This window comes from Triticum dicoccoides, chromosome 6B (genome assembly GCF_002162155.2).
Source record: "Triticum dicoccoides isolate Atlit2015 ecotype Zavitan chromosome 6B, WEW_v2.0, whole genome shotgun sequence".
NCBI classification, from domain to species: Eukaryota; Viridiplantae; Streptophyta; class Magnoliopsida; order Poales; family Poaceae; genus Triticum; species Triticum dicoccoides.
The window spans coordinates 450,712,841-450,776,353 of NC_041391.1; the positions used below are offsets into that span (position 1 = coordinate 450,712,841).

The 63,513-nt window shown below is 43.5% G+C and overlaps 2 protein-coding genes across 6 annotated transcripts; one reads left to right on the forward strand and one right to left on the reverse strand.

Moving 5' to 3' along the window:
* Window positions 1-12,789: 12,789 nt before the first annotated feature.
* LOC119326790 (uncharacterized protein At4g06744-like) lies at window positions 12,790-14,401 on the forward strand. The gene has a single exon (XM_037600396.1). The coding sequence runs from the start codon at window positions 12,816-12,818 to the stop codon at window positions 14,157-14,159; it is 1,344 nt and encodes a 447-aa protein (XP_037456293.1). The 5' UTR covers window positions 12,790-12,815; the 3' UTR covers window positions 14,160-14,401.
* A 22,456-nt stretch (window positions 14,402-36,857) lies between these two features.
* Window positions 36,858-45,490, reverse strand: LOC119325286. 5 transcript variants are annotated; one of them, XM_037599037.1, is made up of 7 exons: window positions 45,287-45,487; window positions 42,572-42,703; window positions 42,057-42,124; window positions 39,705-41,447; window positions 39,379-39,568; window positions 38,642-39,301; window positions 36,858-37,203 (listed from the first exon to the last, which is right to left on the reverse strand). In XM_037599037.1, exons 2-6 carry the CDS (start codon window positions 42,591-42,593, stop codon window positions 38,658-38,660), a joined length of 2,667 nt encoding a protein of 888 aa, XP_037454934.1. In that variant the 5' UTR covers window positions 42,594-42,703; window positions 45,287-45,487; the 3' UTR covers window positions 36,858-37,203; window positions 38,642-38,657. The 5 variants fall into 5 exon arrangements, with proteins under 5 accessions (XP_037454934.1, XP_037454931.1, XP_037454935.1 ...); XM_037599034.1 differs by having other exon boundaries at window positions 36,858-37,187; window positions 45,287-45,486; XM_037599038.1 differs by lacking the exon at window positions 36,858-37,203 and having other exon boundaries at window positions 37,264-39,298; window positions 45,287-45,490.
* Window positions 45,491-63,513: the final 18,023 nt, after the last annotated feature.

Sequence of the window (63,513 nt, forward strand, 5' to 3'; positions counted from 1 at the left end):
AATCCTAATAAACTAATGTTTGCATTGAGTTGTACATTTGAAGGAAAGTTCCATTTCCAATGCATGAAGAATATTGGATGAACTGAAGGATGTTTGTTCCATGGTGATGCAAGGAGATAGAATGGATTCGAAATGAATGCCATGTACATATTGTTGTGCATGCATCAAGGCTTATGGGTTTAACCATGATGGATCAAGATCTTGAGAGAATGGTTAAAGAGAAGAATTCTACATATGCTTGATGATAGGATCATTATGAGCTCATTTGTTGAGTCAGGGATTATTATGTCTTGAAGCAAGTAACTCAAGTGAAGAATTCATTGTGCCTCTCAAGATACTATGTTGGAGCATGAGAATGGGCAAATGATGTCCAATATGATATTCAAGGAGAAACTTGATATGGTCATGGTGAATTGAGATATTGGTTATTATGTCTTGAAGAAATGAGGCACAGTGAAGATATCAATAGGGCCTTCAAGACATCAATATTAATCATGGAGCAAAGATAAATGTTGACCAAGATGAAGATCAAAGATTGACCTCTAAGATGGACAACACACAAGCGCATATCATGTGCCACATGAGATCTTGTGGTATGGTAAGAATTTATCAATTGCGCTTTGTGTACTAACCCATACTATGTGTTGTCTATGTTATGTGGGTTAGGTAATTCTCATGAGCTTAGTGCTTATAAGGAAGCTTGGTGCTCATAAGGAAGTGGATCTATCACTTGGATCTATCACTTGGTGCTCATAAGGAAGCTTGGTGCTCACAAGCACTAAGCTCAGAGAGATTTGTGAGAGTTCTTGAGAGTTTTTCCAATCAAGTGATAGATCCACTCCCTCTCCCTCTCTTGACCCAAGGAATTCGTGATTTGAGCAAGTTTTGAGCATTTCCCCTTTGTTCTTGTTACTCTTGGAGGTTGGATACTCCTAGGCGGTAGGAGTGCTCCGGTGAGGAATCAACTTGTGATTTGTCTCCCAGAAAGTTTGTGAAGGTTTGGAGGCCGCCTCAAGGTCTACCACTAGTGGTTGAGAATCTCCTTCGTGGTGATATCTCAAGGAGAATAGGGTGAGCCTTCGTGGCGTTGGTGTGCCTTCGTGGTAACATCCACCTCTCTAACAGTGACTAGCTTCCCTCCAAGGAAGTGAACATCGGGATACATCCTCGTCTTCGTGACTTTGGTTATCCCTAACCTTAACTCCTTAATTGTGGTTTACTTTGGTCCCTTGACTGTGCATTCACTATATCTTGTTGTCCTCATTATATTGTGTTGGTTACCATATCGTAGAGATCATTTAGGCCAACGCTTTATAGTCCGCAATTCATACTTGCTACCATTGTTCTATCTTGTGCTTAATGTGAATTGCTAGCTTGTAACATTCATTTCCATAGCTTGTGACATAATTTGTGTAAGCTTGTATTGCTTACTTGTGGTTGTTTGTATTATTCATTTACATATCTTGTGATATACATTGAGTAAGTTTGTGTACTTACTTGTGCTTACTCATATCCTCGTTGTTCTCATCTTGTTCATCCTAAGTTGTTGGCGCACTTAGTGAGCCTAGTATATTTAGGATTTGTGCTTGAAAAGTATCCGCTTAGTTATTTCTGCATTAGGATATAGCCAAATCCGTAAAAGATTTTAAAACGCCTATTCACCCCCCCCCCCCTCTAGGCGACATTGTGGTCCTTTCAGTGGTCCCGACTATTGTCACTACGGGGTTGCCGGATCATAACACGTAGTAGGTGACTATAACTTGCAAGATCGGATCTATAACATGGATATAATGGTGACAACATAAATAGTTCAGATCTGAAATCATGGCACCCGGGCCTAAAGTGACAAGCATTAAGCATGGCAAAGTCATAGCAACATCAATCTCAGAACATAATGGATACTAGGGACCAGGCCCTAACAAAACTAACTCGATTACACGATGAATCTCATCCAACTCCTCACCGACCAGTGAGCCTATGAAGGAATTACTCACTCCCAATGGGGAGCATCATGGAATTGGTGATGGAGAAGGGTTGGTGATGACAAAGATCGAAGGCACCCCTCTCCGGAGCCCCAAACGGACTCCAAATCTGGCCTCCCGATGAAGAACAGGAGACGGTGGCGGTTCCGTCTCGTGAAATGCGATATCTTTCTCCCTTATTTTTTCTAGAAAAATAGGATTTTATAGTGTCGGTTTCAGGGTCTGCTGGGCCACCAGGTGGGGACAACCCACCTAGGCGCACCTGGAGGGGGTGGCGCACCCTGGTGGGTTGTGCCCACCCAGGTACCCCCCCCCCCTCCGGTGGTTCTTGGCTCCATAAATTCTCTATTATTGTATAAAAAATCCTTGCAAAGTTTCATTCCATTCCGAGAACTTCTATTTCTGCAAAAAAACAACACCATGGTAGTTCTGCTCAAAACAGCGTCAGTCCGAGTTAGTTTCATTCAAATCATGCAAATTAGATTCCAAAACAAGAGGAAAAGTGTTAGGAAAAGTAGATACGATGGAGACATGTCATGTTCGTGGCCAGGAGGCGAGGGAGAGTTTCACGGTGGAGGCCACCAACGAGATGTACATGGCCGACCTCCACCGCCAGTACCCCAAGTTGGTGGCGGCAGAGCAGAAGCGATTCGCCGGTGAGGTAGTGGACAGGGGGCATCATCCTCGACGACAAGGAGGAGATCAAAATTGAAGAATGGCGCTGCATCTTTGCTACGTCTTGAGCTTGCGTTGGTTTTCCTCGAAGAGGAGAGGGTGATGCAGCAAGTGTAGTGTAAGTATTTCCCTCAGTTTTGAGAACCAAGGTATCAATCCAGTAGGAGGCTCCTCAAAAGTCCCATGCACCTACACAAACAAAATGAGAACTCGCAACCAACGCAATAAAGGGGTTGTCAATCCCTTCACGGCCATTTGCGAAAGTGAGATCTAATAAAGATAGTATGATAAGATAAATATATTTTTGGTATTTTATAATATATATGCAAAAAGTAAAGATGCAAATAAAAGTAGATTGAAAACAAATATGATAAGAGATAGACCCGGGGGCCATAGATTTCACTAGAGGCTTCTCTCGAGATAGCATAATTATTACGGTGGGTGAACAAATTACTGTCGAGCAATTGATAGAAAAGCGCATAGTTATGAGATTATCTAGGCATGATCATGTATATAGGCATCACGTCCATAACAAGTAGACCGACTCCTGCCTGCATCCACTACTATTACTCCACACATCGACCGCTATCCAGCATGCATCTAGAGTATTAAGTTCATAAGAACAGAGTAACGCATTAAGCAAGATGACATGATGTAGAGGGATAAACTCATGCAATATGATTTAAACCCCATCTTGTTATCCTCGATGGCAACAATACAATATGTGCCTTGCAACCTTTTCTGTCACTGGGTAAGGACACCGCAAGATTGAACCCAAAGCTAAGCACTTCTCCCATGGCAAGAAAGATCAATCTAGTAGGCCAAACCAAACTAATAATTCGAAGAGACTTGCAAAGATAACTCAATCATACATAAAAGAATTCAGAGAAGATTCAAATATTATTCATAGATAAACTTGATCATAAACCCACAATTCATCGGATCTCGACAAACACGCCGCAAAAAGAGTTTACATCGAATATATCTCCACAAGAGAGGGGGAGAACATTGTATTGAGATCCAAAAAGAGAGAAGAAGCCATCTAGCTAATAACTATGGACTCGTAGGTCTGTGATAAACTACTCACAACTCAAAGGAGGGGCAAGGATGTTGATGTAGAAGCCCTCCGTGGTCGACTCCCCCTCCGGCAGAGTGCCGGCGAAGGCTCCAAGATGGGATCTCGCGGATACAGAAGGTTACGGTGGTGGAAATTGTGTTTCGTGGTGCCCCTGGATGTTTTCGGGGTACATAGGTATATATAGGAGGAAGAAGTACGTCGGTGGCCGCCCGAGGGGCCCACGAGACAGGGGGCGCGCCCAACGGGGGGGGGGGGCTCCTATCTCGTGGAGCCCTTGGCTGCTTCTTGACTTGCACTCCAAGCTCTCCGGATCACGTTCGTTCCAAAAATCACGCTCCCGAAGGTTTCATTCCGTTTGGTATTCCTTTTCTTCGAAATACTGAAATAGGCAAAAAAAACAGCAATATGGGCTGGGCCTCCGGTTAGTAGGTTAGTCCCAAAAATGATATAAATGTGTAAAATAAAGCCCATAAACATCCAAAAGGGGTAATATAATAGCATGGAACAATCAAAAATGATAGATACGTTGGAGACGTATCAAGGACCCCCAAGCTTAATTCCTGCTCGTCCTCGAGTAGGTAAATGATAAAAAAGAAATTTTTTATGTGGAATGCTACCTAGCATAATTCTCAATGTAATTTTCTTTATTGTGGCATGAATGTTCAGATCCAAATGATTCAAAATAAAAGCTTATAAAACATAAAAATAATAATGCTTCAAATCATACTAACAAATAATCATGTCCTATCAAAATAACATAGTCATAGAAAGCTTATCCCTACAAAATCATATGGTTAGGCCATGCTTCATTTTCATTACACAAAATACTCCCATCATGCACAACCCCGATGACGAGCCGAGCAATTGTTTCATACTTTTTAACGTGCTTCAGCTTTTTCAACTCTTACGCAATACATAAGCTTAAGCCATGGACATAACACTATGGTGGTATATGGTGGTGGTTGTGAGTACAAAAAGGGAGAAGATACTCTCACATCAACTAGGCGTATCAACGGGCTATGTAGAGGTGTCCATCAATAGATATCAATGTGAGTGGGTAGGGATTGCCATGCAACGGATGCACTATAGCTATAAATATATGAAAGCTCAACAGAAGAACCTGAGTGGGTGTGCATCCAACTTGCTTGCTCATGAAGACCTCGGGCATTTTGAGGAAGCCCGTCATTGGAATATACAAGCCAAGTTCTATAATGAAAAATTCCCACTAAGTATATCAAAGTGACAACATAGGAGACTCTCTATCATGAAGATCATGGTGCTACTTTGAACCACAAGTGTGGAAAAAGGGATAGTAGCATTGTCCCTTCTCTCTTTTTCTCTCATTTTTATTTTTTTCTCCTTTTTTTCTTTTTTCTTTGGCCTTTCTTTTTTTTTTGGCCTTTCTCATTTATTTTTCTTTTTGTAAAGTCCGAAGTCTCATCCCGACTTGTGGGGGAATCATAGCCTTCATCATCCTTTCCTCACTAGGACAATGCTTTAATAATGAAGATCATCACACTTTTATGGATTTACAACTCAAGAATTACAACTCAAAACTAGAACAAGATATGACTCTATATGAATGCCTCTGGCGGTGTACCGGGATATGCAATGAATCAAGAGAGACATGTATGAAAATTATGAAAGTGGCCTTGCCACAAATACGATGTCAACTACATGATCATGCAAAGAGCAATATGACAATGATGGAACGTGTCATAGTAAACAGAATGGTGGAAAGTTGCATGGCAATATATCTCGGAATGGCTATGGAAATGCCATAATAGGTAGGTATGGTGGCTGTTTTGAGGAAGGTAAATAAGGGGTTTATGATACCGGCGAAAGTTGCGCGGTAATAATATTAAAGGCTAGCAAAGTGGAAAGATGAGTGTGCATATATCCATGGACTCACATTAGTCAAAAAGAACTCTTATACTTATTGCAAAAGTCTACTTAGCCCTCGAAGCAAAGTACTACTACGCATGCCCCAAGAGGGATAGATTGGTAGGAAAAGACCATCGCTCGTCCCCGACTGCCACTCATAAGGAAGACAATCAAAAGAGCACCTCATGCAACAAATTTGTCACACAACTTTTACCATATGTGCATGCTACGGGACTTGCCAACTTCAACAAAGTATTTCTCGATTTCATAATTACCCACTAGCATGACCCTAACATTACTACCTTTATATCTCAAAACAATTATCAAGCATCAAATTGATCATAGCATCCAGTTCTTTTTCTATGATAGTTTTTATTATACCCAACTTGGATGCTCATCATTCTAAGACCAACTTTGTGACCATAGCAAATACCATGCTGTTCTAAAAGACTCTCAAAAAGATATAAGTGAAGCATGAGAGACTAGAAATTTCTTCAAAATTATGACACCACCGTGCTCTAAAAGATATAAGTGAAGCACTAGAGCAAAAACTATCAAGCTCAAAAGATATAAGTGAAGCACATAGAGTATTCTAGCAAATTCTAATCAAATAGGCTTCTCCCAAAAGGTGTGTACAGAAAGGATGATTGTGGTAAACTAAAAAGCAAAGACTAATATAATACACGATGCTCCAAGCAAAACGCATATCATGTGGCTAATAAAAATATAGGTCCAAGTAAAGTTACCAATGAACGAAGACGAAAGAGGGGTTGCCTTCCTCGGGCATCCCCAAGCTTAGGCTTTTGGATATTCTTGAATATCTTGGGGTGCCTTGGGAATCCCCAAGCTTAGGCTCTTGCCACTCCTTATTCCATAGTCCATAAAACCTTTACCCAAAACTTGAAAACTTCACAACGCAAAACTCAACAGGAAATCTTATAAGCTCCGTTAGTGAAAGAAAACAAAACCACCACAAAAGGTACTGCAATGAACTCATTCTTTATTTATTTTGGTGTTAAACATACTGTATTCCAACTTCTCTATGGTTTATAAACTATTTTACTAGCCATAGATGTATCAAAATAAGCAAACAACACACGAAAAACAGAATCTGTCAAAAACAGAACAGTCTGTAGCAATCTATAACTAACGCAAACTTCTGGAACTCTAAAACTCCTACAAAAATAGGAAGTCCTAGAAAATTTGTTTATTGAACAGCAAAAAACAAATCAACGCGAAAACACGTTCCTGTGATTTAACAAAATTATATTCGTGCGCGCAAAGTTTTTGTTTTTCAGCAGAATCAAATCAACTATCATTGTAGGTTATCTTATAGGTTCCACTTGGCACAAACACTAATTAAAAGATAAAAACACATCTAAATAGGAGGTAGATGCAATATTTATTACTAAACAGGAGCAGAAACAAAAAACATAAAGAAAATTGGGTTGCCTCCCAACTAGCGCTATCGTTTAACGCCCCTAGCTAGGCATAAAAACAAAGATAGATCTAAGTAGTGCCATAATAATAAGATAGATCTTGAAAGCTCATCTCATATTCTCTATGTTCGGCAGCAAGTTTCCTTTGAGGCAAGCAAAAGTAATCAAAAGGGATAAATTTAGTGGGACAAAGGTCCCCAAGATCAATCACAGGAGGAACAGGTTCCTCCTTTGGCCCCTCATAGTGCACAACTATTTCATCACTAAAAGCATTCTTTTGGCAAAATCTTGTGAGCCTATACTCAAGAGAGTATCCTAGCTCATTGTTTTGAAGGGAAAAAACATTATTAAGCTCGTTAATGCAGTCAACCAAGGCATTGGTATGAACCTTTTTTCTAAGGTTTTCATTAAAAGCAACATAGTCCGAAGATTGAAAACGCCTAAATTCCTCTTGATCATAGAGGATCGCCTCTATGGGAGGATGACCAGCGTCCACCCTATAGTGCGCAAAAATTTCTTTGGCTTCTCTAATGATAAATCTAAACTCATGAGCGAAAAAGATAGTAACAACGCGTTTAACAGAAGAATGCTCAATATTGGAAAATTCTAGAAAAATTCTTTGTATGCAAGGATGCATATGCATAAATTGTCTTTCAAGTTCAACCACTAGCATAGCAATGGCATCCGCAAGACTACTAGTTTTATGAAGAATAGAACCACCCATGGAAGGTAAAGCATCGGCACAAGTAAAGAAATCTTGAATAACACCTTTTCCAATGATGTCACCACTACCAATTCAAAACTTTTTAGTATGCAAGATAGGGGGTTCTTCAGCCGGAGCATCATAATTTTCCATGTTATCATGGTTGTCCATATTGATAATAATCTCCCCAATTTCATACATAACGGCAAACAAAGGCAAGGACAAAGAGAGGAGGAGATTGGGAAAGAGAGGGCGAATAAAACGGCAAGGGTGAAGTGGGGGAGAGGAAAACGAGAGGCAAATGGCAAATAATGTAAATGCGAGGGAGATGGGTTTGTGATGGGTACTTGGTATGTCTTGACTTGAGCGAAGACCTCCCCGGCAACGGCGCCAGAAATCCTTCTTGCTACGTCTTGAGCTTGCATTGGTTTTCCTCGAAGACGAGAGGGTGATGCAGCAAGTGTAGCGTAAGTATTTCCCTCAGTTTTCAGAACCGAGGTACCAAACCAGTAGGAGGCTCCTCAAAAGTACCACGCACCTACACAAACAAACTGAGAACTCGCAACCAACGCAATAAAGGGGTTATCAATCCCTTCACGGCCACTTGCGAAAGTGAGACCTAATAAAGATAGTATGATAACATAAATATATTTTTGGTATTTTATAATATAGATGCAAAAAGTAAAGATGCAAATAAAAGTAGATTGAAAGCAAATATGATAAGAGATAGACCCGGGGGGCATAGGTTTCACTAGAGGCTTCTCTCAAGATAGCATAAGTATTACGGTGGATGAACAAATTACTGTCGAGCAATTGATAGAAAAGCGCATACTTATGACATTATCTAGGCATGATCATGTATATAGGCATCACGTCCATAACAAGTAGACCGACTCCTGCCTGCATCTACTACTCTATCCAGCATGCATCTAGAGTATTAAGTTCATAAGAACAGAGTAACGCATTAAGCAAGATGACATGATGTAGAGGGATAAACTCATGCAATATGATATAAACCCCATCTTGTTATCCTTGATGACAACAATACAATACGTGCCTTGCAACCCTTTCTGTCACTGGGTAAGGACACCGCAAGATTGAACCCAAAGCTAAGCCCTTCTCCCATGGCAAGAAAGATCAATCTAGTAGGCCAAACCAAACTAATAATTCGAAGAGACTTGCAAAGATAACTCAATCATACATAAAAGAATTCAGAGAAGATTCAAATATTATTCATAGATAAACTTGATCATAAACCCACAATTCATCGGATCTCGACAAACACACCGCAAAAAGAGTTTACATCGAATAGATCTCCACAAGAGAGGGGGAGAACATTGTATTGAGATCCAAAAAGAGGGAAGAAACCATCTAGCTAATAACTATGGACCCGTAGGTCTATGATAAACTACTCACAACTCATCGGAGGGGCAAGGATGTTGATGTAGAAGCCTTCCGTGGTCGATTCCCCCTCCGGCAGAGTGCCGGCGAAGGCTCCAAGATGGGATCTCGCGGGTACAAAAAGTTACGGTGGTGGAAATTGTGTTTCGTGGTGCCCCTGGATGTTTTCGGGGTACGTAGGTATATATAGGAGGAAGAAGTACGTCGGTGGCCGCCCGAGGAGCCCACAAGACAGGGGGGCGCGCCCTACAGGGGGGCGTGGCCTCCTATCTCGTGGAGCCCTCGGCTGCTTCTTGACTTGCACTCCAAGCTCTCCGGATCACGTTCATTCCAAAAATCACGCTCCCGAAGGTTTCATTCCGTTTGGACTCCGTTTGGTATTCCTTTTCTTTGAAATACTAAAATAGGCAAAAAAACAGCAATGTGGGTTGGGCCTCCAGTTAGTAGGTTAGTCCCAAAAATAATATAAATGTGTAAAATAAAGCTCATAAACATCCAAAAGGAATAATATAATAGCATGGAACAATTAAAAATTAAAGATACGTTGGAGACGTATCAATCTTCTCTGGCTAAGGCAACAACGGCATAGGGCCGGACACCAAGATCGGTGGTATTACGTGGGCCAAATGGATAGCACTCTATAAGAGTATTTAGAGTTTATGTTTAGGTTGAGTTTAAGCCCAAGTTTAATTTAAGTAGAATCTATGTTGAATTTTATGCAAATTTTGGTTGAATATATGTTTATTATGTCAAATTTCGGTTGTTTAAATCTAATTTATGTTGAACTTTATGCTAATTTGATCTTTACTCTATCATATATAAGGGATCGGCTAAGGCCGGTGAAAACTTAGTGAAGTAAAAAATACTACAATAATAGCAACTCCAATGGAGCGACCCATTTCATCTGTGCGCATCTATCTGGGTCGCGGCGGACAGAAAAATCAGCTCAACGCGCCGACCCAAACGGACGCGCGTCCGCCTGCCGACCCATTCCCGGTCCAATTTTGAGCTTGATTTGCGTCGGCGCGGACATGAGAAGGACGTGTGCGGTGCGCGCCAAGTACTCCCCCTGCCCGCTAGTTGGTGACAAAGCCTCCACCATTTCCCTCCACTTTCCCAAAAACCCTCCCGCCCGCACGCGCTCCCCTCCGCTCGCCGTGGACAACACCCTCGATGCCGCCGCCGGCCTCGCCTCCCTCGCCTTGTCCGGCCTCGCCTCTGCCCCCTTCGACAAAGGCAAGCCCCGCGCCCATGCAAGACCCCCATGCCACCCAAGAAGAAAAAGGAGCTAACGCCCGAGGAGCGGGCCATGCAGTCGGCCAAGAGGAAGGGTCGGAGGCACGCAGAGGATGCAAGGGAAAAAGTAGCGACCGCCGCCGCCCTCGCCGCCATCGTGCAGCAGGAGGACACCAACGCCCGCGTTGCGGCGGCAATGAGGGAGGCGCTGGTCTACCTACGATTAAACCCTGGCCAGGACGGGCTCGTCAATGCCGCCGTGGCCGCTACCAGCATCGGCTCGTCTGTGTTTTCTCGGATGGTGCTGCCAGAGTCACCCCGCGCGTTGGTGACTCACCCGATTCTCGGCTTCCACGTCTACCCGCAAGCCTCCCGACTCTCTGGGGAATGCTCTTCGGAGGTGAGCATGGTGGCGCCTTCCACGCCCCCACCCATGCCCATCGACCTCAAAGCCACACTGGTAGTCGATGCCTCGTCATCTGGGGGGCGAGGAAATGCACGCAGGAGATGCCAGTCGACATGCTCCCCAACACCCGCAACCTGTTCGACAGAATGCCGGGGGCCAGCGACGACGAGACGGCCAACCGTTTCATGTCGAGCATTATCTTCAAGGATTATACGGCGGCCGCTAGCGGTGCCGCCGCGGCTGGCTACGATCCCAACGAGACCCAAAGCCAGGACGACCATGGGCCATTCACGGCGTCGACCTATGATCAAGCTGGCATGCAGGACGCCTTCATGCAAGATCAGGTCGGCCTGGACCTGGACGGTTCCCGCTCGACCACGAGTTTTCGGAGGACTACGGCCTCGAGGAAGAGGGTGAGTTGGACATCGACGAAGAGCCTTTGTTCGAGGATGAGCTCGCCAACCAAGCCACCGGGCCGAAGCCGAAGCGCAAGAGCAAGAGGACGAAGGCATACACGGCGGCTGAGGATAAGCTCCTTTGTGAGTGTTGGAGGGATATTGGGCAAGACCTCAAGGTCGGCGCCGGACAAAAGGTATCAACCTTTTGTACTCGTGTCATCGTGAGTTTCATGAACGCAAGAAGTTTGCACCGTACCAAATGCAAAGCACACACGGGTGGGCGTCCATTTCAAAGCGATGGAAGGTGATCCAACAAGAGTGCAACAAGTTTTGTGCCACTCTTGGGAGAATCAAGGCACGCCCCGTGAGCGACATCGGCATGCAAGACATGGTATGCATGCATGCGCCTCTCTTTGCTTCCATTCCGGTTATGCTTGCATGTCTATTTCCATATCCATTTGCCTATATACTTGCATGCAATTTGTTTGTAGGCATTTCAAGCTTTGAAGGTATTTAAGGTCCAACACGAAGGCAAGTCCTTCAACCTCTCCCATTGTTGGAGGATCATCAACGGGGAGGAGAAGTTCAAGGCGCAATATGCCGCCCTCATGGCGCGTGGGGGGAAGAAAGTCGTGGAGGAGGTTGGGGAGGGCGAGAAGCCACGGCCATGGGGGAAGACCAACTCCAAGAAGGAGGGCAAGCGGGATGCGACGTCGGTCGCCTTGATCACAACCGTGGAGGGCATATGACCAAGAAGGGCTCAAGGGAGGAGAAGCGCTGGCAAGACAAGGAAGAGCAAATGAACGCCTTTGTGAAGATCCAAAGGAGGTGGCTTGAGATGGACGTGGAGAAGCAAGCGAGGATGCTTGAGATGGAGGCGGATAAGCAAGCCAAGATGATAGAGTTCGAGGCCGCCAATGCCAAGACCAAGGCGCTATCATGGTGATGGGGGTGGAGATCACGAAGGTGGACCTCAACACCGTGTCGCCGAGGAAGAGGTCGTGGTTCGAGAAGATGCAGTCCGACATGCTCAAGTTCGACGACGAGTGGTCTATGGCAGCGAGCGCCATCCTTTTTTGTATGTCGGCAAGTGTACTAGCATGACCACGGTCGTGATGGAGTGGTCGAACTTCCGCCCCTTTTTTGTATGTCGGTCGCTGGCAAGTGCGCCAGCATGAACTGTGTGGTGTTTTTTGGAGTTGACATTGTATGCCGGCCACTGGCATGGTGCCAGCATAAACTTTGGGCGACGGCATGGCCGCTGCATGATCCACGGCCATGGGCCTTTTCAAATTTGTGCGCGGACATGAAATGGGCCGGCGCGTCGGACGCACTGCCAACCCACATGATAACTAGGGCGGACGCCGAGCGGACGGCCGAGCCAAACGGACAAAAGTGCCGTTCATTTTGGTCGGCGCATTGGAGTTGCTCTAGGGTTTACTTCGCCGGATCCTTCCTATTTTGGCGGGATCGGTTTGAAATGCCATAGCATCCGAGGCCTGCCGATGTTGCAGGGAGTACGGGACCACTGCTCTCCCTATATATATGTTGCCTGCCCTCTTTCCTGTTCGTTGAGGTCCACTTATACTCTCGGTATAGAGCCTTAGAAAGATATGGCCATCCACCTTAAATCTCCCTTCACACGAAACCTCGTCTTTCTGCTCTCTTGCACAACAGCGATTGCAGTAGCATCTTCTCGGCCACAACTATCCTACAAGACCAGCCAAGGACATACTGCTCCCTCAGACTATCCACAGCCACATGACTTCCCAAATGAGAGACTCTACCAGGCCTATTGTGTCATCCAGAGCTTCAAAAACACTATCACACGTGATCCCATGAACATTACGTCGACCTGGATCGGCCATGACATCTGTGGCGAGAAAACCTACGCTGGCTTCTACTGCACAGCATTGCCGGGGCACGGTCAGAACCTCACAATCACATCGGCCGTTCTCAACGGCTTTGGCCTGTGTGCACCGAAGCTGCAAGGCTTCATTGATCAGCTCCCAGACCTTGCACTCTTCCAGGCCTCCTCCAACAACTTTGGTGCCTTCGACCTTCCCATCCTTGCTGGACTCGCATACCTATACAAGCTCGACACCAGCGACGACCAGTTTGCAGAGTCTTTAGCCCAACGTGATATCAACGGGTTTACTGACGAAAAGGTTTATGTAACCACACCACCTGTAAATCTACAAGCGAGATTATGCTGGATGGGTCACTGTTCAGGTGCAGGTGCACATCTAGGCGGTCAGAAGACTCAGAGCAGACTCATTACTAGTGCCACAAATGCTAAGGCACTCCTCCTCAACGACGACAACCTGTCGGGGCCACTTCCGGCGAACATTGGCTTCTCCAAGTTGAGCTACCTCGCCCTCGTCAACAACAAGCTCGCCGGTCCAATCCCGCCATCAATCGCGCACATGCAAGACTCCCTCCTCGAGATGCTCCTCCGCAACAACCAGCTCTCCGGCTGCCTCCCCAACGAGCTCGGCATGCTCACGAAGACCACCGTCATCGACGCCGGGATGAACCAGCTCACCGGCCCGATCCCTTCATCCTTCTCCTGCCTCAGGAGCGTCGAGCAGCTCAACCTCGCCGGGAATCGCCTGTACGGGCAGGTCCCCGACGCGCTCTGCAAGCTGGCCGGGCCGGCCGGCCGCCTCTCCAACCTCACGCTCTCGGGCAACTACTTCACGTCGGTCGGGCCGGCGTGCTCGGCACTCATCAAGGACGGCGTGCTGGACGTGAAGCACAACTGCATCCCCGGCTTCGCCAACCAGAGAGGCCCGGCGGAGTGCGCCTCGTTCCTGAGCCAGCCCAAGACGTGCCCGGCGGCGACCGCTCGCGTGGCGTGCCCCGCCGCGGACGCCAAGATGAACGCGGCGGCGCCGGAGGGGAGGGTGGCCAAGGACTACTCCAGCTACGTGGTGTACGCCACTCTGCATGAGTGAGGTGCCACCGCATGCAGTGGGGACGCCCTGCCTAGCTACGTCGTCGTCAGTATTTGCTCTTCTATTCTTGTATGTGTTTGGTGTTGTTGTGCACGTGATTGATGTTTGTTTTCTTTGTACGTGTGGCTGTCGGGTCTAGATCTCGGCTCTTGTGTGTGTTGTACTGCTACGTCAGTTTTGTGGCAGTAAATTAATTTGGATTGTATCTTGCATGTTTCAATTATATATTTGTTGGTTGCATATTTCAATTATAGATGTTGGAATTATGTGAATTGCTCCAATGTGCCATTGGTTACCATTGCATGGTCGGTGAAATGCACGGTAAATATGTCATGCGTCGTAGTTACTCTGTTTTGCACAACTAGCCTCTGTTTGTGCGTCTAGATTTATAAATACAGTATTAGGCTCTGTTTGGTAGCAAAACATTAGAAAAATTGAAGTATTAAAAACCACAGTATTTTTGTCAATGGGTACAAGATACTACAGTTTTGATAATACCAAAGTATCTTGAAGTATTGAGATTATTGTGACCTGTTTGGTTGTTGTTACAAAACACAGTATTATTGCCTAGCCGTTGCTTACAAATAGTCAGCTACCTAGCCGTTAAAGTGGAAGGACATGCAGCTGGCCGGCGTTTTGAATACTACTTCTGTTGAGCTTTTGTAGCTAGCTAGCTGGATATTCCTTACTCAGCGTGCATAACAACCGAACGGCTAGCTTGTGTATACAAAGAAGACCACCCATGGCACGGCGTCTCCTGTGACTCACCTGCTGGTGAAGGTACAGCTAGACGGAGCGGCTTGCCCTTCTTCGAGCCACCATTGAGGCGCAGCGGAGCTACGCGTTCAGGCGGCGACCCACCACGTGCCGTTGTTGGCCAGTTATCTGCGTCACTGTCGAGGGGCACGAAGAGCTGCGCGAGAACTTGAATCGCGTGGCCACGGTCGCGCATTCAATTGATACTTGCATCGTCTCTGTCCTCTGTAAGTCCTTCTAGTTGCTCCATCAATGTGGGGGAATTTTTTGAAGCGTAAACACCGAGAAGATGATGAGTTAGCCATCATCAAAGCCGTATACACAGGCGAGAGAGGTTCAACCAATCGCCAACGTATTCACACTTCCATCCTTACGGGACATAAGTACGTGAGAGAAGTTTTGGAGGGTCATGAATTGAGATGTAAAAGAGATTTTCGGATGAAAAAATATATATTCCATAATTTGGTCAAGTGCTTCCGAGAAAGACAACTTCTACAAGATGAGAGGCTTGTTTCCGTGGAAGAGCAAGTAGCAATATTCTTATATGCCCTTTCGGCGAATGCAAGCAACCGTACTCTGCAATGGCGATTTCAACATAGTGGTCAAACCATAAGTATCTATTTCAATAAAGTGCTACAAAGTATCATGTCACTATCTGGACAGCTCATACAGTTGCCACCAATTAATGTCCCTCGAAAGGTTTCAAGCAACCCTAAATTTATGCCGTACTTTCAGGTATGCATCTTGTAGTTCTTACATATCATTTGTAAATATTGTTACATATTTGTCATCAGTATTTCCTATCTTTATGAAGGATTGTATCGGAGCAATTGATGGGACGCATGTTCCGATTAGCATATCTCCGAGACTACAAGACCCATATCGCAATAGAAAAGGAACATTATCACAAAATGTCATGGTGGCGTGTAATTTTGATAATCAATTCGTCCATGTCAGTGCGGGCTGGGAAGGTTCAGCTTTTGATGCTCGAGTTCTACAAGATGCACTAGAAAACAATTTCTATGTGCCAGAGGGAGAATTTTATTTGATTGATGCAGGATATGCAAATACACCTAATTTTATTGCACCCTACCGAAATGTCAGGTACAGCCAAGTTCTTCTATTAGGCCAACTACTATAATGCAAATACACACATCTTCATTACCTTTTTGAAATTACAGGTACCATTTGAACGAGCAAGCTAGATGGAACCAAAGGCCACAAAATGCTAAAGAGCTATTCAATCTCAGGCATGCACAACTACGTAATCACATCGAGCGTATCATTGGCGTTGTGAAGAAGCGTTTCCCAGTATTGAAGTGTGCTTCACATTATCCAATTGAATCTCAACCTGATATTGTCATAGCATGTTGTGCACTTCATAACTTTATTCGCAATCATGACAGGGGAGAACAATGGTTTGACCAGGTTGGCTCCAATATTGACCCAACACATATAGTTGATATTCCAAGTGGGGATGCAAAATACAGAAGTGATGTACAATCTCTCAATGAGGGCGTGCATTGGGTCATTCAAAATACAGAAGTGATGCTACAAATTAATGAACTGTCACCTCTAGCCCCTACACCCTGCTAAAAGTACCAGGTGTGATTTGTCTTTTTTTGAGAATCAGGTTCGAATAGGGATACTGGAATCTGAATTGTCTGAATGAAAAACAGCAAAATCGCTATGGTATGACTGTTGTGCATTTCAGCAGCGAGATCGGGGTTCTACTGCTTGTCTTAGACAGTCTATTTACACTTCCACAGCCTGATTGGCTGTCAAAATTTGTAAGCTGGTAACCCAGCAAAAACTTAGATAGGCAATGCCTCTGTAACATACATATTTCTGAAATCGCAGCGATGCAGACTATCTTACGCCATATTTCAGGCTACTACATAAAGCTATCACCAAGCTAAGATCATCTAGGTTGCATCTAGCCTTACGCCAGCTTCTCAATCTATCCAAGAAGAATCTACTCTCCCCTGAATCGGGGATGGCCTTCTCGTCAGCAAGGTCGGACGGCATCGAGGAGATTGTGCGTCGCGGCGCCGTCCGCAGATACCAGCGGCATGCACAATGGAGAACGGCACGGCCGTGCAGAGGAAGGAGCCGACGGTTGGCGGGGAGAGGCAGGAGGAGCGATGAGGGAGGATGGAGGGTAGAGTAATCACCTTTGCTCTCTCCATCGTTGTCTCTTTGTTTCCCCATGGCCGCCGCTGGAAGACGACAGGGCGACGGCGACGGCGTGAGAACGAGCTAGAGCGAGGAGCGGGGAAGGATAACGAGGGGACTCCCTTCTTTTCGCCTGCTCTGTTTTTTTAAAAACAGGTCGGGGGTTCTTTTTATTAAGCAGAGAAAAAACTACAGTTTACCAAATACTACAATATTAAAACAACAGTTAGACGCTAACAAACAACTCATTGTAGATAAAACTATGGTAATTTCAAAAACTGCAGTATTCTCAAAATGCTTAGAAAATACTTCGCTACCAAACGGGGCCTGATTGTATTTGCTGTTGTTTTTCTTTTTATTTATGTGACTCCACTGTCAAGAATAGTTTTATGTTCAGCTTATGGGCACTTGGTAGATGAGATCAAGGCCCTGATGGAGGAGAGGGAGTTTATTCCCCAGAAGATTTGTAGGGATCAAAATAGGGTAGCAGATTGTCTGGCTAATTACAGTCGTATAGAATCCTGTACAGCTGTTTGGTTTCAGAGAGGCCCTCCGTGTATCGAGGATCTCTTGCCAGTAGATTGTAATCCTATAATTTTGAAATAAAACTCCTCTTTGCCGCAAAAAAAAAAGAATAGTTTTATTGTATTCATAGCAACTTTACTAGTTACAGCTATTCAAATTTTATTAAAATTTTGCCCCTGAAATATAGGTTGTTAACCTGAAAGGAGAATACGGTGTCAGAAACACGGGCATCTGAGGGAGTATAGGCCGTGCGCTTCACCGCACCGTTCTTCGTTCCTGGGATTAACTCTTCACTAGTGCAGAAACCTTTTATAGGATTTTGCTACTAGCAGTATGCGAATAAAATGGGGTGCGAGTGCTAATTTGAAAAAATACATGTGACGTTCACGAAAATAGTACACGCTGCTAATAACATCTTACTATCCGTGTGTGTGACACCAGCGCACACTGCTAGTAATGGACACCCAGGAAGCCCTTCATCTCGAATATACTAGCAGCTAGCGCGGCAAACGCCACGAATGTAGAAAGAACAAGTGGTGCGCACAGAAATCCGGGACGCCACTAATGTGTGGACCTCATGTGTCTGAATTATCCAATACAAAGGTTCAATTTTTTTAATTAGTTTCATCAAATATAACTAAATTGCAACTCAAAAGTCCCGTAATTGTGTTTGAAATCCTAAAATGCCACTCTGCGTGAGTGAGGTGCCACCGCATGCAGTGGAGGACGAGGTGCCTACGTCGTCGGTATTTGCTCTTGTATTGTTGTATGTGTTTTGTGAGCTGGTGATTGTTGTTTGTTTTCTTTGTACGTGTGGCTGTCGGGTCTAGATCTCGGCTCTTGTGCTATGTATTGTGTTGTTATATCAGTTTTGCGGTAGTAAACTAATTTGGACCGTATCTTGCATGTTTCAATTATATATTTTTTGGGCTGCATGTTTCAATTATATGATGTTGTAATTATGTAGATTGCTACAATGTGCCATTGGTTGTCATTGCTTGGTTAGTGAATATGGCGTAAATATGCCATGCGCCATAGTTACACTGTTTTGCACAGCTGGCATCCGTTTGTGCGGCTAGATTTATGTATTTGCTGATGTTTTCCTCATTATTTATTTGACACCAGTGTCACGAACTTTTTTTGTATTTATAGCTACTTTACTAGTTATGATGATTTAGATTTTTTTGAAAATAGTTTCCCTTATTTTTGCGGGGGTTAAATATATGTTATTAACCTAAAAAGAAAATATGTCATCAGAAACACTAGCAAACACAGACGTCCAAGGGAGCATGGACTACCCATATACTCCCTCACTTCCGTTTTATAGGCTTAATTCAAAAATATCGCCAACCAAGGCAGATTGTGAGTGGTGCAATAACTTTTGTTGTTTGCAAAGTACTCAATTAATGGGCTCGTTTTCCTTACGAAATTGTATTTAACAATATTTTAACCGTAATGCATGCATGTGTGACCAATAAATGACCAAGAACTTTACATGCATTGGCGACTTTTCTCTTAATCCTTGCATACAACGATGTAATGCACCTTGAAATCTCAACATGTGAATGGAACAATCAAATTGAGACTTGTAAACTGTGAAAACAATCTTTTTGAGATAAACTCTATAAACCGGAAGTGAGGGAGTATATCCATTACCAAAAGGGTACTCCTACCTCTCCAATTAATTACTCTTGATTATGTAAGTTCGCAGTTCAAAATCTTCTCTGAGAGAGTGCTCCCATGCTTGAACGGAAGGGGCCGCATTTCTGAAAACCTTAACATTGCGCTGCATCCAGATGTTCTAGCAAGCATGAGAAATTATATCCATGGCTATATATGTGGAAGCTGTCCAAGAGCCAAGATAGAGTCATAACAAAAAAGAAAAACCTTTGTTTCTGTTGGGGATCAAGAAATCCCAGCACCTTAGAGCAAAATCACAATCCCAGATAAGAGGAAGAAGAGTTTCCATAGTGCCATGAGTACAAAGAAAGCAGCAATAATCATTCATAAAGAAACCTTTCCTCCTGAGCAGAGCTTGTTGGGGAACGCGGTAATTTCAAAAATTTCCTATGATCACGCAAGATCTATCTAGGTGATGCATAGCAACGAGAGGGGAGAGTGTGTCCACGTACCCTCGTAGACCGAAAGCGGAAGCGTTTTAATAACGCGGTTGATGTAGTTGAACTTCTTCGCGGTCGAACCGATCAAGTACCAAACGTATTGCGCCTTCGCGTTCAGCACACGTTCAGCTCGATGACATTCCTCGTGCTCTTGAACCAGTTGAAGACGAGGGTGAGTTTCGTCAGCATGACGGTGTGGCGACGGTGATGATGATGTTACCAGCGCAGGGCTTCGCCTAAGCACTACGATGGTATGATCGAGGTGTGTAACTGTGGAGGGGGGCACCGCACACGATTAAGAGAAACTTGTGTGCCTTTGGGGTGCCCCCTACCCACGTATATAAAGGAGGGAGGGAGAGAGGCCGGCCCCCTAGGGTGCGCCTAGAGTATGGAGTCCTACTAGGACTTCCAAGTCCTAGCAGGAATCCCTTTCCCTTTTGGAGCAGGAGAGAAGGAAAGAGGGAAAGAGAGAGGGAGTAGGAAAGGGCAAGGGGGGTGATGTCTACTACACAACCTTCTTCTTGTAGACATTGTTCGGCCTCCAAGTGCAGAGGTTTGTAGGACAGTAACAAATTTCCCTCAAGTTGATGACCTAAGGTTTATCAATCCATGGGAGGCGTAGGATGAAGATGGTCTCTCTCAAGCAACCCTGCAACCAAATAACAAAGAGTCTCTTGTGTCCCCAACACACCGAATACAATGGTAAATTGTATAAGTGCACTAGTTCGGCGAAGAGATGATGATACAAGTGCAATATGGATGGTAGATATAGGTTTTTTTATCTGAAAATATAAAACAGCAAGGTAACTAATGATAAAAGTGAGCATAAATGATATTGCAATGCTAGGAAACAAGGTCTGGGGTTCATACTTTCACTAATGCAAGTTCTCTGAACAATAATAACATAATTGGATCATATAAAAATTCCTCAACATGCAACAAAGAGTCACTCCAAAGTCATTAATAGCGGAGAACAAACGAAGAGATTATTGTAGGGTACGAAACCACCTCAAAGTTATCCTTTCTGATCGATCTATTCAAGAGTCCGTAGTAAAATAACATGAAGCTATTATTTCCGTTCGATCTATCATAGAGTTCGTACTAGAATAACACCTTAAGACACAATTCAACCAAAACCCTAATGTCACCTAGATACTCCAATGTCACCTCAAGTATCCGTGGGTATGATTATACGATATGCATAACACAATCTCAGATTCATCTATTCAACCAACACAAAGAAATTCAAAGAGTGCCCCAAAGTTTCTACCGGAGAGTCAAGACGAAAATGTGTGCCAACCCCTATGCATAAGTTCACAAGGTGAACCCGCAAGTTGATCACCAAAACATACATCAAGTAGATCACGTGAATATCCCATTGTCACCATAGATAAGCACATGCAAGACATACATCAAGTGTTCTCAAATCCTTAAAGACTTAATCCGATAAGATAACTTCAAAGGGAAAACTCAATCCATTACAAGAGAGTAGAGGGGGAGAAACATCATAAGATCCAACTATAATAGCAAAGCTCGCGATACATCAAGATTGTATCACCTCAAGAACACGAGAGAGAGAGAGAGAGAGAGATCAAACACATAGATACTGGTACATACCCTCAGCCCCGAGGGTGAACTACTCCCTCCTCGTCATGGAGAACGTCGACATGATGAAGATGGCCACCGGTGAGGGATCCCCCCTCCGGCAGGGTGCCGGAACAGGGTCCCGATTGGTTTTTGGTGGCTACAGAGGCTTGCGGCGGCGGAACTCCTGATCTATTGTGCTCCTCGATGTTTTCGGGGTATTTGGATATATATAGTGAAAGAAGTCGGTCCAGGGAGCCATGAGGGGCCAACAAGGGTGGGCGGCGCGCCCAAGGGGTAGGGCGCGCCCTGGACCCTCGTGGCCACCTCGAAGCTTCCCTGACGTCTACTCCAAGTCTCCTGGATTGCTTTCGTTCCAAAAATAACTACCCCGAAGGTTTCATTCCATTGGACTCCTTTTGATATTCCTTTTCTTCGAAACACTGAAATAGGCAAGAAAACAACAATTTGGGTTAGGCCTCCGGTTTATAGGTTAGTCCCAAAAATAATATAAAAATGTATAATAAGCCCATTAAACATCCAAAACAGATAATATAATAGCATGGAACAACCAAAAATTATAGATACGTTGGAGACGTATCAAGCATACCCAAGCTTAATTCCTGCTCGTCCTCGAGTAGGTAAATGATAAAAACAGAATTTTTGATGTGGAATGCTACCTAGCATATTTCTTAATGTAATTTTCTTTATTGTGGCATCAATGTTCAGATCCAAATGATTCAAGATAAAAGTTTAATATTAACATACAAATAGTAACACTTCAAGCATACTAACAAGTAATCATGTCTTATCAAAATAACATAGCCAAAGAAAGCTTATCCCTACAAAATCATATAGTTAGGCTATGTTTTATTTTCATCACACAAAATACTCCCATCATGCACAACCCCGGTTTCAGCCAAGCAATTGGTTCATACTTTTCAACGCGCTTCAGCTTTTTTCAACTCTCACGCAATACATGAGCGTAAGCCATGGATATAGCACTATGGGTGGAATAAAATATGATGATGGAGGTTGTGTGGAGAAGACAAAAAAGGAGAAAGTCTCACATTGACGAGGCTAATCAACGGGCTATGGAGGTTCCCATCAATTGATGTCAACATGAGGAGTAGTGATTGCCATGCAACGGATGCACTAGAGCTATAAATGTATGAAAGCTCAACAAAAGAAACTAAGTGGGTGTGCATCCAACTTGCTTGCTCACGAAGACCTAGGGCATTTTGAGGAAGCCCGTCATTGGAATATACAAGCCAAATTCTATAATGAAAAATTCCCACTAGTATATGAAAGCGACAAGATAAGAGACTCTCTATCATAAAGGTCATGGTGCTACTTTGAAGCACAAGTGTGGAAAAGGATAGTAACATTGTCCCCCCCCCCTTTTTTGGCCTTCCCTTTTTTTTATTTGGCCTTTCCTTTTTTTGGCGTTTCTTTTCAAGGGACAATGCTCTAATAATGATGATCATCACACTTCTATTTACTTACAACTCATGGATTACAACTCGATACTAGAACAAAATATGACTCTATATGAGTGCCTCTGGCGGTGTACCGGGATAGGCAATGAATCAAGAGTAACATGTATGAAAAATTATGCATGGTGGCTTTGCCACAAATACGATGTCAACTACATGATCATGCAAGGCAATATGACAATGATGAAACGTGTCATAATAAATGAAATGGTGGAAAGTTGCATGGCAATATATCTCGGAATGGCTATGAAAATGTCATAATAGGTAGGTATGGTGGCTGTTTTGAGGAAGATATAAGGAGGTTTATGTGTGATGGAGCGTATCGTATCACGGGGTTTGGATGCACCGACGAAGTTTGCACCAACTCTCAGGTGAGAAAGGGTAATGCGCGGTACCGTAGAGGCTAGCAATGATGGAAGGGTAAGAGTGCGTATAATTCATGGACTCACATTAGTCATAAAGAACCCATATACTTATTGCAAAAGTTTATTAGCCCTTGAAGCAAAGTACTACTACGCATGCTCCTAGGGGAAGGGTTTGTAGGAATTAACCATCACGCGATCCCGACATCCACTCATAAGGAAGGCAATCAAAAGAGCACCCCCATGCCACAAATTTGTTACGCAACTTTTACCATACGTGCATGCTACGGGACTTGCCAACTTTAACACAAGTATTTCTCAATTTCATAATTACCCAACTAGCATGACTCTAACATTACCACCTTTATATCTCAAAACAATTATCAAGCATCAAATTGATCATAGTGTTCAATGCACTTTCTATGATAGTTTTTATTATACCCAACTTGGATGCCCATCATATTAGGACCAATTTTATAACCATAGCAAATACCATGATGTTCTAAAAGACTCTCAAAATAATATAAGTGAAGCATGAGAGATCAATATTTCTACAAAGTAAAACCACCGCCGTGCTCTAAAAAGATATAAGTGAAGCACTAAAGCAAAATTGCCTAGCTCAAAAGATATAAGTGAAGCACATAGAGTATTCTAATAAATTCCAATTCATGTGTGTCTCTCCGAAAAGGTGTGTACAGCAAGGATTATTGTGGTAAACTAGAAAGCAATGACTCATATCATACAAGACGCTCCAAGAAAAACACATATCATGTGGTGAATAAAAATATAGCTCCAAGTAAAGTTACCGATAGACAAAGACGAAAGAGGGGATGCCTTCCGGGGCATCCCCAAGCTTAGGATTTTGGTTGTCCTTGAATTTATCTTGGGGTGCCTTGATAATCCCCAAGCTTAGGCTCTTGCCACTCCTTATTCCATAGTCCATCGAATCTTTACCCAAAACTTGAAAACTTCACAACACAAAACTCAACAGAAAACTCGTAAGCTCCGTTAGTATAAGAAAATAAAACCACCACTTAGGTACTGTTGCGAACTCATTCTAAATTAATATTGGGGTAATATCTACTGTATTCCAACTTCTCTATGGTTCATACCCTCCGATACTACTCATAGATTCGTCAAAGTAAACAAACAACACAATGAAAACAGAATCTGTCAAAAACAGAACAGTCTGTAGTAATCTGTATCATTAGAATACTTCTGTAACTCCAAAAATTCTGCCATAAATTTGTGGTCCTGAGGAATTTGCCTATTAATCATCTTCAAAAATAATCAACCTAAAATCACTCTCCAGTAAAAAATGGCAGCTAATCTCGTGAGCGCTAAAGTTTCTGTTTTTTACAGCAAGATCATAAAGACTTCACCCAAGTCTTCCCAAAGGTTCTACTTGGCACAAACATTAACTAAAACATAAAACCACATCTAAACAAAGGCTAGATGCATTATTTATTACTAAACAGGAGCAAAAGCAAAGAATAAAGATTAAATTGGGTTGCCTCCCAGCAAGTGCTAACGTTTAACGCCCCTAGCTAGGCATGATGATTTCAATGATGCTCACATAAAAGATAAGAATTGAAACATAAAGGAAGCATCATGAAGAATATGACTATCACATTTAAGTCTAACCCACTTCCTATGCATAGGAATTTTGTGAGCAAACAATTTATGGGAACAATAATCAACTAGCATAGGAAGGCAAAACAAGCATAAGTTCAAAACTTTAAGCACATAGAGACAAAACTTGATATTATTGCAATTCCTACAAGCATATATTCCTCCCTCATAATAATTTTCAGTAGCATCATGAATGAATTCAACAATATAACCAGCACCTAAAGCATTCTTTTCATGATCTACTTGCATAGAAATTTTATTACTCTCCACATAAGCAAAATTCTTCTCATTCGGAATAGTGGGAGTATCATAAGAGACTCGAATACTATAAATTGTTTCCACATTAAAAGAGTAATGTTCATAAAAAGGGTAATCATAATCATGACAAGTTTTATAAATATAATCATCACTACTTTTTATAGAATAAGTGTCATCATAATAATCATCATAAATAGGAGGCATGCTATCATTATAATAAATTTGCTCATCAAAACTTGGGGGACTAAACATATCATCTTCATCAAACATAGCATCCCCAAGCTTGTGGCTTTGCATATCATTAGCATCATGGGTATTCAAAGAATTCATACTAACAACATTGCAATCATGCTCATCATTCAAAGATTTAGTGCCAAACATTTTAATGCATTCTTCCTCTAGCAATTGAGCACAATTATCGGAATCCTTATTTTCACGGAAGACATTAAAAAGATGAAGCATATGAGGCAAACTCAATTCCATTTTTTTTCTTTCATAAACTAAATTAGTGATAAAACAAGAAACTAAAAGATTCGATTGCAAGATCTAAAGATATACCTTCAAGCACTCACCTCCCCGGCAATGGCGCCAGAAAAGAGCTTGATGTGTACTACGCAACCTTCTTCTTGTAGACGTTGTTGGGCCTCCAAGTGCAGAGGTTTGTAGGACAGTAGCAAATTTCCCTCAAGTGGATGACCTAAGGTTTATCAACCCGTGGGAGGCGTAGGATGAAGATGGTCTCTCTCAAGCAACCCTGCAACCAAATAACAAAAGTCTCTTGTGTCCCCAACACACCCAATACAATGGTAAATTGTATAGGTGCACTAGTTCAGCGAAGAGATGGTGATAAAAGTGCAATATGGATGGTAGATATAGGTTTTTGTAATCTGAAAATATAAAAAAAGCAAGGTAACTAATGATAAAAGTGAGCACAAACGATATTGCGATGCTCGGAAACAAGGCCTAGGGTTCATACTTTCACTAATGCAAGTTCTCTCAACAATAATAACATAATTAGATCATATAACAATCCCTCAACATTCAACAAAGAGTCACTCCAAAGTCACTAATAGCAGAGAACAAATGAAGAGATTACTGTAGGGTATGAAACCACCTCAAAGTTATCCTTTCTGATCGATCTATTCAAGAGTCCGTAGTAAAATAACATGAAGCTATTCTTTCCGTTCGGTCTATCATAGAGTTCGTACGAGAATAACACCTTAAGACACAAATCAACAAAAACCCTAATGTCACCTAGATACTCCAATGTCACCTCAAGTATCCGTGGCTATGATTATACGATATGCATCACACAATCTCAGATTCATCTATTCAACCAACACAAAGAACTTCAAAGAGTGCCCCAAAGTTTCTACAGGAGAGTCAAGACGAAAACGTATGCCAACCCCTATGCATAAGTTCACAAGGTGAACCCGCAAGTTGATCACCAAAACATACATCAAGTAGATCACGTGAATATCCCATTGTCACCACAGATAAGCACATGCAAGACATACATCAAGTGTTCTCAAATCCTTAAAGAATCAATTCGATAAGATAACTTCAAAGGGAAAACTCAATCCATTACAAGAGAGTAGAGGGGGAGAAACATCATAAGATCCATCTATAATAGCAAAGCTCACGATACATCAAGATCGTATCACCTCAAGAACACGAGAGAGAGAGAGAGAGAGAGAGAGAGAGAGAGAGATCAAACACATAGCTACTGGTACATACCCTCAGCCTCAAGGGTGAACTACTCCCTCCTCGTCATAGAGAACGCCGGCAATGATGAAGATGGCCACCGGTAAGGGTCCCCCTCTGGCAGGGTGCCGGAACAGGGTCCCGATTGGTTTTTGGTGGCTACAGAGGCTTGCGGCGGCGGAGCTCCCGATCTATTGTGCTCCTCGATGTTTTCAGGCTATTTGGATATATATATATGGGTGAAAGAAGTCGGTGAGGGGAGCCACGAGGGGCCCACAAGGGTGGGGGCATGCCCAGAGGGTAGGGCACGCCCTAGACCCTCGTGGCCACCTCGAAGCTTCTCTGACGTCTACTCCAAGTCTCCTGGATTGCTTCCGTTCCAAAAATAACTCTCCCGAAGGTTTCATTCTGTTTGGACTCCGTTTGATATTCCTTTTCATTGAAACACTGAATAGGCAAGAAAACAACAATTTGGGTTGGGCCTCCGGTTAATAGGTTAGTCCCAAAAATAATATAAAAGTGTATAATAAGCCCATTAAACATCCAAAACAGATAATATAATAGCATGGAACAATCAAAAATTATAGATACGTTGGAGACGTATCAAGGGGGCGTCGCCCCCTTCCCCTGGTCCAATTCGGACCGGTGGGGATGGTGCATGCCACCTCCCCTTGGCCTGCCTCCTCCTTTTCCCGTATGGCCCAATAAGGCCCATTACTTCTCCCGGTGAATTCCCGTAACTCCCCGGTGCTTCGAAAAATATCCGAATCACTCGCAACCTTTCCGATGTCCGAATATACCCTTCCAATATATGAATCTTTATGTCTCGACCATTTCGAGACTCCTCGTCATGTCGGTGATCTCATCTGGGACTCCGAACAAACTTTGGTCATCAAAACACATAACTCATAATACAAATCATCATCGAACATTAAGCGTGTGGACCCTACGGGTTCGAGAACTATGTAGACATGATCGAGACACATTTCCGATCAATAACCAATAGCGGAACCTAGATGCTCATGTTGGCTTCTACATATTCTACGAAGATCTTTATCGGTCAAATCCCATAACAACATACGTTGTTCCCTTTGTCATCGGTATGTTACTTGCCCGAGATTCGATCGTCGGTATCATCATACCTAGTTCAATCTTGTTACCGGCAAGTCTCTTTACTCGTTCTGTAATACTTCATCCCGCAACTAACTCATTAGTCACAATGCTTGCAAGGCTTATAGTGATGAGCATTACCGAGAGGGCCGAGAGATACCTCTCCGAAATACGGAGTGACAAATCCTAATCTCAATCTATGACAACCCAACAAATACCTTCGGAGACACCTGTAGAGCATCTTTATAATCACGCTTTTACATTGTGACATTTGATAGCACACAAGGCGTTCCTTCGGTATTCGGGACTTGCATAATCTCATAGTCTGAGAAACATGTATAAGTCATGAAGAAAGCAGTAGCAATGAAACTGTAACGATCATAATGCTAAGCTAACAGATGGGTCATGTCCATCACATCATTATCCTAATGATGTGATTCCATTCATCAAATGACAACACATGTGTATGGTTAGGAAACATAACCATCTTTGATTAACGAGCTAGTCAAGTAGAGACATACTAGGGACAATATGTTTTGTCTATGTATTCACACATGTACTAAGTTTCCGGTTAATACAATTCTAGCATGAATAATAAACATTTATCATGAAATGAGGAAATAAATAATAACTTCATTATTGCCTCTAGGCCATATTTCCTTTAGTCTCCCACTTGCACTAGAGTCAATAATCTAGTTCACATCGCCATGTGATTTATCATCAATAGTTCACATCTGTATGTGATTAACACCCATAGTTCACATCGCCATGTGACCAACAACCAAAGGGTTTACTAGAGTCAATAATCTAGTTCACATTGCTATGTTATTAACACCCAAAGAGTACTAAGGTGTGATCATGTTTTGCTTGAGAAATTTAGTCAATGGGTGTGTCACATTCAGAGTCGTATGTATTTTACAAATATTCTATGTCTACAATGCTCTGCATAGAGCTACTCTAGCTAATTGCTCCCACTTTCAATATGTATCCAGATTGAGACTCAGAGTCATCTGGATTGGTGTAAAAAGCTTGCATCGATGTAACTCTTTACGATGAACTCTTTATCACTTCCATAACCGAGAAATATTTCCTTAGTCCTCACTAAGGATAATTTTGACCGTTGTCCAGTGATCTACTCCTAGATCACTATTGTACCCCCTTGCCAAACTCATGACAAGGTACACAATAGGTCTAGTACACATCATAGCATATTTTATAGAACCTATGACTGAGGCATGGGGAATGACTTTCATTCTCTTTCTATCTTCTGCCATGGTCGGGCTTTGAGTCTTACTCAACTTTACATCTTGTAACACAGACAAGAATCCTTTCTTTGACTGATCCATTTTGAACTTTTTCAAAAACTTTATCAAGGTATGTGCTTTGTGAAAGTCCAATTAAGCGTCTTGATCTACCCCTATGGATCTTGATGCCCAATATGTAAGCAGCTTCACCGAGGTCTTTCATTGAAAAACTCTTATTCAAGTATCCCTTTATGCTATCCAGAAATTATGTATCATTTCCAATCAACAATATGTCATCCACATATAATATTAGAAATGCTATAGAGCTCCAACTCACTTTCTTGTAAATACAGGCTTCACCGCAAGTCTGTATAAAACTATATGCTTTGATCAACTCATCAAAGTGTATATTCCAACTCTGAGATGCTTGCACCAGTCCATAGATGGATCGCCGGAGCTTGCACACCTTGTTAGTACCTTTAGGATCGACAAAACCTTCTGGTTGCATCATATACAACTCTTCTTTAAGAAATATCCATTTAAGGAATGCAGTTTTGACATCCACTTGCCAGATTTCATAAAATATGGCAATTGCTAACATGATTCGGACGGACTTAAGCATCGCTACTTTTGAGAAAATCTCATTGTAGTCAACACCTTGAACTTGTCGAAATTTTTTTGCAACAAGTCGATCTTTGTAGATACTAACACTACTATCAGTGTCCGTCTTCCTCTTGAAAATCCATTTATTTAATATGGCTTGCTGATCATCAGGCAAGTCCATCAAAGTCCACACTTTGTTCTCATACATGGATCCCATCTCAGATTTCATGGCCTCAAGCCATTTCGCGGAATCTGGGCTCATCATCGCTTCCTCATAGTTCATAGGTTCATCATGGTCTAGTAACATGACTTCCAGAACAGGATTACCATACCACTCTGGTGTGGACCGTACTCTGGAAGACCTACGAGGTTCGGTACCAACTTGATCTGAAGTATCATGATCATCATCATTAGCTTCCTCACTAATTGGTGTAGGAATCACTGGAACTGATTTCTGTGATGAACTATGATACGTCTCCGTCGCATCTATAATTTTTTATTGTTCCATGCCAATATTATTCAACTTTCATATACTTTTGGCAACTTTTTATACTATTTTTGGGACTAACATGTTGATCCAGTGCCCGGTGTCAGTTCCTGTTTGTTGCATGTTTTATGTTTCGCAGAAACCCAATATCAAACGGAGTCCAAACGGGATAAAAACAGACGGAGATTATTTTTGGAATATTTATGATTTTTGGGAAAAAAATCAATGTGAGACGGTGCTCGAGGGGGCCACGAGGCAGGGGGCGTGCCCTAGGGGGCAGGCGCGCCCCTGACCCTCGTGGGCACCCCGTAAGGCGGTTGATGCTCTTCTTTTGCCGCAAGAAAGCTAATTTTTGGAGAAAAATCTGGGCGAAGGTATCAACCCAATCGGAGTTACGGATCTCCAGATATAAAAGAAACGGTGAAAGGGCAGAATCTAGGAGCGCAGAAACGGAGAGAGACAGAGAGACAGATCCAATCTCGGAGGGGCTCTCGCCCCTCCCATGCCATGGGAGCCAAGGACCAGAGGGGAAACCCTTCTCCCATATAGGGAGAAGGTCAAGAAAGAAGAAGAAGAAGAAGAAGAAGAAGAAGGGGGGCTCTCTCCCCCTTGCTTCCGGTGGCGCCGGAATGCCGCCGGGGGCCATCATCATCACCACGATCTACACCAACACCTCCATCATCTTCACCAACATCTCCATCACCTTCCCCCATCTATATTCAGCGGTCCACTCTCCCGCAACCCACTGTACCCTCTACTTGAACATGGTGCTTTATGCTTCATATTATTATCCAATGAAGTGTTGCCATCCTATGATGTCTGAGTAGATTTTCGTTGTCCTATCAATGATTGATGAATTGCTATGATTGGTTTAATTTGCTTGTGGTTATGTTTCTGTCCTATTATGCCCTCCGTGTCGTGCAAGTGTGAGGGATTCCCGCTGTAGGGTGTTGCAATACGTTCATGATTCGCTTATAGTGGGTTGCTTGAGTGACAGAAGTATAAATCCGAGTAAGGGGGTTGTGGAGTATGGGATAAAGGGGACTTGATATGTTAATGCTATGGTTGGATTTTACCTTAATGATCTTTAGTAGTTGCGGATGCTTGCTAGAGTTCCAATCATAAGTGCATATGATCCAAGAAGAGAAAGTATGTTAGCTTATGCCTCTCCCACATAAAACTTGCTATCGGTCTAGTAAATTAGTCAATTGCTTAGGAACAATTTCACAACTCCTACCACCACTTTTCCATACTCGCTATATTTACTTTATTGCTTCTTTATCTAAACAGCCCCTACTTTATATTTACGTGCTCTTTATTATCTTGCAAACCTATCCAACAACACCTACAAAGTACTTCTAGTTTCATACTTGTTCTAGGTAAAGCGAACGTCAAGTATGCGTAGAGTTGTATCGGTGGTCGATAAAACTTGAGGGAATATTTGCTCTACCTTTAGCTCCTCGTTGGGTTCGACACTCTTACTTATCAAAAGAGGCTACAACTGATCCCCTATACTTGTGGGTTATCAAACTACTTTCCAATTCGGGAGAAGGTACAATTATCTCATCAATTTCTACTTTCCTCCCACTCACTTCTTTCGAGAGAAACTCCTTCTCTAGAAAGGATCCATTCTTAGCAACGAATATCTTGTCTTCGGATCTGTGATAGAAGGTGTACCCAGTAGTTTCCTTTGGGTATCATATGAAGACGCATTTCTCCAATTTGGGTTTGAGCTTATCAGGTTGAAGCTTTTTCACATAAGCATCGCAACCCCAAACTTTAAGAAAACGACAACTTAGGTTTCTTGCTAAATCATAGTTCGGAGTCGTCTCAACGTATTTTGACGGTGCCCTGTTTAAAGTGAATGCAGCTATCTCTAATGCATAACCCCAAAACGATAGTGGTAAATCGGTAAGAGACATCATAGATCGCACCATATCCAATAAAGTGCGATTACGATGTTCGGACACACCATTACGTTGTGGTGTTCCAGGTGGCGTGAGATGTGAAACTATTCCACATTATATTAAATGAAGGCCAAACTTGAAACTCAAATATTCTCCTCCACGATCAGATCGTAGAAACTTTTATTTCTTGTTACGACGATTCTCCACTTTACTCTGAAATTCTTTGAACTTTTCCAATGTTTCAGACTTGTGTTTCATTAAGTAGATATTCCCATATCTGCTCAAATCATCTGTGAAGGTCAGAAAATAATGATACCCGCCACGAGCATCAACACTCATTGGACCGCATACATCGGTATGTATTATTTCCAATAAGTCACTAGCTCGTTCCATTGTTCCAGAGAATGGAGTTTTAGTCATCTTGCCCATAAGGCACGGTTCACAAATATCAAATGATTCATAATCAAGTGATTCCAAAAGTCCATCTTTATGGAGTTTCTTCATGCGCTTTACACTGATATGACCCAAACGGCAGTGCCACAAATAAGCTGCACTATCATTATCAACTTTGCATGTTTTGGCATCAATACTATGAATATGTGTATTACCACGATCGAGATTCAATAAACCATCAATATTGGGTGTATGACCATAGAAGGTTTTATTCATGTAAACAAAATAACAATTATTCTCTGTATTAAATGAATAATCGTATTGCAATTAACATGATCTAATCATATTCATGCTCAACGCAAACACCAAATAACATTTATGTAGGTTCAACACTAATCCTGAAAGTATAGGGAGTGCTCGATGATGATCATATCAATCTTGGAACCACTTCCAACACACATCATCACTTCATCCTCAACTAGTCTCTGTTTATTTTGCAACTCCTGTTTCGAGTTACTAATCTTAGCAACTGAACAAGTATCAAATACTCAGGGATTACTACGAGCACTAGTAAGGTACACATCAATAATATGTATATAAAATATAACTTTGTCCACTTTGCCATCCTTCTTATCCGCCAAATATTTGGGGCAGTCCCACTACCAGTGACCATTTCCTTTGCAGTAGAAGCACTCAGTTTCAGGCTTAGGTCCAGCTTTGGGCTTCTTCACGGGAGTGACAACTTGCGTGCCGTTCTTCTTGAAGTTTCATTTCTTTTCCTTTGCCCTTTTCTTGAAACTAGTGGTCTTGTTTAATCATCAACACTTGATGCTCTTTCTTGATTTCTACCTTCGTCGATTTCAGCATCACGAAGAGCTCGGGAATCGTTTTCATCATCCCTTGCATACTATAATTCATCACGAAGTTCCAGTAACTTGGTGATGGTGACTAGAGAACTCTGTCAATCACTATCTTATCTGGAAGATTAACTCCTACTTGATTCAAGCGATTGTAGTACCTAGACAATCTGAGCACATGCTCACTGCTTGAGCTATTCTCCTCCATCTTTTAGCTATAGAACTTGTTGGAGACTTCATATCTCTCAACTTGGGCATTTGCTTGAAATATTTAACTTCAACTCCTGGAACATCTCATATATTCCATGATGTTCAAAACGTCTTTGAAGTCTCGATTCTAAGCCGTAAAGCATGGTGCACTAAACTATCAAGTAGTCATCATATTGAGCTAGCCAAACATTCATAACGTCTGCATCTGCTCCTGCAATAGGTCTGTCACCTAGCGCTGCATCAAGGACATAATTCTTCTGAGCAGCAATAAGGATAAACCTCAGATCACAGACCCAGTCCGCATCATTGCTACTATCATCTTTCAACTTAGTTTTCTCTAGGAACATATAAAAAAACATAGGGAAGCTACAACGCGAGCTATTGATCTACAACATAATTTGCAAAATACTATCAGGACTAAGTTCAAGATAAATTTAAGTTCAATTAATCATATTACTTAAGAACTCCCACTTAGATAGACATCCCTCTGGTCATCTAAATGATCACGTGATCCATATCAACTAAACCATGTCTGATCATCACGTGAGATGGAGTAGTTTTCAATGGTGAACGTCACTATGTTGATCATATCTACTATATGATTCACGCTCGACCTTTCGGTCTCCAGTGTTCCGAGGCCATATCTGCATATGCTAGGCTCGTCAAGTTTAACCCGAGTATGTTGCGTGTGCAAAACTAGCTTGCACCCGTTGTATGTGAACGTAGAGCTTATCACACCCGATCATCATGTGGTGTCTCGGCACGACGAACTGTAGCAACGGTGCATACTCAGGGACAACACTTATACCTTGAAATTTAGTAAGGGGTCATCTTATAATGCTACCGCCGTACTAAGCAAAATAAGATTCATAAAAGATAAACATCACATGCAATCAAAATATGTGGCATGATATGGCCATCATCATCTTGTGCTCATGATCTCCATCGTCGAAGCATCGTCATGATCTCCATCATCACCAGCGCGACACCTTGATCTCCATTGTAGCATCATTGTCGTCTCGCCAGCTATTCTTACTACGACTATCGCTACCGCTTAGTGATAAAGTAAAACAATTACATGGCGATTGCATTGCATACAATAAAGCGACAAATCATATGGCTCCTGCCAGATGCCGATAACTCTGTTACAAAACATGATCATCTCATACAACAATTTATATCACATCATGCCTTGACCATATCACATCACATCAAGCCCTGCAAAAACAAGTTAGACGTCCTCTACTTTGTTGTTGCAAGTTTTACGTGGCTGCTACAGGCTTCTAGCAAGAACCGTTCTTACTTAAGCATCAAAATCACAACGATTTTTCGTCAAGTGTGTTGTTTTAACCTTCAAGAAGGACCGGCCGTAGTCAAACTCGATTCAACTAAAGTTGGAGAAACAGACACTCGCCAACCACCTTTGTGCAAAAGCATGTCGGTAGAACCAGTCTCATGAACGCGGTCATGTAATGTCGGTCCGGACCACTTCATCCAACAATACCCCCAAATCAAAGTAAGACGTTGATGGTAAGCAGTATAACTATTATCGCCCACAACTCTTTGTGTTCTACTCGTGCATATAACATCTACGCATAGACCTAGCTCTGATACCATTGTTGGGGAACGTGGTAATTTTATAAATTTCTTACGATCACGCAAGATCTATCTAGGTGATGCATAGCAATGAGAGGGGAGAGTGTGTCCACGTACCCTCGTAGACCGAAAGCGGAAGCGTTTCAATAATGCGGTTTATGTAGTCAAACTTCTTCGCGATCCAACCGATCAAGTACCGAACGTACGGCACCTCCGCGTTCAGCACACGTTCAGCTCGATGATATCCCTTATACTCTTGATCCAGTAGAGGACGAGGGTGAGTTCCATCAGCAAGACGGTGTGGCAACGGTGATGATGATGTTATCGATGCAGGGCTTCGCCTAAGCACTACGATGACATGATCGAGGTGTATAACTGTGGAGGGGGGCACCGCACACGGTTAAGAGAAACTTGTGTGTCTTTGGGGTGCCCCCTGCCCACGTATATAAAGGAGGGAGGGAGGGAGGGAGGCCCCCTAGGGGTGCACCTAGAGTATGGAGTCCTACTAGGACTTCCAACTACTAGGACTTCCAAGTCCTAGTAGGAATCCCTTTCCCTTTTGGAGTAGGAGAGAAGGAAAGAGGGAAAGAGAGAGGGAGTAGGAAAGGGCAAGGGGGGCGCCGCCCCCTTCCCCTAGTACAATTCGGACACATGGGAGGGGCGCCACCTCCCCTTGGCCTGCCTCCTCCTTTCCCCGTATGGCCCAATAAGGCCCATTACTTCTCCCGGTGAATTCCCGTAACTCCACGGTGCTCCGAAAAATACCTGAATCACTCAGAACCTTTCTGATGTCCGAATATAGCCTTCCAGTATATGAATATTTACGTCTCGACCATTTTGAGACTCCTCGTCACGTCCGTGATCTCATCCGGGACTCCGAACAAACTTCGGTCAAAACACATGACTCATAATACAAATCGTCATCGAACGTTAAGCGTGCGGACCCTACGGGTTCGAGAACTATGTAAACATGATCGAGACACATTTCTGATCAATAACCAATAGCGGAACCTACATGCTCATATTGGCTTCTACATATTCTACGAAGATCTTTATCGATCAAACCGCATAACAACATACGTTGTTCCCTTTGTCATCGGTATGTTACTTACCCGAGATTCGATCATCGGTATCATCATACCTAGTTCAGTCTCGTTACCGGCAAGTCTTTTTACTCGTTCCGTAATACTTCATCCCGCAACTAACTCATTAGTCATAATGCTTGCAAGGCTTATAGTGATGAGCATTACCGAGAGGGCCCAGAGATACCTCTCCGAAACACGAAGTGACAAATGCTAATCTCGATCTATGCCAACCCAACAAATACCTTCGGAGACACCTGTAGAGCATCTTTATAATCACCCATTTACGTTGTGACGTTTGATAGCATACAAGGTGTTCCTCCGGTATTCGGGAGTTACATAATCTCATAGTCTGAGGAACATGTATAAGTCATGAAGAAAGCAGTAGCAATGAAACTGTAACAATCATAATGTTAAGCTAACGGATGGTTCATGTCTATCACATCATTCTCCTAATGATGTGATCCCGTTCATCAAATGACAACACATGTCTATGGTTAGGAAACATAACCATCTTTGATTAACGAGCTAGTCAAGTAGAGGCATTCTAGGGACAATATGTTTTGACTATGTATTCACACATGTACTAAGTTTCCGGTTAATACAATTCTAGCATGAATAATAAACATTTATCATTAAATAAGGAAATAAATAATAACTTTATTATTGCCTCTAGAGCATATTCCTTTAGAGCTCTGGTGTTGGTTATGTGATGTGCCAGCCAGAAGAAGATCTTGTGCTTTAGTCTACTAGCACTATTCCAAAGGGTATTGAAAATGTATGGCCCTCCGAAATTTCCCATTAACTTCTTGTACATTGTGATTGAAGAATATTTTTTTGGTCACCATTGCAGATCCAAACATCATTTCCAACCGCCGACACATGATTGTTCATTGTATTTTGAATCCCAAGGAGTTGACCATATGCCTGCAAGGACAGAGGCCTATGAAACATATCAACAATGTCACCAGAGGATCTGACCTTAGCCAAAGATTTGGAATCATCCATGGCAAAAGAGTGCAATTCTGCGTATATGTGAGTTGTGGGTCATCAAGCCATTTGTATGCCAAAACAGAATGGTGCTTCCTTCACCAAGTTTGCAGGAAGCAGATGTTTTGAATTCAGGCAAGAGCTTGAGAATATCTTTCCGCTCCATCTTGTCAGATGATGGCCCAGAATTGTAATATCTTGATTCTCAAAAAAAAAGAATTGTAATATTTTTCTCATATCAGATTCACCCATGGGAGATTAGCTTTATTAAAGAATTTGTGAAGGAATTTGATGAGCAGATGTGTGTCGTGACATCCAGTATTCCCATACCATGGATTGATACCACGGAGAAGATGTCTCATTGTAATTCTCAGTTGTAAGACTGCATCATTGTGAACCAATACAGTGGATGGGTGACAATTTCTTCTATTTTCACATTTCTATTCTACAACAGCTTTCGGGCTGAACGAATAATTGTGTGATACTTCAATGACTGCTGTTGGGTGAACCCTGGCTGTTTGTTCAAGAAGTTTCCTTTTGTTTTTATTTACTTTGAATGTTCAAAATTACTAATCAGTTGATCACACCCGCATACTAAAACCCCACAGCCCCAAAGAACCCTAGAGCCTGAAGCTGAACCTTCTCCAACCAGAGGATAGTGTCCGTTTTAACTGGCTGACGACCTGGAGAATGGGCGTGATCCTATTCTCAAACAACCGAGCATTACGTTGCCTCCAGAATCCAGATGGCCCAAACAGCCAGATGTCAAAAGTTCTTACTTGAAGAAATATTGGCTACAATTACTTCCAAATATATTTTCATCGGGCAAAGCTGTGCTGGAGACTGAGGACGTCGGTGACAATTTTTGCAGCTTCTTCACTGGGCTCACTATCTTACCTCTTCAGTTACATGTAATTGGCAGCAGGTGATTTTCTGATAGCATGTACATTTCCTATTTTGATCCCTTTAATTTTACACATTTTAGATGCTAAACTTTCCAAATACAGAAATGTATTTATTGACAAAGGGTGAATTTATTGGCTCAAAATGAAGCATCAAGAGTATACAAACACAGTTAGTGCACACCCGGCCTCTGCGTGGCTGGGATGCACACAGCCAAAGAAATGTATATCAGTAAGGCAAGCTTGGCTCAATTTTGTGAACTGCACAATTACCATGATTTGCTCAAACAAAATGCTACTTCCTCCTAAACTAATGTAAGAGCGTTTAGATTACTACTTTAGTAATCTAAACGCTCTTATATTAGTTTACAGAGGGAGTACAAAACTTTCGAACACTACAACCTTTCTAATCAGCTACAGAGTCATGACACAAGCAGGTGAATCATATCCGCGTGCGACAATTCAATGAGCAGCTGTCAAAAGACATACCTCGCCGTTGAAATCATCAAGTAGCGAAATCCAGCACAGCCTCTGCCAGCAGCTCCTCCAGCACTCCCCCCTCGATCCCTTCCACGATGTCAACCACCTGTGACATCCTCATTTTCACCCAGCCACTTCCTTCAACCTCCTGCTTCACGATTCTATCCATCACAACCCCAGTGTTGTCCCTCTTGCTCACCACAAACATCCGCGACCCGTAAATCCAGTCTTTCAGAATGCTCCACACTTCCACCCCCAAAGCAGGAGATGAACCGTCCCTCCATGTTCCCGTGCGTGCTTTGCTCCACGGGAATGCGCTCAGTAGGGCGTTCTCGCCAATCTCGACCAGAGCAACATTGACACAGTCAAAAAGAAGTCTTTTGTACGACCTCTGCTCCCGTAGCTCCAGAAGGTTGTTAAAAAGGACTGGATCAAGGGGGCAGTCAGGTAAATGCCAGCCAGCAAATACCATGCTTGACCGTGCATCTTCTAACCCAGAAGATGACATTATGTTTTGCACAAGGACATGGCATTCCGATTCATCCTCGTCTACGTCAGAGGGAAGGTATGGCGACCTTGGGATACCAAGTGATTGTGATTCTGAGGTGGCATCATCCCATGATAAGGAACACGCAACGGCCTCGACAGCTGAGGATCTTGAGGCAGCTTCTGACAAAATTAGAATATGTATCAGCATATAAACCAAACTGAGACAAGGAGAACTCTGACCATAGAGCAATACTTACTCGCATTCTTCCAAGTAGTGCTTCCAGATGATTCAGGTTCGTTACAGCTGCTATCTTCAGAGGGTGCATCAAGAACTGAGGTCGGACTGGGCTGATCACGAGTGCAATTCAGGCCTTCATTTAATCCTGGTCTATCAAGTCTTCTGCTTCGACAAACCAATGATGTAGGCAGATCAACTGAAGCAGTTCCCTGTCACGCAAACATGTCAACATAAGTCAGAACTCGACAGAGATGATCCACTCACTCAAAAACATTAGATGAATTTAGACACTAGGAAAAAGTATGAACTGTTGGAGTTTCATGATGTTTGAGATAAGAAGCCTACCTCTGAAGCGCTGGTAGAGTTCTGCATGGCAGAAATATCAATTTTCTCTTCACGTAGTGCCAGTTTTTCATCAGTTTCTAAACTATGACTAGCATGTGATTGACTATCACCAAGACAAGCTTCAACCCTCTCATCAAAGCAATCAGATGGACGATGGTTGGTTTTCTGCCTTATTGGCTTTCTTTTAGGAAACAGAAAATCAGAAACTCTTCCCCTGAAAGATGATTTTCCTTTATTTGACAATAAAACCTCTGTTGCTGGTTCGCAGCTCTCAGGATTTGAAGCTTGAACTTTTGACACCATGTTATCAAATGTATCTGAAATCACTGGCAAAGACTTTGATCTTGGCAACTTACTAGACCTCTCGCCAGTTTTATCATCCTTTCTGCAAGCAGTGAAATCTTTCGTCCCTTCATTGAGGGAGAGCATCTCACCTAAGGTGCATGTGCTCCTTGGCGGCTGTACTTGCTCTTGACTGATCTCATCACAGGTTACCATTGCCCATCGCTGCGAAAGCCGTTGCTTAGCCTCTTTAGTAACCATTGACTCAGGAAAATGCGGGATCCTGCCAAAAGATGAGCCGGAGTAGGGACTTCCATATCTTCTGGTGTAATCCCATGAATACTTTGATGCAGGACTACCTTCCTCTGAGTCACTGAAGCTGCCACCATCTTCTTCGATATAATCAACCTCAGAATCTCCACTGTGATCAACCTCTGAATCGCTGAACGAGCTTTCATCACCACCATATCCGTTTGAGTGCGTTGAAGATAATAAAGAATCATCTCGTTGACGAGAGTCATATTGGCGGTGCCGAATGATATCATTCACTACTTTTGTGGAAGCTGGGGTTGCCGCATTATCAAGTAATACTCTGTTGAAATTGTTCCGGTCAATTAACCGAAATGGAGCTGCCTTGTGCGTCAGCTTTGCATTCGGTATACTTGGCTTCCCTGGGGTAGGCCTCAAGAGTACTATTCTACTACTTGGCTGCGAAGGGGTTCCTTCTTTTGAACTAGACCTCTGATGAAACTTTCTGAGCCCCAGTCCATTTTGCTCAATAGCCCGGTCTGTTCTTGATTGTCTTGCACCATTATACTGAACAGATCTCATCGGTTTCAGCACGGTAATGCGTCTTGTCGGAGGTGATCCTGGAGTCCGGTGAAGCCCGCTCATCCATCTTGGCAAAATGGGGTCAGGTTCTTCATGACATTTCAGAAAAAAATCTTTCTCTGAACTAAGAACATGGAGAGATTCTTCTAACTCCCCAGAATGAAGGAGCTTTTCTTCCATGGCATGGCTTTTTCCTTGCCTGAACTTCTCTGGGACAGTATCCATTCTACCACTCTTGCTCTCAGAATGTCTTCCTTCCTGTGAAGATTGATCCTGGAACAAACTCATTCTGGCTTTCTCTTCACATCCTTCATATACACCATCATATTCAATTGTTTCACATGATGTATGGATAACTTGTGTAACCGGCTGTATGGAATTCTGCTGTGCTTGCTGCTGCAAGGCCTTCTTTGTCACTGTTAAGTGGTTACATGATTGACTTTTCCTAAAATCTCTAGCATCGTATAAAACTGGTTCTTTGGCAGGGAAGTAATCCTCAAGGCCCATTAATCTTGCAACGACACTTGGTGCGTTGCTCTTAGACTCCACTTCTTTACTCGTCTCTTTTGCTAATAGCATTTTTAATGAAGTCGTACTTGATCTTGTGCTTGAAAAACTACCACCAGCTGCCTGCAGACAAATCCACAATAGCACACAAAAGAAGAATCAAGACAAGAAAAATCATCAAATGGAGCAGGTCCGCCAAATTTTCAGAAGCATGTTATACAAAAACTATGTTTTTCTGTTAGCAACATGTTTTTAGTTAATACTCCCTCCGTTCCGAATTACTTGTCTCAGATTTGTCTAGATACAGATGTATCTAGACTCATTTTAATACTAGATACATCCGTATCTAGACAAATCTAAGACAAGTAATTTGGAACGGAGGGAGTAAAAGATATAACTCCCTTGGTCTCTCCATCCGAAGATGCACACTGCCCAAATTATTCAGGGACAATATAACATGTGCACCCTTCTGCGACTAGGAACACAAGAAACTACATAACCAAGAAAAATCAAGTAGTACATAGCCTATTATTAAAATGCCATCCAAGCCGGGACATGAATCCATACTGTTCTTTCGTTTAGCGGAGTACATTTCCTTTCCTTGTTTCTTTCTACAGTGTGTCTTGTAGCATTTTATTAAATTCATACAGCATTTTCATATCAAAAGAATATACTGAACGAAATTGTGAGGGTGCTAAATCTATATTATAAGTAATGATACAAGGTACTTACATCTCTTTCCTCCACGTGAACTTTATCCGAATCAATAGTTCTGTTCAATTCTGACTTGGAACTTTGAACTGAAACATGACAAGGACATGTTAAATAAAGTATCTTAATACTTGTTTCAAATATCAGAATGTTAATGTACATGGAAAACATGACCAAGATTTATTTAGTTTTGAATATTTCCAAAACCAAGCAACAAATCATTATCAGGAAAACAAAAGAATATTGCTATAGATATTTTTCCACAGCAATCCTGCAAGTCTTAATCCCCATGGCTCCAACTACATTTCCAGTCATTACCACTTTCCACAAAATTTCGAAAAGGGGAAATTAGAAAAATGTCACCGATCACCAAATAACACATTTAGAACAGTTAATAGAGCATCCAATCAAGAAGCTCCGACGGAAATGGTAACCGGATATGAATTGCACAAGGAGTATCAAGGTCTCCAGCGAACTTTCACATCCCCACTTGAACATCGCTCTAACAAAAGGAAAAATGAGATGAAAATACATACCATCTCTATGAGTTTGTCCCATGGCTGAATTTGCTCTAGAAGTCCTTGTGCTTAGGTTGAACAAATTGATCGTCTCCTCGTTATAATAGGTACTAGAGCTGGCTCAAGAGCATTCATCTGATGAGTGGAATCCTGAAAAGTACAGAAAATATTAACAAAGCTTCGTGGACCCAACGCGGGCTGTCAATAAACTTAAGTCAAGCGAACCAACTTAACCACTTTAAGAAGAATCAGCAGACTAGTGGCTTAGTTGGTAGAAGCAGAAGCATGCATAAGCACAACAATGTATTTTTTCCATAAAGCTCTTAGCATTTTAAGCCCATAGAATTTAAGGGAGATAGAAACTGATGGCAATACTCCAGCAGGATGCACCGGAGCGCGTTGGGAAGCCTGGCTCCATTTGGTGAGAAGACTGATGGATGTGCAGCTTGCTCAATGGCCGGATTCGTTGAGCTGGAAATTAACCAGGAATGGAGAGTTCACGGTTAAATCTATGTACTTAGATGTGATCATTTCTAGCTCTATTCCTAGTTCCAAACATGTTTGGAATGTCAAAGTCCCTTTGAGGGTTAAAGTGTTTATGTGGTTTGTACATAAACAAGTCATTTTAACCAAGGACAATTTGACAAAGCGCAATTGGACCGGTTCTACGAGATGTAGTTTTTGTGATCGCGACGAGACCATCAAACACCTCTTTCTTGATTGTCCCATGGCGAAGGTTCTTTGGCGGACTGTTCACATTGCTTTCAATATTACTCCTCCAAATAATATCAACACGTTATTTGGGACATGTAGGAGTATGTGCTTTACTTTGGGCAGTCTGGAACTGCAGGAATGATTTGGTCTTTAACAGAACAACAAATACTCATTTTTTGCAGGTTATCTTCCGAGCTACTATGTTGATCCGTATGTGGTCGCTACTCACTCAGACGGAGGTCAGGGAGCATTTGGTTACTGGATCTACCCGATGGGAGATGGTAGCTACTCACTCAGACGGAGGCCAAGGAGCATTTGGTTACTGGATCTACCCGATGGGAGATGGTAGCTTGGCCTATATTCAGCCAGTTTGGATGGCGGTCATGTAATAGGATAGGCAATTAGTTTTCATATTTTATTTTGCATGCCGGTTGTGGCTTTTATTTTCCGCTCTTTGTGAGCCGTTTGGTGGCTAGTTTGTAACGGATTACATATGACCTTTGTTGAACCTATTTGCTTTTAATAAATGTGCCCGTATGCATCTCTCTGATGCATAGGCCGGGGTTGCGCCCCTTTTCCAAAAAAAAAAAAAGATGCACCCTTTTCGGAGAACTTCAGAAGACACATGCTCAAAGCGCGGTCAATTTTAGGCCATATTGGTGCGAGATAATATCTCGGTTTATGATCCGTCGTTGTTTAAAACCACCATGAAACAAAAAAGGCGCGCAGAATGAAAAGATTTGACGGGGAGGAAACAGAGCTTCGCAATATGGCAAAAAGCATAAGCGACCCGGATAAAACTAAAAGGACAGATAAAGTAGTAGGCGTACATGAGCAAATGAGCAGGAGTAATTACAAAACATGGACCGATGGCAGTAACTAGAGCGTGCGTACTACGATATGGAATCTTGCAGCACAAAATAATGTCTGAAAGACTGCGTATTCCGTCAGAAATATCAGTTGAAGTTACCAATTCCTCCGGTTAGAGAAGTGTTAAAACGAGAAACGAACAGAGACCGGGTAATTACAAAGGCACACCCACAAATGCGCGGCCAAAATGCTCAGACTGTATGCTTAAAGACGACAAAGGAATCTCGGCAGCCGCAGCCGCAGCCGCGCCGTTCCAAAGGCTTGAGAATTTCGCAGGAAATCTGGTCAGCAGGTCGAATCTTGACAAGGGGAGCCACGGGAAGGGTAAAAAAGAAAACAAAAACGACCGTAATAAAGTTGAGGAGGACAGGTGCTCCTCCAGCCTAGGTAGGATGAAGATAGAAAACTACGCCGGGTGGGGATACCGAGATCGGCCAAGTATGGGTATGTAGGCGTCCAGTCCAGACGAGACCTGCAGCCGAGACAGTTCCTCGAAGCTGCAGATTTAGCAGGTTAAAAAACACAAGAAATGTACGGTTGGTTTGCTAATCAAACTAGAATCCATCCACTGTTGATACATGAAGCACGGAGCGGAGGCGTACGAGGCTAAACATAATAACATAAGTACGGAGCTTGCTATTACTAGCAAGATAATACACAGGTGCCCGGACGTATCCAAAGAATCGTGCAGGTCTTTAAAGTCTGCTGATTCTAGTAAGATAAGTGATAAATTTGATGGGAAAAGTGTATGCTTTCCTTAGGCCAAACTGATTGTTTCTATTTCGCTCACTGAATCGTAACTTCGCTTGAAATCCTGACTCGCATATTCCCAAATATCAAGCATTCGAGCCTACCCCAGATTAGCATGCTCAGCTGCCTAGGATCCAGATGATAGGAAAATGTGGCAAGCAATCAATCCTATTTCCACATTGAGATCACGGACCGAATGCTGGGGGCACCGGCTCGCGGGCAAGAGAACGAGTCGCATGCAGAAGAAAACTTCATCGACTGAGACCATACGCTGGTGGCATTTGCCGTTCTTGGATACAGCGTGCTCCCATGGAATTCCCAGACTGGATAAAAAGGGCCAGAAAGTAACCCGCGGAGGGAAAGGGAGGATGATAAGATGGAGGCAGAATGCTTGCTCACCTCAGGCGACGCGGCCGGCGGGCGTGGGCGCCATTGGAAGTTGGCCGGCGGTGTCTTAGTTCGGCGGCCGGGGATGCCGCAGCTGGGCTGAGGTGGCTGTACGCGGAGAGGGCGGGCGGGGCGGCGGTGGAGGCAATCAGGTGAAGGGACGGGGGGAGTGGAGGACTAGTGCTACTGCTACAACAGAACAGAGTAGTGGAATCTATTCCGCCGTCGTTTCTTTGACGGCAAAGTATCCGTCCTTTCGCTCGCCCTTGTTTCGGCTTTTCTCTCTTCTCCGCGTTCGGGTGCGCCCATTAAGTTATCGCGTTGTGGGCTGCGTACGTGCACGGCGTACCGCGTGCAAAAGATGGTGAACTCAATGGCGTGATGGCCTGATAGTCATCTATCTATATCATAGTATTTCTTAAAAGAAAGTCTATCTATATCTATATCCATATCCATATCCTTACCTGTATTTATATATCTAATATCAATATAACAAGACCCAAATAGTAGATCCAACTAATCTCGACCATCAAACCACCTCAATCCAATGACCTAGATTGCTCCAATGACGAGTGCTCAATATGTTTAGCATGCAATTAATACCATAGCAAAAATCAGCGCTAATCACATAATTATCACGCAAATAATATCCTACTACCTCTGTCCGGGTTTATTGGTCCCCTTCGTATTTTGTGCCCAACTTTAACTGTAGATTTGACTAACAAATTATAAGTTGTATGCCACAAAACTTATATTGTTGGATTCATATTTGAAAGAGGTTTTCAATGATACTATTTTTAGGGTATATAACTTAGTTTTTGATAGTTAAACCAAAAGCCAAAATTTGACTCAAACTACAAGAAGGACTAATAAAGCATGACCAAGGTAGTACCTAATATCTACATGCAATTAATATACTGCCTAATATTTACGTGCATTGCACGTATATATTTACTAGTAGGGTGAAAAAATATAGAAAATTAAACGTTAGGCTAGTCGTAATGGTAGTATCATAGCTAGTATCATGCATGCCAACTAGGCAATTTTGATGAGGTATCATAGAATTAAATGAAGAAAGAAAGGGTTGGGTATCATATCATGAAAACCGTGTCATAATAAATGGTATGCTACTATATGTCATGCATGACAATAAATAAAGTACTACATGGTACTAATATACTATGATACTATGCATTAGGGGTAGTATCATATGCTAGTATCATATACATGATACTCCTCATTACAACCAGCCTTATCAGTGGATCTTTGATGGATGCTCTAGATGCCATGTGGAAGCTGGTGGTAAGCACCCCTACATACCAAGGGAAAATATCCGGTGCACCCGAGCTTATCGTGCTACCGGTACACCGAACTCACATTTGTGCTTTTAAAATCTTCAAAAAATTCTGGAAAAAAAAGACTCACATAACATCAATGTAGTTTGTCATAAAATTTCAAGTCAAAATTTGAAACATGTCTCGAAAAACAAAAATGACAAATTCAACATTGAATAGTATATAACATAACTTGGGCTCTAGATTTGGCCCATTATCACACAGATGTCAAGTTTGTCATTTTTGTATCTCAAAATATATTTCAGATTTTTATACGAAATTTTGTGACATCATACATTGATGTTGTGTTAACATGCTAGAATTTTTTCAGATTTTTTAAAATATTCTATGGCAGCCGATGCACCGGTAGCACCACAAGTGCGGGTGCACCGGATACATTCCCTACATACCAAATAGGAACCGGGTCCTCTAACATGAAGGAGAAAAGTCAGGTAATTAAGCTACAGCACAAACTAGTGTAAAACAGAGAAGGAAAGCCAGAGTTGTTGTAGCGAACACTACTTGGATCTAATGTAGCCGGTATTATATGCAGTTATTGTTGACAAAAATAAATCCAAATTAATTTTATTGCACCATAATTTTGTTTATATGTATTTTTGTAAATTTATATAGTAAATTTGTAATTTGCAAATTAATCAAGTCATTTTAGCCTTAATCATATGGATGTGAGGGAGGGAAGTTAGGGCATTGTAGCTTACCTGACTTGTCTCCTTCATGTTAGAGGATCCGGTTCCACCAAGAGCCCTCCCCCATCAGTTTCTACATGACCAATTTAGAGGCTCAATCGAAGGGTTTGTCTGTAAAATAAATCATGGGTGAAACGGCACCGATCATAGGCATTCTATAAAATCTTTTTATCCCTATCTGCAAAAATCTTATGGAGTATTTTTTTCGGGAAAAAGAGATTTGCTTAATCATGGATTTCACTCGTTTTGACACAGCAAATGAACCTCATGAGGATCAGATCTCCATCATACAATAGTACGACTGCTATGGTGCCCCAACTGAGCAAGGTAGTGTGCAACACTATTAATCAAATGTCGGATCGAGGAGATGGAGTGATGGTGATCCAACTGCAGGAGGCGCTTGATCTCTCCGGTAAGGGTTGCCATTGACGAGATCAAGCTCGAGTTTAAATTTATTTGTTTATTTTGAACTGAGGAAGGCGCCATAAGACGCCAAATTTATTATATCAAACACATTTTACATCGAGGATCTTGAAATCCATGTGTACGAAGTTGCTGAGGCACTGTAAGGGTTGACAAGAACTACCATTGTGCCTATATTTTGAGTAGTAACCTGATGGAGCTACATTAGAAAGCTTCTTGAGAGTCTTGAGCACAGTTTTGAGCAACTCCATTTAGATCCCTTTTTATATCGAAGATCTTCAGGGATTCATTTTTGGAAACCTCGTATTTGTCAACAAGAGTAGCTCTGATTTCCCAATGGTCGGGCTTGGATCAAATATCCCTTGAGAGTGATGCCTAGGCAAGAGCTTGGTTGTCGGTGAACCAGGTAGCCTGATGGATGTGTGTTGCATTTGCAATTTCAACCGCAAGTTGAAGAGCTTTGGCTTCAACAAGGAGTGGTGAAAGGATCGAGAAGAGGGATCTAGAGGGGGGATTAGACCCTCAACAAGTAAACGTGGCAATTTTTAAGTTCTTCAAGTTGAGGTGGAGTTTTAGCACAAGTTTAAGCATTCACAATACATTTCAAGCAAACATGGCAAGAATATGAGCAGTGGAAAGAGTAAAGCATGTTAATTGCAAGAAAGTAAAGGGATGGGATTGGAGTGTGTAAACGCAATGAAGACACGGAGATTTTTGGCGTGGTTCCAATAGGTGGTGCTATCATATATCCACGTTGGTGGAGACTTCAACCCACGAAGGGTAACGGTTGCACGAGTCCACGGAGGGCTCCACCCATGAAGGGTCCTCGCGAAGAAGCAACCTTGTTTATCCCACCATGGGCGATGAGTTGCCTCACTCGAGTAGATCTTCATGAAGAAGGCGATTTCCTTGCCCGTACAAACTTCTTGGTTCAACTCCACAGTCTTGTCGGAGGCTCCCAAGCGACATCTAACCAATCTAGGAGACACCACTCTCCAAAAGGTAATAGTTGGTGTGTTGATGATGAACTCCTTGCTTTTGTTCTTCAAATGATAGTCTCCCCAACACTCAACTCTCTCTCACGGATTTGACTATGATGGAAAGATAATTTGAGTGGAAAGCAACTTGGGAAAGACTAGTGATCAAGAATCTTGTGGTAGGATTGGAATATCTTGGTCTCAACACATGAGTAGCTAGTTCTCTCTCTAGAAAATGAGTAGTGAAAGTGTAGGCACGTTCTGATGACTCTCTCACATATGGAGAAGGGGATGGAGGGATATATATAGCCTCCACACAAAATTCAACCGTTACACACATTTGACCCAAATCGGTCAGACCGAATAGAAGAACTCGATGAGACCGATTCTGTTCAAAATGTGAACGTTAGGAATCTCGGTGGGACCGACAGGAACAACTCGGTGGGACCGATGTGCTAGGGCTAGGGAAAAACCTCATCTCGGTGAAGCCGATTGCTTGAAGTCAGAGAGACCGATTTTAGCAAAGAGCAAACAGAGAGTTTGTCAAGCAAACTCGGTGCGACCGATCGCTCATTTCGATAGGACCGAAATGTTACAAAGGGGAACAGAGAGTTTGCAAGGCCATTTCTATGTGACAAAGTGTTAGGGTTTCTCGCAATGGCTATGTCAACTAAACTCGGTGGCGCCAGATGGATCATTTTGGTGGGGCCGAGTTTGGCTATGAGTTTTGGACATATTTGGAAATGAGAAAGTGGTGGAGGCGGGCTTTGAAGCAATATCACTAAGCACTTTGAGGAACCAGACCATTAAGCAACACATCATCCCCTTTTAATAGTATTGGATTTCCTATGGACTCAATGTGATCTTGGATCAATAAAATATAAATGAAGAGTCTTGAGCTTTTGTCAACATGTGTCTTGACACCTTGAAGGGGTTCCACATCCTCTTGTCCTCACCACACCATTGTTGAACTCATCTGAAATATACTAGATAAAAGTATAAGTCCAACAAGAAATATATTGACATTAATTAACAAATATCACCCAGGGAGCACTTGTGCTTTCAAGTGGGGAGCTCACTGGCTTGCATGAAGCCCTGATCATGAGATGCAGCCTCCGATCATCGTGCTCACTGCAGATATATATTCCAATCCCTAGAGCGCCCTGAAGAGAAGGACAACGCCAAGAAGCATATGCAAAAAAAAATTATTACATGCAATAATAAGATCAGTTTTGATGGTAGATACCTAAGGAGCTGCAAATCCTGGAATGAAGGTTGAGCCCGAAGAATAGCATTTTCACTAGTGCCATTCGCCTCCAAAGAAGATCCATGCATGATGGCATTTGCGGCCGGAAAAACCTATATTGAAGAGCTTCCTTCCTGTTGAATCTTTGGTCATCCCTAAATTTCCACATGCACCATAGGAATCTCATTAGATTGCACATGGTGGCCTTTGGGTGACCAGAGGAGAGTATAGCCCGAATGATTTCAGAAATAGACATGATCTGATTAGTACAAAAATTAGAATGAACAAACCAAGGTTTGCTAAACCACGCGCGCCTTAGCAAATGGGCATAGAAAGAAAAGATGCAAGTCATCTTCATCACTGCCACACCTAGAGCATGTTTTAGCAATATGAGCTGAAAAATCAACTTGCACACAAACATGTGGCCATGGCACGTCTCAGAAGTCACCAAGCAAATGTTTGCACCCTAGAGGCCATGTTGTCTTTCCGAGCCATGTTCAGTAGTGTTGCGCTCAGTGGAGCAACCTCTCTTAGACGGGGTGCACCCTCATCTACAAAGTCTTAAAGCAGATTTTGTAGGCGCTTTTCTGGAGCACTTACCAAAAGGTGAGAGTTGCCAACACAAAATATTTTATTTGTCATAATTAATTATGGGTTTCCATAAAATAGTTTTTGCCATATTATGGTCAAACAGCGAAGTAACCATATTAGTGTTCATGACTTTTGACCAAGATTCCATAGATCCCAGACCCTTGTAGGTTAGGTGAAGTCAGAGCTGAATAATGAGATGGTCATAAATGTTTTCCCAATTGTGGCACCAAGGGGACCTCCAAACAGAGAGAGATATTTCCAACATTGAGTTGGTAAGATGTGTGAGCTTTGAGAAGGTGGCAAACCTTAAGGATGGACGTCCAAAAAGCATATTTAGGGACATTCGACTTAGCTCAGCTCTCAAAATAGAGGTATCAGAAAAAAATACTTAGACTTAAAATCATGGAAAGATTGCTCTTGGGGTTCTCGGCTATTCTCCAGGCCGAAGAGATGATGAGACTTCTATTCATAATATTTTAACATTTTTATGCCTGCACCGAGTTAATGATAACATAGTAGAGATAACGTATAGCATGACAGCCAATGCAACTTCGCCAATGCTTATAGCCTTGGTAACTGATTCAATCAAACAAGTCAGTCGGATGGGGTTCGAGCAAATCATAGGCGTAGCGGAGGTGATCGTCGTTGTTGGGGAAGCCAAAGTAATTGCATCACTTTGTGAGAGAGATGCTGAAAGTTTAGTCCATGAAACAGAAAGTGATTCGCTCCTCTTCTTGTCCAGGGTTCAGCCAACATTGTGCGAGAGAGGACTAAGAAACTTAAGTGCCAATTGATGATACGTCGCAAAGCCCTGAAACACAAAATAATGCAAACCAACATTAGCACATAACAAATTAATATCGTTACCTAGGCCAAGCATGTGTTGTACCCTTTATTGTACCATTTCTTCTTTTTTCATGAATACGCAAAGCTTGTGTATCATTTCATTGATAGAAGGAAGAAAAAAGAGTACAACAGAGGGTACAACACATGCCATGAATGCAAGAAGGTATAAGCATGCTGTCCGGAGCATAGAGAGGCGGGGTGCTTAGCCCAAATAGGGGGAAGGACGCAACTAAACCCACCAAACCTAAAACAGAGGAGCAGACAAACTCAGCAGGACGTTGAACATCTTGAAGAGCCGTCTAAGCCTCTGAATTGTGTGAAAAATATTTTTTCTTCGGGCTTTTATTCTAACACCCAGGAGGTTAGTTCCAACAGAGATAAAAGGCATCATTTCTGGATTTCAAAATACGTTGAGTAGATAGCAACTTCTGGATGGTCCACAACAACGACGATGATGTGCACGACAGGTAGACTGTCCCTGATTAAATGTACTGATTGTGATCACGATCTACCACATGCCCTCCCTTGAGTTGCCTCCTTGGTTGTTCACGGCGATCAACAAACTTTGTCATAGTTTCTTCTAGAGGGGGGCGAGGAGGCTAAAGGTGGGCATTTCCTAGTTGCTTGGGAGCAGATTTGCAAACCTGTGGAGTTAGTTCGCATTGGTTTGTTGGGTTATCTCAATCAGGCGCTGCGTATTAGATGGCTTTGGTTGCAAAATACTGGGCCGGTCAGGGCGTGGTCTGGGCTATCCCCTTCTATCTCTAAGGAGCCATAGAGCTTATATGGCGGCAACAAAAGTGCATTGTGGGCAGAGGCAATTCGGTTTCTTTCTGGCAGGATCTGTGGATTCATGGGAGGAGTGCCATGGACATTGCACCCAAGTTGTTTCCGTTCGTGAGGGTGCAAGAAGGGAAAGGATGTTTGGTGGCGGACGGGTTATCCAACGATAACTAGATCACAGACATCAAAAGATCCTCACCTTAGATACGATTGTTAAATTTGTGCAGCTATGAAGGATCATCGAAAATACACCGCAGCTATATGCAAACAAAGATTGCTTCAGGTGGAGACTGACGACATCGGGTACGTACACGGGGAGCTCGGCCTATAGGGGTCACTTCTTTGGTACCGAGCAAGTAGATTATGCATGTACGCTATGGAAGAATGTGGTAGCCCCACTACTTTACTTGGCTCATGTTGAGAGACCGATGTTGGGCAGCGGACCGCTTAGTACAATGAGGTATGCAACATCCCGCACGCTGCATTCTCTATGACCAAACCCCGAAAATCATCGACCATCTGATGGTGCAGTGCTCCTTTGCTCGGCAATTCTGGTTTGTGCTTTGAAATATTAGGCTGCTGAGCTCGATCTAAAGCAGTGACTCGACAGTGAGAGGTTGGTTCTGCAAGCTGGGCACTAGATTTTCGGAGATAAGGGCGAGGGAGATTGCTTTGATTTTGATTGTGGGCTTCCGTAAACTCTGCTAGAGAGGAATGCCAGAGTGTTGATAGTAAAGCTTCAATGGTCCAAATAGTGCTTGCCCCCGAGATCTCCATCTCGGCACACAAATAGAAACCACCCGGAGCCGCCGCCCCGACGTCCACTATCCCCGTCGACAAAGAGACCCGTGCAAATCGGCAACTCTATGAGGTGGGGCTCTATCTCGACATTGGTTGGGTGGCATCCTTTGTCCCGCTTGGCGGTGGGGGTGTCGACTCGGTCGATGCACCCCAGAGGGGGCGGTCTGACTTTATGTCGGGGCGGCGGCCCCGAATGTGGTGTGACGTTCGTGGTCTGCGATCGCTTGCCCCGTGCAGCGTGGGCTGCGGGCAGCTGGGTTGCGCGACGTTGCTGCTCAAGGGGAGCGGTGGTATGTCAGGGCGGCAGCCCCGGAAGACGGTGCCGGTGGAGTGCGTTGGGCGCGACGGAGCGGTGGATTTCGGGGCGGTGGCCCCGAGTGGATCTCCGTGGCGACTAGGCTTCTGTGGCAATGATGATGGTGGGAGCGATGTGGGCGACGCGACAATGGTTTTGGTAGTCGTCTCTTTCCCAGCGTGTTCATGGTTTTGCCTCGGTTTGTTTGTTGCTGCGGAGTCGAAGCTGCGGCGACGGGGCCCTGTGGTATACGATGACTAGCTGCAAGTGGTCCATTCGGCGATCATTCGTGGCGCCAGCTTTCGCATGGTTTTATTCTTCTTCTTTTTTAGACAATTCTAGGAAGCTTTATTAATTCGTCACAATGTTTACAAGGACGGACGGAAGATTTCCAGGATGCCCTAGCCAAACATGGCGGCCAGCTCCCAGGGTAAGTGCATGCTTCGCTAAATTGTGAGCTTCAAAATTTGAGCTCCTACATTCATGAACTATATTACAGAAAGTAAAGGAAATAGAATGGCTTATAATCTCTTGAACTATAGCCCCATAACTCAACAAATTTTTCTTCTAAATGTCGTCAACCACCACCTTGCAGTCCGATGCCACTAGAGATCATTTGCTAGATCCATAGCTTCTCTTACTGCCAATGCTTCAAGCGGTGTTGGGTCCGAAATATATCTGAAAACAATGGCAGAAGCGCCCTGATGTCGCTTGAAGCTACATCGATGTTTCCCCAAAGAGGAATGGATGATGCAGCATAGCGGTGGTAGGTATTTCCCTCAGATATGAAACCAAGATTATCGAAACAGTAGGAGAGCCAAGCAACACAACGTAAACAGCCCCTGCACACAAATAACAACACCTCGCAACCGAACGTGTTAAAGGGGTTGTCAATCCCTTTCTGGGTACGGCGCCTCAAGATAGGCAAAGGACGTGAGGTAAATTTGTAGATAGGATAAATAGATCGCGGAACAAATAAATTGCAATAAGGTATTTTCGTATTTTTTTAGTTTAATAGATCTGAAAATAAACGCAAGGAAAAAATGGGTTGCAAGGCAAATATATGAGAAAGAAGACTCGGGGGCCGTAGGTTTCACTAGTGGCTTCTCTCGAGAAAAATAGCAAACGGTGGGTGAACAAATTACTGTTGGGAAATTGATAGAACTTCAAACAATCATGACGATATCCAGGCAATCATTACATAGGCATCACGTCCAAGATTAGTAGACCGTCTCCTGCCTGCATCTACTACTATTACTCCACACATCGACCGCTATCCAGCATGCATCTAGTGTATTAAGTTCATGGAAAAATGGAGTAATGCAATAAGAACGATGACATGATGTAGACAAGATCCATTTATTTATTGCGGCAGATATGGATCCCGTCTTTTTATCCTTAGTAGCAATGATACATACGTGTCGGTTCCCTTTCTATCACTGGTATCAAGCACCGTAAGATCGAACCCACTACTGGGCACCTCTTCCCATTGCAAGATAAATAGATCAAGTTGGCCAAACAAAATCCAAATATCGGAGAAGAAATACGAGGCTATAAGAGATCACACATATAAGAGATTAAAGAACTCAAATAACTTTCATGGATATAAAAAGATATAACTGATCATAAACTCGAAGTTCATCAGATCCCAACAAACACACCGCAAAAAGGACTTACATCATATGGATCTCCAAGAGATCATTGTATTGATAATCAAGAGAGAGAGGAAGCCATCTAGCTACTAACTACAGACCCAAAGTGTTGGAAATATGCCCTAGAGGCAATAATAAAAGTATTATTATATTTCATTGTTCATGATAATTGTCTTTTATTCATGCTATAACTGTATTATCTGGAAATCGTAATACACGTGTGAATACTTAGACCACACTATGTCCCTGGTAAGCCTCTAGTTGACCAGCTCGTTGTGATCAACAGATAGTCATGGTTTCCTGACTATGGACATTGGATGTCGTTGATAACGGGATCACATCATTAGGAGAATGATGTGATGGACAAGACCCAATCCTAAGCATAGCATAAAAGATCGTGTAGTTCGTTTTGCTAGAGCTTTGCAAGTGTCAAGTATCTCTTCCTTCGACCATGAGATCGTGTAACTCCCGGATACCGTAAGAGTGCCTTGGGTGTATCAAACGTCACAACGTAACTGGGTGACTATAAAGGTACATTACAGGTATCTCCGAAAGTAGCTGTTGGGTTGACATGGATCGAGACTGGGATTTGTCACTCCGTATGACGGAGAGGTATCTCTGGGCCCACTCGGTAATGCATCATCATAATGAGCTCAATGTGACCAAGGTGTTGGACACGGGATCATGCATTACGGTACGAGTAAAGTGACTTGCCGGTAACGAGACTGAACAAGGTATTGGGATACCGACGATCGAGTCTCGGGCAAGTAACGTACCGATTGACAAAGGGAATTGCATACAGGGTTTGATCGAATCCTCGACATAGTGGTTCATCCGATGACAACATCGAGGAGCATGTGGGAGCCATCATGGGTATCCAGATCCCGCTGATGGTTATTGACTGAGAGCGTCTCGGTCATGTCTGCATGTCTCCCGAACCCGTAGGGTCTACACACTTAAGGTTCGGTGACGCTAGGGTTATGAAGATATGTATATGTAGAAACCCGAATGTTGTTCGGAGTCCCGGATGAGATCCCGGACGTCACGAGGAGTTCCGGAATGGTCCGGAGGTAAAGAATTATATATAGGAAGTGCTATTTCGGGCATCGGGACAAGTTTCGGGGTTATCGGTATTGTACCGGGACCACCGGAAGGGTCCCGGGGGTCCACCAGGTGGGGCCACCTGTCCCGGGGGGCCACATGGGCTGTAGGGGGTGCGCCTTGGCCATCATGGGCCAAGGGCACCAGCCCCTATAGGCCCATGCGCCTAGGGTTTCCCCCTAGGAGGAGTCCTAGTGGTGGAAGGCACCCCTAGGTGCCTTGGGGGGGAGGGAAACCTCCCCTAGGCCGCCGCCCCCCCTAGTAGATCTCATCTACTAGGGCCGGCGCCCCCCTTGGCACCCCTATATATAGTGGGGGAGAGGAGGGACTTCATACACCAGCCCCTGGCGCCTCCACCTCCCCCCGTTACGTCTCTCCCTCGTAGTCTCGGCGAAGCCCTGCTGCTGTGACGCCCTGCATCCACCACCACGCCGTCGTGCTGCTGGATCTTCATCAACCTCTCCTTCCCCCTTGCTGGATCAAGAAGGAGGATACGTCTCCCTTCCCGTACGTGTGTTGAACGCGGAGGTGCCGTCCGTTCGGCGCTGGTCATTGGTGATTTGGATCACGCCGAGTACGACTACATCATCACCTTGCAAGCTTCCGCACGCGATCTACAAGTGGTATGTAGATGCAAACTCTCTCCCTAGACTCGTTGCTTAGATGAACTCATAGATGGATCTTGGTGAAACCGTAGGAAAAATTTTAATTTTCTGCAACGTTCCCCAACAGTGGCATCATCAGCTAGGTCTATGCGTAGTTCTCTTTGCACGAGTAGAACACAACTTTGTTGTGGGCGTGGATTTTGTTATCTTACTTGCCTCTACTAGTCTTTTCTTGCTCAACGGTATTGTGGGATGAAGCGGCCCGGACCAACCTTACACGTACGCTTACGTGAGACCGGTTCCACCGATTGACATGCACTAGATGCATAAGGTGGCTGGCGGGTGTCTGTCTCTCCCACCTTAGTTGGAGCGGAATCGATGAACAGGGCCCTTGTGAAGGGTAAATAGAAGTTGACAAAATCACGTTGTGGTGATTCGTAGGTAAGAAAACGTTCTTGCTAGAACCCAATTGCAGCCACGTAAAAGATGCAACAACAATTAGAGGACGTCTAACTTGTTTTTGCAGCGATTGATCATGTGATGTGATATGGCCAGAAGTTGTGATGAATGATGAATTGTGATGTATGAGATCATGTTCTTTGTAATAGGATTCACGACTTGCATGTCGATGAGTATGACAACCGGCAGGAGCCATAGGAGTTGTCATTATTTTTTGTATGACCCGCGTGTCATTGAATAACGTCATGTAAACTACTTTACTTTATTGCTAAACGTTAGTCATAGAAGTAGAAGTAGTCGTTGGCGTGACAACTTCATGAAGGCACGATGATGGAGATCATGATGATGGAGATCATGGTGTCAAGCCGGTGACAAGATGATCATGGAGCCCCGAAGATGAAGATCAATGGAGCTATATGATATTGGCCATATCATGTCACAACTATATAATTGCATGTGATGTTTATTATGTATTATGCATCTTGTTTACTTAGGTCGAAGGTAGTAAATAAGATGATCCCTTATAAAATTTCAAGAAGTGTTCTCCCCTAACTGTGCACCGTTGCTACAGTTCGTCGTTTCTAAGCACCACGTGATGATCGGGTGTGATGGATTCTTACGTTCACATACAACGGGTGTAAGACAGTTTTACACAGCGAAAACACTTAGGGTTAACTTGACGAGCCTAGCATGTGCAGACATGGCCTCAGAACACGGAGACCGAAAGGTCGAACACGAGTCGTATGGAAGATACGATCAACATGAAAATGTTCACCGACGATGACTAGTCCGTCTCACGTGATGATCGGACACGGGCTAGTCGACTCGGATCGTGTAACACTTAGATGACTAAAGGGATGTCTAATCTAAGTGGGAGTTCATAATTTGATTAGAACTTTATTATCATGAACTTAGTCTAAAACCTTTGCAAATATGTCTTGTAGATCAATGGCCAACGCTAATGTCAACATGAACTTCAACGCGTTCCTAGAGAAAAACAAGCTGAAAGATGATGGCAGCAACTATACGGACTGGGTCCGGAACCTGAGGATCATCCTCATAGCTGCCAGGAAACAATATGTCCTAGAAGGACCGCTAGCTGACGCTCCCGTCCCAGAGAACCAAGACATTATGAATGCTTGACAGTCTCGCGCTGATGATTACTCCCTCGTTCAGTGCGGCATGCTTTACAGCTTAGAACCGGGGCTCCAAAAGCGTTTTGAGCATCACGGAGCATATGAGATGTTCGAAGAACTGAAACTAGTTTTTCAAGCTCATGCCCGGGTCGAGAGATATGATGTCTCCGACAAGTTCTACAGTTGTAAGATGGAGGAGAACAGTTCTGTCAGTGAGCACATCCTGAAGATGTCTGGGTTGCACAACCGTATGACCCAGCTGAACATTAACCTCCCAGCTGAGGCGGTCATTGACAGAATCCTCCAGTCGCTCCCACCAAGCTACAAGAGCTTTGTGATGAACTACAACATGCAGGGAATGGAAAAGACCATTCATGAAGTGTTCTCGATGCTGAAGTCAGCAGAGGCTGAAATCAAGAAAGAACATCAAGTGTTGATGGTCAATAAGACCACTAATTTCAAGAAGGGCAAGGGTAAGAAGAACTTCAAGAAGGACGGCAAAGATGTTGCCGCGCCTGGTAAGCCAGTTACCGGGAAGAAGTCAAAGAATGGACCCAAGCCTGAGACTGAGTGCTTTTATTGCAAGGGGAAGGGTCACTGGAAGCGGAACTGCCCCAAATACTTAGCGGATAAGAAGGCCGGCAACACCAAAGGTATATTTGATATACATGTGATTGATGTGTACCTTACCAGTAATCGTAGTAACTCCTGGGTATTTGATACCGGTGCCGTTGCTCATATTTGTAACTCACAGCAGGAGCTGCGGAATAAACGGAGACTGGCAAAGGACGAGGTGACGATGCGCGTCGGGAATGGTTCCAGAGTCGATGTGATCGCCGTCGGCACGCTGCCTCTACATTTACCTACGGGATTAGTTTTGAACCTTAATAATTGTTATTTAGTGCCAAGTTTGAGCATGAACATTGTATCAGGATCTCGTTTAATACGAGATGGCTACTCATTTAAGTCTGAGAATAATGGTTGTTCGATTTATATGAGAGATATGTTTTATGGTCATGCTCCGATGGTCAATGGTTTATTCTTAATGAATCTCGAGCATAATATTACACATGTTCATAGTGTAGATGCCAAAAGATTTAAAGTTGATAACGATAGTCCCACATACTTGTGGCACTGTCGCCTTGGTCACATTGGTGTCAAGCGCATGAAGAAGCTCCATGCCGATGGACTTTTAGAGTCTCTTGATTATGAATCGTTTGACACGTGCGAACCATGCCTCTTGGGCAAAATGACCAAGACTCCGTTCTCCGGAACAATGGAGCGAGCAACCAACTTGTTGGAAATCATACATACCGATGTGTGCGGTCCAATGAGCGTTGAGGCTCGCGGAGGATATCATTATGTTCTCACTCTCACAGATGACTTGAGTAGATATGGGTATGTCTACTTAATGAAACACAAGTCTGAGACCTTTGAAAAGTTCAAGGAATTTCAGAATGAGGTGGAGAATCAACGTGACCGAAAGATAAAATTCTTACGATCAGATCGTGGAGGAGAATACTTAAGTCACGAATTTGGTACACACTTAAAGAAATGTGGAATCGTTTCACAACTCACGCCGCCTGGAACACCTCAGCGAAACGGTGTGTCTGAACATCGTAATCGCACTCTATTGGATATGGTGCGGTCTATGATGTCTCTTACCGATTTACCGCTATCATTTTGGGGATACGCTCTAGAGACAGCTACATTCACTTTAAATAGGGCACCGTCTAAATCCGTTGAGACGACACCGTATGAATTATGGTTTGGAAAGAAACCTAAGTTGTCGTTTCTAAAAGTTTGGGGATGCGAAGCTTATGTCAAGAAACTTCAACCTGAAAAGCTCGAACCCAAGTCGGAAAAATGCGTATTCATAGGATACCCTAAGGAAACTGTAGGGTATACCTTCTACTTAAGATCCGAAGGCAAGATCTTTGTTGCCAAGAACGGATGCTTTCTGGAAAAAGAGTTTCTCTCGAAAGAAGTAAGTGGGAGGAAAGTAGAACTCGATGAAGTACTACCTCTTGAGCGGGATAGTGACGCAGCACAGGAAACCGTTCCTGTGATGCCCACACCAACTGAAGAGGAAAACCATGATAATGATCAAGGTACTTCGGATCAAGTTACTGCTGAACTTCGTAGGTCCACAAGGACACGTTCCGCACCAGAGTGGTACGGCAACCCTGTCCTAGAAATCATGTTGTTAGACAACAATGAACCTTCAAACTATGAAGAAGCAATGGCGGGCCCGGATTCCAACAAATGGCTTGAAGCCATGAAATCCGAGATAGAATCCATGTATGAAAACAAAGTATGGACTTTGACAAACTTGCCCGATTATCGGCGAGCGATAGAAAACAAATGGATCTTTAAGAAGAAGATGGACGCGGATGGTAATGTTACCATCTATAAAGCTCGACTTGTCGCTAAGGGTTATCGACAGGTTCAAGGGATTGACTACGACGAGACATTCTCTCCCGTAGCGAAGCTAAAGTCCGTCCGAATCATGTTAGCAATTGCCGCATACTATGATTATGAGATATGGCAGATGGACGTCAAAACAGCATTCCTTAACGGGCATCTTAAGCAAGAACTGTATATGATGCAGCCGGAAGGTTTTGTCGATCCTCGGAACGCTAACAAAGTATGCAAGCTCCAGCGATCCATTTATGGACTGGTGCAAGCATCTCGGAGTTGGAACATTCGCTTTGATGAGATGATCAAAGCGTTTGGGTTTATGCAGACTTATGGAGAAGCCTGCGTTTACAAGAAAGTGAGTGGGAGCTCTGTAGCATTTCTCATATTATATGTAGATGACATACTCCTGATGGGAAATAATATAGAATTTCTGGACAGCATTAAGGCCTACTTGAATAAGTGTTTTTCAATGAAGGACCTTGGAGAAGCTGCTTATATATTAGGCATCAAGATCTATAGAGATAGATCGAGACGCCTCATAGGTCTTTCACAAAGCACATACCTTGATAAGATTTTGAAGAGATTCAGAATGGATCGGTCCAAGAAGGGGTTCTTGCCTATGTTACAAGGTATGAGACTGAGCTCAGCTCAGTCACCGACCACGGCAAAAGATAAAGAAGAGATGAGTGTCATCCCCTATGCTTCAGCCATAGGATCTATTATGTATGCCATGCTATGTACCAGACCCGATGTAAACCTTGCCGTAAGTTTGGTAGCAAGATACCAAAGTAATCCCGGCAAGGAACACTGGACAGCGGTCAAGAATATCCTGAAGTACCTGAAAAGGACAAAGGACATGTTTCTCGTTTATGGAGGAGACGAAGAGCTCGTCGTAAAGGGTTACGTCGACGCTAGCTTCGACTCAGATCTGGATGACTCTAAGTCACAAACCGGATACGTGTATATGTTGAATGGTGGAGCAGTAAGCTGGTGCAGCTGCAAGCAGAGCGTCGTGGCGGGATCTACGTGTGAAGCGGAGTACATGGCAGCCTCGGAGGCAGCACATGAAGCGATTTGGGTGAAGGAGTTCATCACCGACCTAGGAGTCATACCCAATGCGTCGCGGCCGATCAAACTCTTCTGTGACAACACTGGAGCTATTGCCCTCGCAAAGGAGCCCAGGTTTCACAAGAAGACCAGGCACATCAAGCGTCGTTTCAACTCCATCCGTGAAAATGTTCAAGATGGAGACATAGAGATTTCCAAAGTGCACACGGATCTGAATGTCGCAGATCCGCTGACTAAACCTCTCTCGCGTGCAAAACATGATCAACACCAGAACTCTATGGGTGTTCGATTCATCACAATGTAACTAGATTGGTGACTCTAGTGCAAGTGGGAGACTGTTGGAAATATGCCCTAGAGGCAATAATAAAAGTATTATTATATTTCATTGTTCATGATAATTGTCTTTTATTCATGCTATAACTGTATTATCCGGAAATCGTAATACACGTGTGAATACTTAGACCACACTATGTCCCTGGTAAGCCTCTAGTTGACCAGCTCGTTGTGATCAACAGATAGTCATGGTTTCCTGACTATGGACATTGGATGTCGTTGATAACGGGATCACATCATTAGGAGAATGATGTGATGGACAAGACCCAATCCTAAGCATAGCATAAAAGACCGTGTAGTTCGTTTTGCTAGAGCTTTGCAAGTGTCAAGTATCTCTTCCTTCGACCATGAGATCGTGTAACTCCCGGATACCGTAAGAGTGCCTTGGGTGTATCAAACGTCACAACGTAACTGGGTGACTATAAAGGTGCATTACAGGTATCTCCGAAAGTAGCTGTTGGGTTGACACGGATCGAGACTGGGATTTGTCACTCCGTATGACGGAGAGGTATCTCTGGGCCCACTCGGTAATGCATCATCATAATGAGCTCAATGTGACCAAGGTGTTGGACACGGGATCATGCATTACGGTACGAGTAAAGTGACTTGCCGGTAACGAGACTGAACAAGGTATTGGGATACCGACGATCGAGTCTCGGGCAAGTAACGTACCGATTGACAAAGGGAATTGCATACAGGGTTTGATCGAATCCTCGACATAGTGGTTCATCCGATGACAACATCGAGGAGCATGTGGGAGCCATCATGGGTATCCAGATCCCGCTGATGGTTATTGACTGAGAGCGTCTCGGTCATGTCTGCATGTCTCCCGAACCCGTAGGGTCTACACACTTAAGGTTCGGTGGCGCTAGGGTTATGAAGATATGGATATGCAGAAACCCAAATGTTGTTCGGAGTCCCGGATGAGATCCCGTACGTCACGAGGAGTTTCGGAATGGTCCGGAGGTAAAGAATTATATATAGGAAGTGCTATTTCGGGCATCGGGACAAGTTTCGGGGTTATCGGTATTGTACCGGGACCACCGGAAGGGTCCCGGGGGTCCACCGGGTGGGGCCACCTGTCCCGGGGGGCCACATGGGCTGTAGGGGGTGCGCCTTGGCCATCATGGGCCAAGGGCACCAGCCCCTATAGGCCCATGCGCCTAGGGTTTCCCCCTAGGAGGAGTCCTAGTGGTGGAAGGCACCCCTAGGTGCCTTGGGGGGGAGGGAAACCTCCCCTAGGCCGCCGCCCCCCCTAGTAGATCTCATCTACTAGGGCCGGTGCCCCCCTGGCACCCCTATATATAGTGGGGGAGAGGAGGGACTTCATACACCAGCCCCTGGCGCCTCCACCTCCCCCCGTTACGTCTCTCCCTCGTAGTCTCGGCGAAGCCCTGCTGCTGTGACGCCCTGCATCCACCACCACGCCGTCGTGCTGCTGGATCTTCATCAACCTCTCCT

Bases quoted from the DNA above. Each gene is read 5' to 3' on its own strand.
- LOC119326790 (XM_037600396.1), top strand. From the start codon at position 12,816: ATGGCCATCCACCTTAAATCTCCCTTCACACGAAACCTCGTCTTTCTG.
- LOC119325286 (XM_037599037.1), bottom strand. From the start codon at position 42,593: ATGGGACAAACTCATAGAGATG. The intron at 42,125-42,571 runs GTATGTATTTTC...GTCATGTTTCAG, and splicing joins GGGACAAACTCATAGAGATG to TTCAAAGTTCCAAGTCAGAA. The intron at 41,448-42,056 runs GTAAGTACCTTG...ATTTGTCTGCAG, and splicing joins TTCACGTGGAGGAAAGAGAT to GCAGCTGGTGGTAGTTTTTC.